Source organism: Cibotium barometz, chromosome 54 (genome assembly GCF_041138505.1).
Source record: "Cibotium barometz isolate CiBa-2024 chromosome 54, ASM4113850v1, whole genome shotgun sequence".
NCBI classification, from domain to species: Eukaryota; Viridiplantae; Streptophyta; class Polypodiopsida; order Cyatheales; family Cibotiaceae; genus Cibotium; species Cibotium barometz.
In genome coordinates this window covers 30765075-30837163 of record NC_141099.1, presented here as the reverse complement: position 1 = coordinate 30837163, position 72089 = coordinate 30765075, and the positions used below count along the sequence as shown (strand labels likewise).

Below are 72089 nucleotides of genomic sequence, written 5' to 3'. Positions count from 1 at the left end.
TCTCGCCATAATCAGTCCGCAACTTCACATTTTGCTCCAAAGGTGTACTCATAGGCTTACACCCTGTCATGCCATATTTTGCCAACATATCCAATGCATATTGGCGCTGTACTAACCATGTACCTGCATGATCTTTGACCACTTCAATTCCAAGAAAGTATCTCAACTCACCAAGGTCTTTCATGTCAAATTGCCCACTCAAAGCTTTCTTGACATGCATCACATCTGCACCATGATCACCTGTGATAATCAAGTCATCCACATAGATGACGAGTAAAACAATCCCATGATCTGTCTTCTTCACATAGAGTGAAGAATCTACTGTAGAAATCTGAAAACCAAGTGAGATAAGATATCTGCTCATCTTATCACTCCAAGCACGAGGTGCTTGCTTCAGACCATACAATGCCTTTTTCAATCTGCATACGTGAGTGGGATATCTAGGGTGTACATACCCTTCTGGCTGTGCCATATGTCAGGCGTTTTTCTGAGAGATATTTTTGGCTTGTGTACATATGGTGTGCGTGGTGTGTGAATAAACTTTGCCCTGAATGCCCTGGCAAATGTATAGAGCGAGTGGTTTTGCAGTGAGCTAGTGTATGCATGTTGTTTTTTTTCGGAGCAAATGCTAGAGATCTAAAAGTTTTATGGCAACAGTATGGTGTGCGGGTCCAAATGCAGGGCACCGACTACAATTGGCTTGTTTGGTAAGTGATGATGTTGATGATCACGAGCTTGTGGGCAGCTCTTGTACTAGAAGGGTGGGCACCGTATGTCCAGGAAAGCAAGGTAATAAAGAAGATGAATGTGGCCATTCTTGAGGCTTTGAGGCCTTAAGAAATAATAAATAATATAATACATGTGGCCACCTTATAAAGAGCCAAGTGGAGGCCTTTCTGGCTGCCAGCATGCAACATCTCGAAAGTTGGCGAAGGTCTAGAAGGTGGTGGAGCAAACGAAAAGGAGACCAAGCGACGGAAGTGAGGGCCTTTCTGGAAAAGGGCGCCTGGCGAGTAAGCGTGGAGAGCTGGCTGGAAGATTGCCTTGCAGAGGTGCCCGGGTGATCGTGAGTTTGCAGAGGTTGCTGGGTCTGAGGCGCGAAAATAGCTGGCGTGAAGACGTAGGTAGCCGCCTGGTGCTTGGAGACCTTGGTGATAAAGTGGGAGCCGTGTGTGAAGCGTCGGGGCAGGTACTGTTGCAGCCAGAGGGAGGCGAGTTGAGAGGCAAGGCAAGGTTGCCACCTGTGAGATACAGAGGCTCTCTATTGGCGGTGCTAGCTGGAGGCGCACAGGTGATCGAGCGAAGGGAGAGGCGAGCAGAGGAGCCACCTTGTGAGATGAAGGCCTGGCTGGGGGGATTCGGCAATCCACGCAAGGTGGGAGAGAGTGAAGAGAAGTGGTCGCCTTGTTGATACAAAGGCTGGCGTTTCCCATATAATACTGTGATTTCCCATAGTTGAAATCCATCTATTATGCCCAAAAAAGGTACTACCTTTTGCATAATCTTGGCTAGGATCACGTCTAAGTTTGAACTTCCCAGAAAAGAGGATCGATTCGTGATGATTGAAAAAATAAAAGTGCATCACCTACTTCACAAAAATTGAATTGAATATTCCTGTCCACCTAGATTTTCCACCTACGTTGAACTATTTCCACAGTCCAAGAGCTTTGAAACCTATCTTTGTCTAAGGCTATTAAATTAATTCAATCTATATCATATTAGGAGTCAAGGCTCTTCTAGAGAAACATGAGTGGAAACAACTACTCAAAGGCTTGGCACATTGAACTCCATGGGAGCTACCAGCTCTAGGCCCCATACACTAAAGGAAAAGGAGTAAGTCAAGTTGCCACAATGTGATTGATGGATTCTGCCTAAGAAGGGTCAAAGACAATCTAGGTTAACATAGGCCTACTATATGAGGGTGCTGCCCAAAACGACCTCTTCAACATCACCAAAACACAAAGGGATGATGATAGAAACCCCAGATTTTCAAATATATCCTTAGGTAGTAGTAGGCATGTTATCATCTCGCACACCAAAGACCAAACTACTCATGCAGATAAGGATGGTAACACATCTTGAGAGCGGCTAAGGAAGTGAGAGGGACGTAAAGGTCTTGGGAGGGGCGAGCTGTTCCATCCAATGTAAACTTCGAATATAGGACTTTGCACCAAGTGTTTAAAGTGAGGACCTCTCCTAAGAAAACCAGTTCAAGACCCAAAAACTCTGTGGGGTGAGAGGGGATAATTCATTGTATTTGGCAAGGGAAATGAGCTACAGTCCCCCAAAGACAAGGTGAGGCTTTCCTCCATGTTAGACCCAAAAACTCTGTGGGGTGAGAGGGGATAATTCATTGTATTTGGCAAGGGAAATGAGCTACAGTCCCCCAAAGACAAGGTGAGGCTTTCCTCCATGTTAGACCCAATAAGGGAGGGAAATCTAACCTTTGTGGGAGAGAGAACCGCTAAGCAAGAAGCTGGGCTGAGAGAAAGAATGGGAACTACAACACCACATGACCTACTCGTATTGCTTAGAGGTTTGAGTGCAGGTGCATCAAGCCCACTAATACCTTGATATCAGTAAATAATGATGATGCAAAAGAAGAGGTAAAGCCTGGAAGGATTTTCTCTGACTTCCCCACCACTACAAAGAGTATAATCAAGCTTGCTCTACTAGACATTGCAGGAAGATAAATCTCATGTCCTATGAGATGTGTATCTCGATAGGCAAACTAGTCCTTGATCCACAAAGGCCTTGGTGCAAACTATTTTAGGACTATATAATAATGTGAAGGTGTTATGAAACTTAAGTTCCACATAAACTCTTATCCTCTGGAAGATTTGATGATGATCTACTTGATGCTACAGTATTCAAGGTTGAAGCTATACAAGAAGAGGTAAAGCCTGGAAGGATTTTCTCTGACTTCCCCCCACCACTACAAAGAGTATAATCAAGCTTGCTCTACTAGACATTGCAGGAAGATAAATCTCATGTCCTATGAGATGTGTATCTCGATAGGCAAACTAGTCCTTGATCCACAAAGGCCTTGGTGCAAACTATTTTAGGACTATATAATAATGTGAAGGTGTTATGAAACTTAAGTTCCACATAAAGTCTTATCCTATGGAAGATTTGATGATGATCTACTTGATGCTACACTATTCAAGGTTGAAGCTATAAAAGAGTGAAGTGAGAATTTTTAACTTTCTTGTTCATGGATTCCCAACACTAAAAAAGTTAAAGCATGATCTAGCAAGGAAATTGCTGAAAGAAGTGGAGCCACCATAGCTTATAAGGCACGTTCTGATTCCACGTCACTAGGTTGATCTTCCCCCTCACTTGGGTTTCCCAAAACATAACCTTTGGTTGGATGGGAAGGAAATGGTCTTTGTGCAACCTAGCTATGATAGGGCATAGGTACTACAAGTAATTTGTTCAAGCATCTCATGCCCTAGAAATCATCTTTAAACTCGCCTACTGCTATCCAGAATAGACATGGTGTGGGTAAGAGAATTTTATGAAGTCATGGAGTGAGCGCAAAGGTAACACTCTTGCCTCTATTTCTCCATTGCCTCCTCTTGGGGCATTCTTACTTTTTGGTTAGATCCACTGATTACGTAAAGAACACTGTGGTCTAATACCCAAATTTCAACCGGTAATTACTCATCACTCAGGTATTGGTTTCTAAAATTGATCATATGGCTAGGAAGCTCTTTATATGCTCTTTCCACTCATGTAACTAATTTCTTAATCCTTTACGTCATTGATGATCAGAATTTCTCCCAAAGTTGCTAACTTTTAGGTGAATTCTGGCAGTTTTATAGTCTTGTAGTAAAATGCTCATAACTTTTCGCTTGGTTTCCTGTTTTTGAAAGTTTTTATATAGGCGCGAAGCTCTCTTCAAGCTCTACGTACCTATATAATCCTTTTTTGTACAGTCTATATGGATTTAAAACTGCAATTCTTTGTGTATCTCTATTTTTATAGACTTTTGGCCATTATTTCTTCTTAATAAAATGATTAATTCCTCTTAATCTCTTATCAAAAAAGCAAATCCCATGTATCTTATCCTCTTGTAAATGATTGCTATATTTTTTACTTTAAGATGTTCCGTCTAAATCGCCCAATTCGAACGGATGAACCCAACATTCCCCGTATGTTTCCGTTCACATAATCCTGAGTCAGAAGATTTTCTTCCAACAAAGAATTACCCTCTTGTTTGGAGCTGCAAGAATGGCATAAATTCTTGCTTCTCCCGAGCCTTTCGTCTTTCCTTCCATAAATTATGATCTCACCTTTGATGTGTTTATCTTTATCTTAACCTAGGGAGAGAAAGGGAGGTGAGGAGGCTGTGAGGTTTCATACAAGTGTGTTTTGATTCTAAGAAGTGACCGAAGTCAAAACCCCAACTTTGTGTCACAATACCAAACATGTACATTTGTAACAACCATACATACATTCTTATGCGAAGGGTCATAACTATATTGTACAATGAAAGCCCAATCATCATGTGCATAGTTTACATATTCTTTATTTTTTGCATTATGTTGATGCATCAACAGCCATACCCGAGTCTTTCTTTTTCTCCTTTTTTAGTCGTTTCCTGCACTCATTAATGAAGTGACTGGGTTTCTTAGAATAGTTGCATTTTCCCTTTTTTTTTGGCTTATCTCACCTTCCTTGTCTATAGGCTTTCCTGATGACTTTGATTTCGGTTTGTAACTACTGTGAGGAAAGGATTTACCTTTGTCTCTTTGTTGGCTAGTAGGAAAATCCTGATCTCCTGTATGCATGACATATCTGTTTTGCTTGGATTGTTCGTCTTGTAAGAGCACAAAAACCGACTCCACAAATTTCAAGGCATTTGGATTGCCTTTCATCATGAGTTTTATGGTGGAAGAAAAAACCTTAATATGAGTCCATTAAAGTTCAAGACAATAGGCACCAATGAACTGTTAGGATATACTTTATCAACACTGGCCAATTGCTCTTTAGAATCCTTGATTTTTCTAAGGAAATTGTCTATGGAGTCTCCCTCATTCATATGCTCTCTAATTGTTTTCATAGAGAAGCAACATGTGCTTTATTACATATGAATGATGCAAGTGCATTCCAAGAATGTTTAGAAGTCCTGCATGATTAATTGTGAGGAATGATACTCCTCTTCATTGACAAAGCAAGCAATGTGCACATGCGCCTGCTTATCTCTTCCATCACACTTTATTTGTTCCTACTACTACGTAGGAGGTATGCTATCTTGTGGTAATGTAACATGTGAAACTGAGTCCATGTCTATAGATGTGCCTTCTACATCATGTTCATCAGAGGAACTAGGACATTTCTCAATACCAACTACAATATTTTATAGCCCTTTGTGGCTACCAATACATGTCTCATCATATAGGACCATAATGGGTAAATTGGTCTTATCAAGCTTGTCCTCAGCAAAAATAACATCCAAAATACATCACTATCTGCCATTTCTGATAATACCCAAGCAAGTTATCATGTAACCTAAAAGTTCTAAGTGATCCTTTGATGTAACCATGGTGGTGGCTGTGCTAATAAGGCCATTGGACAATGGAGACCTACAAGGTGTATGAAATAAATGCAGAGTAAAATGAGTAGAAATTTTACTTGTAAGATATAGAGATCGATGTCCCTGATGTGTAGCTTGTAGATAAGATCCGGTGTGGTGAGTATCTGATGATGCTTTCATGCATATCTAAACTCCTGTTTGTAGTAGATCTGACAATACTACCTCATAATGTTTGTAGAAAACTGAAAAATCATGCAAATGGCCTCCAAAATGCACTCAAAAAATAATACTAAGGGATTTTTAAATCATCACAAAAAGAAAAAAGAACATGGGAGGAGGGGTGAGGGGGGTGTAAGAAATGTTAAAAAGAGGGGAGGGGTAATGTTTGTGGGTTTTTGTGTGTGTGTGTGTGTGTGTGTGTGCATTTTTTTTTTGGGGGGTGGGGGTTTCATGTGTGCATAAGTGTGTGCATGGCTACCATACATGGGCTTGGTGAAACATCCTCGAACTCTTTCGATGCTTTGATGGTGGTGTAGACACATGAGTCAAGGTGGGGCCACTATTCTCTAGTGTTGCTTAAACTTTGGGGATAGCATTGAATGCATGTCTTTGGGTTCACTCCATCTTGGATTTGACATTTGATTGAGTATTCATAGAGGCTTCGGGCACAATTTTCTTTGACTTTGGAATCAAATGTAAGGGTAGATGCCTTGAGTGTCTAGTACCTTTGTTTGGGATGGTGTTGATTGTTGGGATGGAATTGGGTGTTGGGGCTATTCCTTAGCTCTCTTTATCTTAGGGGATTATGGTGTGGATGGTGAGGTTTTTGGAGACCAGACATATGGGTTCCCCTCATAGAAGTCATGAGCTTCTAACACCTATATCCAGCGGGACTTGGGTTGTGGGTAAAACTCTTTTGCACGAGGCTCCCACTTGGCTGCTTGTCTAAATTGTGCTTTGTGCTTATAAGTAGGTTTCTCGCTGCTACTAGGTCTTTCTCTTGGCATCTTACACGCCTTGGCTAGCCAAGGTATTATTGTTGGGGAATAGCCATTTTAGAAATTGCAAAAAAATTAATCAACATAACACTATTCATCTCACAAGTAGATTATTAAAAAGAGAAGCACAAGTTATCTAAGGACAAATATAGACACCACAATATCCGAAGTAGCTACATCGATCCACCATAATATCAAAACCCCACAATATTAGAACTAGCTACAGCAAAATATTAAAAGATGTTTGCCACATAGGTAGAACTGAGAGGACCAAAGTTATCATTTGGAGATGCTCCTACCAAAAAGTTAAAGGCATGTTAGGCAGTTTCAATAGCTGTGGGATATCGATGCCCCGACAAAGCCTAGAATAATTCAACTTTTGGAGTTCTTGTTATTGATGCATGAAATCATGAGTAGTAGCATCCAAGTTTAGCACTTGTAAGAATACATAGTAGAGGTGCTTTCAAGGCAAGTAAACCGAGTGCTTAGCCTCTCTCTTTTGGAAGTCTGCACATGACACCTTGTAAACTCAAAAATTGTGACTGAGTAATTCACACCGTTCGCCTTTGAACCCTCTATGCTGGCATAGAAAATATGTGTCTCATTATAAAGGATAATCACCTCCCTTAGGATCTCAGCTGCAATAGACCGACCTTTCTTGATGTTCTCATAGAACTCCTTAGTTAGCTTGCTTCTCCAACACATTATCTTGCGATCCCTATACTTTGCTCGACTAGGGCCCAGGACTCTTGGTGCGATAGTAGTGGCCCCCTTAATTGTTGGAGCCATTGAGACAACTACTTTCCAAGAGTGTGTGTTACTAGAACTACAGAACCAAACAAAGTCCTCTTTGATACCACCAGGGTAAGTCAGGCCCACCCATGGGGTTAATAAAAGCACCACATCACTCACTAGCCTCTTCCAGAAGCCCAAAATATGTAACTTTTCTCTGCAGCTCAGTTCAATGTAACTTTTCTTGCTTACTCGATCGCCCATACACTTTCTTCTTTCGTCTCACAACTGCGCATTTCCACTTAGATGCTACACGTCATTTTTATCATTTACGATCCTCTACACACCATCTTATGTACATCTTATCTACCTATACATCATGCTAGGATTGGACTCGGGATTCTTCTCACAGTGTGATGGTGTGTTTCGACATGTTTTCTACTAGACGCGGTCATGTGGTTCTAATGCCGAAAGCAGCCTGCATAGCCCGGTGTGCCGGCACAGGCTGGCTACTTTTCTCTCTCCCTTTTTTGCATTTTAATGGAATTAGGGTGATTTGGTCTAATTTACTTAGTCATTTATGGGTGTGTGTATGTGTGTGTGTGTGTGTGTGTGTTTGTGTAAGTCTACCAAAGTAGACCGTATCGGCACAGGCTACACAACAGAGACTTTGTTTTTGCATTTTGATGGAATTCAACCATCTCATTCTGGCATTTTTTAAATCAAATTTTGGTGAAATGAAAGAGAATCAACATTTCCAATATGGACCGTCCGGCACGGGCTATTAAAGGCACTTTGTTTTTTCTTTATAATAGAATAAAACTCTGTTTTTGTCTTTTTGATGGAATTATGTTATGTGTTTTGGTGAAATTTAATATGGCCAATATGGACCATGTCGGCACGGGCTATCAAAGGGACCTTATTTTTGCATTTTTTTGGAATTAAACCCTCTTTGTCTGGCATTTTGATGGAATTTTATTGTGTGTGTTTGGTGAAATTAAATAGAATACACATTGCTAATATGGACCGTGCCAGCACGGGCTATCAAAGAGACTTTGTTTTTCCTTTTTGATTGAATTAAACCCTTTCTTTTTTACGTTTTGATGGAATTGTGCTATGTTTTTGCTAAAAATGAATAATATACCATGGGAACCCTCTCCTTTTGCATTTTGATGACATTAAACCCTCTATGTTTTGCTAATTGATTAGATTACCATGATGTTTATTTTTGTAGAAAACGTGTTGCCGAGTCTCAAAGAGAGGGGCAGGTAGAAGGGGTAGAAGAGGGCCAAGACCAAGTAAGGTAGATTTGATTTATGAATATCAGGAGAATAACATGGAAGGCTTTGAAAATAATGAAAAAGTTAATGTGGGCATGGGGGAAGATGAGGCTAGAGATACAACTACAGAGAACAACAAAGAAGAGGAGCATTTGAATGAGCAAGAGGCAAGATTCTAAATCATGCCCTATGTCTTACATTCGAAGGTGTTGAAAGTAGACACAGTTAGGGATGAGAGAAGCATTTCCATGTTCCAAGGTGAAGACATCCCCAAGAAGGTCAGAATAGTGAGTTGCCTTGAATGTCCTCCTTTGATGGATTTCTTTATGGTTCTTCGCCTCGACTTGCATGGGATATGATCATAGAGGAGCACGTGCAATATTAGTGGCAGCCTCTTCGTTTTTTGATCATAGATGGCTACTAATTATGGCATCCAATGGAGGTATGATTCATCTTTTTTGCTTGTTGCATGCGAAACCTTGGTGTGGTTCAAAGAATCAAATTATAATTTAGGTGCTTTGCTTTTATGACATGCCATAGGATGTATTGAGCGGTATTGTCATGTATTTGATCTTGAGATTTAGCATTGATTAATTGTCATCCATCACTCTGATTATGGTTATGTGAAGCTTGTAGGATCTACGATAGAGGTATGTCCACTCTTCTTTTGGTGTTTAATGATGCTTTGCTATGTTGTGCTTTGTACTTTTGCATACATTAGCTACTAAATATGTTCTTTGTCTTGTTTTGGGTCCTTGTAGTATAGTACATCTATACTGTTTATGATCAATAGAGACGAGGGATGGATCCACATGTCTACTTATCGAATACTACACCTCTATTTGAATCCCTTCAGATGTAGCCACCATTAGAGTCCATTGCATACCATAATTTTCCACCTGCAAGGAGGGCTAGGGGACATGATGGTGTTGAGTGGTGTGGGAGCATGGACATAAGCCATACATTCATGGCTTGCTATTTAGAGTTGTTGTGCCATTGCGGTGGTATAACGGTGATTGAAAGATGCTTTAAAGGGAGATGTAAATTTTCATTTGCTTTCTTTATTGTGTGCATAGATGATGACTTGGCCTAAAAATTATTCTTGTTATTTTTGTCTATGTGAAGTATGCTGCTAGAGTATGCTAAGAGTTTTTGTACCAAAGTGATGTGATCTCGTGCATGAATCTCTCGTTCTTCCAATAGACATTGTATATGGCATTATCTTTTCTTTTCAGGACTGTATTGACGTGATTTTTTCTCATTCCCACTTGCTCGTTGTTTGGTATACCTCCTATTGTTGATACCACTCCATCTTAGTAACCTCCCTGAAGGCTCACTGAGGTTGATGTTTAGGGGGTGGCCTCATCTCTATTGGCAACAGGAGGTGCTTTCATGGACAGAGACAAGGGAACTGTCCGATCTAGCAATAAAGGTGATTATTTAGTCGGATGCCTGGACGAGGCCCCCCCTTGGACTCTAGCACTAGCGATGGAGGAGATGAGAGAATGATGAATGAACAATGGAGTAACGCCTCTCAATAAGGTACTAAAACTTAGCAAGATCCTCCTTGGTGCTTGGCTGAAGCTTGCTCGCTGAGCGGCCTAGCTCTTGCTCATGCTATGATGACAAATGGTGATCAAATCGATCTTGTAGAGCAACCTTCTTGGCCATGTAAAGGGAATACCTAAGCTAATAGTTTGCGTTAATCCCAATATACAAATATACGCTAGTGCACACATGCACGAACGCGCATGCGCGTGCGCACACATGCACGAACATGCGCGCGCACGTGCGCGTGCGCACACACACACACACACACACTCACACTAATGCACGCATGCACACACACTAGTGCACGCATGTACGCACACACACTACCACATGCACACACATGCACACACACACACACACATGCACATACACTAGCACAAGCACATTCACACTACTTAAGTTGAATCATATATCTTTAGTTATGCTTGTGTGAAGAGACTTAGATGGTCAAAGTTGTACTAAACACACACATGCACTACCGCAAGAATCGTGTGAGCACACACACACACATTTTATAAATTTTTATCTTTCTTATCCTCTCTTCTTTCTCCTATTTTCTTCTCTTATTTTCTTCTCTCTCTAGCCAACAAAGGAAAGCATAGCATCAGAAAGACTCAGGTATAGTGTAATTAACTCTCTCTCTCTCTCTCTCTCTCTCTCTCTCTCTCTCTCTCTCTCTCTCTCTCTCTCTCTCTCTCTCTCTCATACAGAATTATCATGGCAAAAAGATGACAACGAAGAAATGAATTATGAAGTGAAGTGAGCTTGTGAATGTCACATGGTGCTTTGAGTGTCATCGTGTACAAGACCCATGTAAGTTCAATCTTTATCAATGCAAAGGGATTACAAAGACAACACATAATATCGTCTTTTTAGCATCTACGTGTTGAGCCCTTGAGGTGTTAGTTCTACATCCGCCCCATGATATTATTATCTATATATATACATATATATATATATATATATGTATATACATATATACATATATACGAGCAAAAGGTGGACCCATGTAGAAGCTTCCACACTGCTTTCTTTGGCACTTATTTATTTGCTTTCTTTGACTCTCACACATGGTTTGAGATAGGAAATTGGTAGTTGATGTGTAACGAGGCTAGCTAATAATGCGAGTGTGACTTGTTAGGGTGCCTTTTTTGGCAGGAATATTGGTAAGCTTTGTGAATGATGGGTGGCTTGCTGGACATGGCTAAATGGATCTGGGTGCTTTTTGAGCCTCTTTTTGAAGTGTTGGTGGCTCTTCAACCCGCTTACTTAAAGTGTAGGGCGATATTGATGGAAAAAAGGAAAGCATTATAGAGCGTCCATAACTTAGGGGTAGAATTATTGAACGTTCATATGTTGTCGACCTTGGGTGCCATTGCTTTGACCTTTAGGCACCTCAACTATGCTGGATGTAGGCAAGATTTGTGCCTTGGAGAGAGATATAGAGAATGGTGGGTGAATCACCACCACTAAGTGTGAAGACCGTCGTTTAGGTTCATGGATATGGATGGCACCATGGATCGCAATTGAGATACCCATTTGACTCGGTAAGATGGATTTTGCAATGGCATCCTTATGAAGTCCCAACATGCCATGTATGGAGGGGAAGACAAGTAGCCGTTGTGAGTGTGTGGATGCTAAAATGGTGTCATGGATGGGAAGAGGGTTAGACAAAGCAAGAATGAGATAGAATAAGGAATTTAAGACAACAGGATCAAAGGCAACCATGTAAAGTGTTGGCATGGGGCATGGGGCATGGATGTTGTGTACAAGATTGGGATATAATGTTTATGATGTGGTGGGCGATGATCGTGGATGTGAAAGAATTGGACTTGATGTCAGAGTGCCTTGATAAGATGCGACAACCATGGATGTGATCGACAAAAGGCATGAGCACGTGGATAGGTTTCATATGGCCCACAAGGTAGGAAGGACTACGCGGGTCAAAGTAACTAAGTGTCTGTGGTGGCGAACGGATGTGAGTGAAGAGGATTGACTGCACATCAAATACTTTCTAGGGTTTCATTGTAAGTGGAATTTGATTTGCGTTTGGTGGTAGTGGGATTTTCTTTGGGATTTGCCATCGCGGGTGGTTTGGCAATTGGGCTATCCAATGATGTACCTATAAACAATCCTAGTTATACTACCAGCTCTATTTTCCATGGGGAGCACTCTACCCACTTAGTGGTAGGGAGCCAATATAAGTAGTAAAAGGAGAGTGACGGTGTTACTTGTACTTATCATTTTGTTAGGAAGATGCAAACATCAGCATTGCGATGATCGTTACTCCGGTAGGGACGGTTAAGTAAGGGTGGTTGCATGCCGATAGCTTCATGCCCATGACAGTCTAGCCTTGGTGCTGGTTCTTGAGTGATGGGGACAAGAACATGGCATTGGAGGCAGATCAAATGATGAAAGTGTCCCCTCTATCTTCTTCGAATAGCTAAGATCGATAGACATGGAAGCCCTTCGCTTGATCTACAAGTAACCAAGGGTTACCCTTTCTCTCCCTTTTGAGCTCGATGATGGTGACCAAAGGAAAAAGCCCCAAGCTCATGGCATCTTCCTTGCTCTGCAGGTGCCACACCCTATCACTCTGAGTTTCTTCGCCCCAAAAAAAGATAGGGGCTGGTTATTTTGATTATCATGCTGCCCATTGCCAAGTACTATAAATTGTGCCCAAGGCCATTGTTGTTGACTGCCAATAAGGATCTTGCTATCAACCCATAGTTGTTGCATAACAAGATTGTAGGCCGCCCCTCTCCACCTCAAGTATGCATATTTCTTACCCCCCTCTACACTGTAGAGCTGACAAGAGCAGCAAGATAGGAAAGTTCACTAAGGTCCATATCTTGCCAAAGTAGAGATTCTTGACTTATCTTTAGTGTATGTGCATAATGGGGGCATTAGATCTAATGCCTTTATTTGCCCCCAATAGGTCCATTTCTTGCCAAAGTAGAGATTCTTGACTTGTCTTTAGTTAATGTAGAGATTCTTGACTTGTCTTTAGTGTATGTGCATAATGGGGGCATTAGATCTAATGTCTTTATCTGCCCCCAATAGGTCCATTTCTTGCCAAAGTAGAGATTCTTGACTTGTCTTTAGTTAATGTATGTGCATAATGGGGGCATTTTTGCATCAATAGAATGCCTTTCAATAACCTTCCAAATCTTAGTTACCATATAAGATAAAGAGAACCTACAATGCATTATTGTAACTTGAAAACACAAAGAGATGCATATTCTTTAGGGAAATAATTGCCTCTAGCAAAAGTGCCAAGAAACTACTTACATGTCACCTTCCCTTTTGTTGTTGCCAATACTTTATGCAAAGACAAGGTAGTAAATAAACATGACTCATGTGGAAGGGGATGTGGAGGCTTTGGGTGAGAAGGAAGCAAGGATGATAAATCTATCGAGAGAAGGATATGGAGCTTTGAGAACTGTAAGATATAAAGATGGGTAGGAGGAAGTAAGGAGGAGGAATTCAAGGAGAGCATACGAGCTAGGGGTGGAAGAAGGAATGCAAAATCTTAAGAGAACCTTAAGAGAAGGCTATGGAGGCTTTCAAAATGGAAACCAAGGAGATAGAATCTTGGAAAGACATTAGAGGGCTTTACTTTGGTTTTGAAGCTAAATTTTGATTGGAATAGATGTTTCACAAGGGGCTTTTGGGGAGAGAGAGAGAGAGAGAGAGAGAGAGAGAGAGAGAGAGAGAGAGAGAGAGAGAGAGAGAGATTTGGAGGCAATGTAGAAATTAAAAGAAATTTAGTCACTTTTTGGCCAAGGTAAATATGTGACAGAGAGAGGGGAGCTTGTGGATTTTGGGGGGTGGGGCGGTTCAAGCTAAAAAGTTGGAGCAATGAGCCTTGAGACTTGTTGAATAGTATATGCACTTTGTCCCCTCTCCTATTGGTCCACCTTAGATCTTTTTCATTACAAAATGAATTCAATCTTGAGCAAAGAGGTTCTTTTTGTGTTTGAATCTCCCTTATGGTTTCACATCTCCATTTTTTCACTTTTATAATTTAACCATACGAGTAATACTTGTCCCAATGAACCATATAATTACACACAATCGAACCAAGGGTATGCAACCCCTTCATTTATGCAAGATTACGAGATCACATTTTAGACACTTTTATATTGATTAAGTACCTTCTGCCTACTACTAATCTCTTTTACTACTCTGTATTGCTCATCAAAGCTCTTGATTGGCAAAGTGTGGGCTATAGATGCATTATATAGCTATTCTTTTCTAAGAAGCAACCACCATTTTGACATGACTTTATCTATAGCTCTTAATTTTTATCTTCTATGTGCTTGTTTAAGGAGGCTACTTATAATTGATGCTTATTGGTTTTTAATATCAATGCTCTAGCATCTGTGTGCTTGTTTATGAAGCTACTTATGATTGATGCTCTAGCATCTATGTTCTTGTTTATGAAGCTACTTATGATTTATGCTCTAGCATCTATGTGCTTGTTTATGAAGCTATTTATGACGCTACTTATGATTGATGCTTGTTTTAGGATTTTGCACTAGCATCTATGTGCTTATTTATGAAGCTACTTATGATTGGTGCTTGTTGGTTTTTTATATCAATGCTCTTTGATTGATACCACACTTGATTTGACGTCTCTTTTGATTTCTCCGCAATCATTTTAAATCATATGACACAGGCAATCACATGTGACTTTACCCCCCCACCTTGATCTCTACCAATCTCACTTAAGTAGAGTAACTAGCACCTCATTTTTTTGCCCCTACTCGTAGAAACTTTCCAAGATTATAGGTTTTCACAAGCCCTCCAAAAGAATGCAAACCATGGCCATATGCAAGCCAACTTGAGAAAAAAACACTTTGTGTATCATTACTTATGATAACAAATGGATGCCCTTAACTAAATTGAACACAATTAATGAGTTGGGACTGTTTGTGAGTGAGTGTAATCAATTTAATGTTCTTGAAGCTTCCCTACCTTCCCTACTCAACTTTCTTCATTAATCGTGTCTTCCATCTTCATCTCCTTAACATTAGATCTAATGCCTTTATCTTCCCTTAATAGGTCCATGTCTTGCCAAAGTAGAGATTCTTGACTTATCTTTAGTTAATGTATGTGCCGCAACGGGGGCGTTTTTGGATCTCTTAGTAAGTTTGTGAATGCTAGATATCGCTGAATGGATCTAGGTGCATTTTGAGTCTCTTTTTGAAGTCTTGGTGGCTCTTTGACCCACTTACTTAGAGAGAATTATGATATCGATGGATAAAAGGGAAGCATTACAGAGTGTCACCACCATAGCTTAGGGGTAGAATTATTAAACATCTAGATGTTGTCAACTTTGGGTACCATTGCTTTGACCTTTTAGTCACCTCAACTATGATTGATTAGCACAGATGTAGGCAAGATTTGTGCCTTGAGAGCGTGGTGGGTGAATCACCGCCGCTATGTGAAGACCTTATTTTAGGTTCATGGATCAGGATGGCACCATAGATTGCAATTGAGATGCCCATTTGATTGGGTAAGATGTATTCCGCAGCAGCTGGCATCCCTATATGAAGTCCTAGCATGCCGTGTATGGAGGGAAGGCAAGTAGCTATTGTGAGTGTCTCGATGCCAAAATGGTGAGTCAGGTTTAACCCTCTCACTCTGAGTTACCCTTTCTCTCCCTTCTAGGCTCAATGGCGACCAAAGGCAAAAGCCCCAAGCTCATGGCATCTTCCTTGCTCTGTACAAGTTTAACCCTCTCGCTCTGAGTTGCTTTACCCAAAACAAAGATAGGGGCTACTTATTTTGATTGTCATGCTGCCCATCCCCAAGTACTGTGCATTGTGTTGAGGGCCGTTTGTTGTTTGAGATTCAAGCTCGATGTCAGTGTGAGCCAGCTATGCTATGTGCTAGCATGTTAGGTAGGAACACATGTGTGAGACATAAATGACCGCGTGTCCAGCTGGTCATAGTGTGTGGACATTAGCCAGGGTTAGATGTGTGTGGACACAACTCATAGTGTGTTGTGTGTATCATGGATTATGGTATTATGCTTTGTGTGAGAGTGGACATGGCTTCCCTCTATGGTTAGGGTTTGCAATATACATTAGGGTTTGCTCCTGTGTGTGTGTCTCCTCTCCCTCTATGGTTAGGGTTTGCAATATACATTAGGGTTTGTAATATACATTAGGGTTTACAATATACATTAGGGTTTGCTCCTGTGTGTGTGTCTCCTCCCCCTCTACCGTTCTTTCAACATGGTATCAGAGCCTTGTGCTGTTTATTAGGGTTTATGAGTGAGTGAGTGAAGAGGGAGAAGAAGTTGTGAAGAGAAGCTGTGAAGCTTGCCATTGGAGCTGTGAAGCTTGGAGCACACCAATTCTTATCAGATCTGAGAGCTTGGCCTACCGGGTAAGGTCTTCTAAACATCCTTGAGCGGATTGCAGGTGATACAGGTAAAAACAAAGCAAAACAAAGCAAAGAGAAATTCTGGTTTTTGGAAGCTTTCCATTAAAGCTTGGAAACACTGATGTATGGTGAAATAGAAGTGATTCTGGCAAAAGACACATGTATTTGACAAAGAGGGATGTATTGGCAACCCCTATGCAAGCCTTAAACAAATTTTGGAGCAATTTACATGCATTTGAATGAGTGAAATTACTGGTTTTTTGAGCTCTCACAAAATAGAGAAAAGGAAGCCAAAAATTGATGAAATTGGAGCATGTTTTTGGCAAAAATCAAGGCATTGATGGATTGCACACATACCTAGGTGTTGAGGACTTGATTACCTCATCATTTAGCATTACAACCACTCCCAAAACCCTCTACAGTAGACGGCACTGGTTGGATAGCAGAAACAGAGAAGATTTTGATATTTTTACTGAGTGGAGGACCAAATTACACTTTGGTGCTTGATGATTTCCAAAATTGCTTTAGCAATTGGTTAATACACATACTTGAGAAGAAGGCTATGTGATTGGATTGATCAATTATGCTTAATTGAGCTGGGAATGAGCTGATTAAACAGGATGTCCATTGGTTGCAGAGAAACAGAGCATTTTCAATTGAGCAATTAATCTTTGGTCTTATGCAATTGGACAAATTCCTCTTACATAGAGTTGATGGACACTATTGCTAAGCTAATGAATGCTGGTTGCTCAATTTGGCAAATATTGAAGAAATTAGAGCCAAATTACTACTGGATTTTCTGGTTTTTTCTGGTTTTTCCTAAAACAGAAAAAGGGGTTTTCAAAAATTGATATGTACACATGTCAGATGGTGTTGATACTCTACATTGAGGTTGTTTAGGTGTCAATGCAAGTTGTCGATACTTGATTGCACCACTACATTGTGATTTGGAGCCGTGGAAGTGCATCAAATCAGGGTATCTCGGACTGCGTGAGTCAGTTCATCTTGGATGCATACAGGTTGATTTTCTACATCAAATTTGAAGATTTGTGGTTACTTTGGAGTATTTGGAACACTCATTAGAGTGTGGTTGAGCTGAGGAAGGCTTATTTACAGATTTGAAGTGTGCGGAAGGTGTATGTATTGAGCAAACATGTCGGATAATCCAGTTCAGATTGTTGGTGAAAAGCTCGATAGGAAGAACTTCCAGGCATGGAAGTACATGATAAAAAGTTTCTTGAAAGGAAAAGGATTTTGGAATCTCATTACAGGTGCTGAGCCAGAGCGTGAGCTACCTCGACAACCTACACAGCAGCACCTTATTGCTCATAAGCAATGGTCAGAGAGAGCATTCAAAGTGCTGCATTATCTGTCTATATGTATTTCTGATCCTATGCTCTTACACATACAGGATGCTGAGAATCCCAAAGATGCATGGGATACTTTGGTAAAGATGTTTGATACAGACACGAGTGCTCGCAAGTCTCAGTTGCGACAGCAGATACATAATGTGAAACGGAACAAAAGGAGCATACATGATTATGTGCAAGAAAGTGGTCTTGGCAAGGAATATAAATCTTTTGATACATCTATCTCAGTGAGGAGTACAAGTTTACCGGACTTTGATGAGTTGGTTTCACTCTTGTTGGTTGAGGAAATCAAACTCAGTGATTCATTTCTGGATGCATCTACTAGCCATGATGATAATGGCAGAAATCAGGCTTTCTATTCTCAGAGAGGTTTTAGAGGCAGGGGATCACATCACGTGGATGTGGTGGTAATGGTCATGGATGGCAGGACAAGTCACCACAGCAGAATTTTCAGCCTTCATATGGTGCTCGAGGTGGTCGTACACCTCAGAGAGGCAGAGGTAACCCCCGTGGTAGAGGATGTTGGCAAGGCCAACAAAATTTTATGCAAGATGTGGAATGCCATTACTGTGGCAAATATGGTCATATGGCGAGAGATTGTTTCCACAAACAGAATGATTTGAGAGGGGGTAGAGCACAACGTGGTGGTCATTATGGTGGAAATTATGCACAACATGGTGGAAACTATGCATCAAGCAGTAATGATGGCACTGCAAATCATTTGTTTGCCATGAAGCATGTTGTGGGTTCAATGATGACAAATGCTGAGAATGATGACACATGGTATATGGACTCTGGAGCATCAAACCATATGACATGTCATGGTGAATGGTTTGAGCATATGAAGCCTATGGATGTGAAAGGCTATGTGGAAACAGGTGATGATACCCAGCATGTCATTACACATGTTGGAAGTGTACCATTGGTTATGCATAATGGTCAAACAAAGTCTATGTCAGATGTGTTGTATGTGCCTTCTATCACAAAGAGCTTGGCCTCAGTTGGTCAAATAGTGGAACAGGGATTACAGGTTTGTTTCAACGAGCATGGATGCTTCGTTGAAGATTTCAAACATGGATGTAGAGTCATTGCTAAAGGCAAGAAAGAAGGCAGATTGTTTAAGCTAGATGCTGGAATTCCTGAGCTAAAATCAGCCATGTTCTCCAAAAAAACAGGACATTGATATGTGGCATAAGAGGATTGGACATGTCAATATACAGAGATTAAAGAACATGCAAACAAGAGGCATTGTCAGTGGATTGCCTAGATTCAAATATGATGGAAATATGCATGTTTGTGAAGCCTGTCAGTTTAGAAAGCAGGCAAGGTTGAGGTTTCCTAGAGAGGGAAATATGAGTAGCAGGCCACTTGAGATCGTACATAGTGATGTATGGGGTCCTGCACAAAACCCATCTATCAAAGGCAGTCTATACTATGTGACATTCATAGATGATTTCAGCAGGATGACATGGATATACTTTCTCAGAGAGAAGAATGAAGTATTGGAAAAGTTCATGGATTTCAAAGCTTTTGCAGAAAAGCAATATGGCTATTGGATTAAATGTTTGAGGACAGATGGAGGTGGTGAATACACCTCCTTGTTATCCATGATGATGGGATTCAAAGTGGTTACATCCAACTCAAGGATCTCTTCCATAATTTCATCCCCCTTGAGGTCACGATGAGGCTCTTCATCCTCAGTTGACCCTTGTTGGAGAAGCACCAAGGCCATGGACACTTCAGCTTCTTCTGAGAAAACCTCTTCCACCTCGCCTTGGATTCCTTCACAAGAGCTACTTCTTTACTCATTGTCTTTCCCTTCTTTTTTTCTGCATCCCTGGCTTCTTACAGAAACAGTGCTAACGTCATATCCCATGAAAGGAAGGTGGTGCCTACATTACAAACCTGCAATTCATAAACGGTGTCATTATCTTCGACCCTGTAATTGCTAGATGTAAGCCCTTTCAAAAATCGGTTGAGCCTGAATCGGAACGACTTGTCACCATGGTACAGATGCCTGATTAAGTCCACTGGAACCCATTTAGTGGTGGACTCAGGCAATTGCATGACATATTGTGCCACTACATCATTTATGTACTGGACCTGCTCTTGAAAAGCCTCTGTGTGAAGGTCTATAGTTTTCTGCATATCAATCACCCCCTCAAAAATGGCGATGTTCTGACGACCTGGACCTGTTGAGAGCCCAATTTTCTCAAGCTTTGCGCGTAGTGAGTTAGAGCTTGAAGCCATGGTGGGATATTGAAGGGAAATAGAAACTGCAAGATCTTAAGAATGAAATGAGCTTTATAGAGCAAAACCTATTCTTATAAAGCATTCCACTATAACATTTAATAAATTTATAGAACATACTTAAAATTTTTAAAATTAACAAAATTAAAATCTAAATTGCAGTGAAATACAGAGGACATTGGGACTATGGTACAATCAATAATTTTGTATTCAAAAGTACACCGCTACAAATTATCGCCAAAAATCACTCAAAATGTTACCTAAGTCTGCAACTTAACAGTCTTTCAAGCTAAGGACCCTAGGAGGCTACAATGATACACAGAGTGTATGTTTCTCTGACCTGTGACGCATGGGTCGATTAGAAACAACAAACTTGAATTGGTTCCTTGCATTAAAGGACATGACAATACGATCTCTTAACTGAGCAAAATTCCAATCATCATTAACTACCACTGTATGCTCCTCTCCTGGGTGAACTTCAATATGAAGTTCTACCTCCTCCCTAAGCATTGAGATCAGAGTCCAAAGCTTCCCATTCACCATGTGAGAATTTCCACCTTCTAATAGAGTACACCATAGTTAGATTTTGCTTGCCTATCTGATACCTGCATCTTACCATTGACATTACCGCTGAGCACTTTATTACATGGCCCTGATGTTCTGCCACCTTGGTGATCCAATCGCCTTTTAGAAATGTATCTAGAGCTTCAAAGACCCCATCTTTGCTTATCCACATTGTTGGGGTGCGATGGAACTTGCCTACTTTGAAAATAGCAATAAACACATGTAAAGGCATGAAAAGAGATACACTTATCCTGTGGGATCCATATGCAGCCTTTAGGCTTGACTGAATGTCATGGAAAATCCTGCACTGAAAGCTCTCCATTGTGGTGGGGTCTGGAATGGGCCATTCCGGGCTATTTAGTAGTGCAGGAGGAGAAATTGGCTCAAGTGCTCCAAACCAACCCCTCTGTGGCACAACATATGTTGCAGTAATGAAAAATACTCCTCTATTTGCAAGTTCGAAACTTGTTTCCCCAGCATACATAAGCCTACCTAGATCAACATGACATGCTTCGAAGGTCCCTGTAAAACATTCTAGAGGCTGCCATTCTACACATGTTGAAGGGAAAACATCTGCATACAATAGAATACATTGGAGTTCTTGATATTCACATAGTCTTCATGCAAGCATTTCTCTAAAGCAAAGAAGCATTAAACAAGTTCTGAAACTTACAGTTAGTTGGAAACCGTGGTGAGTTCTCATCTTCAAGATGTATTTGGCTTGAGGTGTAAACATGTTGCGCCTTTGCAAGCCGCTTTCCATCCTTGTTGCAAACTTTGAATTCTAAGATCCTTTCTTTCCAGTGATGGCTTGTGGAAGCCATGTGCCTTCGAGGAACCTTGTGTGCACTCCTCAAACTAGGCTGCATTGTTATCCACATGAACCGCTTAAAAACGGTAGGAATCCAATAACCTTCATCATCCTGTACTTTGGAAATAGCCATGGACTCGATAGTGGATGATGGCCTGCGTACACACTGAAGAGCCATAGATGGCCCAAATGAAAAGAAAGTGAATGTTAAGAATATGGCAAAAAAGCAAATACTTGCTCAAAGAGAGAGAGAGAGAGAGAGAGAGAGAGAGAGAGAGAGAGAGAGAGAGAGAGAGCTAGCTAAAGCTTCAACGAAGTTTGCTACAAATCCATACACACACACACACACAATACACACACACACACACACACACATGCACACACACACAGAAAGCTAAACCTTCAAAAGAAAGCAAATGAGAGATTGCATTAGGTGCCTGCATGCAGAGAGAGAGAGAGAGAGAGAGAGAGAGAGAGAGAGAGAGTCTGATAACAAAGCTTCCTTTAGAGAGAGAGAGAGAAGGGCTGATAACAGAGCTTCCTCTGAGTAGCTGGTAGCAAAGAGCTTTCCTCAAAAGAAAGCTAATGAGAGATTGCATTAGGTGCCTGCTTGCACAGAGAGAGAGAGAGAGAGAGAGAGAGAGAGAGAGAGAGAGAGAGAGAGAGAGAGTCTGATAACAGAGCTTCCTCTAGAGAGAGAGAGAGGCTGATAACAGATCTTTCTCTGAGTAGGTGGTAGCAAAGAGCTTTCCTCAAGTTGGAGATGAAGATAGGGCTGTAAGTGAGGGTGTAGTGAGTGGTAGATGGGGAAAGTGGGTTAGTCTAAAAGGGAGGAGAGAGAAACACGCCCCTACTTTTGGAGGGAAGAGGGAAGTGAGGGGGGGTAACTTTTTGAAACTTTTCTTTTAAAAAAATATAAATAGAAAAGATATTGAAGATTTTCTTTGCTGGCAGATCTGAAAAAGGTAAGATTCTACCTTTGACCAGAAGATTTAGATTCTTAATCAACCCAACATTTTTGTACACATGTATTTTTCCTATTGGCCTTCACACTAATCATCTCCTTAATCTCATGGCAGCTTAAAGGGCCCCCATAGACCTCAACCTTCCCCTAATGTTTATTCTTGGATAGATGGCAAATAACTTGTGGCGTGATGTTACACATAAAGGAGTAGTAGATATCCCAGTAATCTTTGTAAATATATAGCCTCGAATTGTATCTTACCTTTACCTTAATAACAACATAAAATCAATGTTCATTTGTTTGTATGTCTATAGCTATTGATGAAGAGCTTATGCTTACAAAGCTATTCCAACACTATAGCCAAGTGTTGACGGTGTTCTTTCTCATTCTTAGAGAATACCATGATATCACTGTAAAACATACCTGTGAATTTTTGTTGCTCATGGAAATGCGATCCATCATTCTGTTAAACGTGGCCGGGGCATTTATGAGTCTAAACAGCATAACCAAAAACTCATACAAACCGAATGATGTCTTGAATGTCGTTTTGTGTACATCCTGTTGTGCCACGTGCATCTCGTGATATCCACTCTTAAGATTAATGCAACTGAAATATGCAAACCCCATCAAGTTTATCAAGGTTTTCATCATGTCTGGGATTGGAAACCGGTTCTTAATGGTGAGCTTGTTTAAAGCTCGGTAATCCACACACATGTTAGAGAAACCATCCTCTTTTTACACTACCAAGACAAGTGAGTAGTATGGCGAAGAGCTTGGTTGAACCAAACCTTGGTCCAACAATTCGATCATCTATTTCATGATTGCTTCTTGTTACTATGCTTTGCTTACCCTATACGTGGGTCTATGTGGCGGGGAACCTCCTAGCACCAAATCGATGCGGTGATCCATGGGTCTTGCAAGAGATAATTCTCCTGGAAAAGCATTTGCAAAACAATGCATCTAACAATTTCAACCTCTATCACTCATTTCACATTGTCACGTACAAAAACTAAGCATGCAAAAAAACTATTTTTCATTGCTTTATTAATTTAAACATGAGATATAACTCGGATGGACTTTTCCTCTTGGCCACCATCCATAACATGCATGCGGTCTCTATGCATAAAAGTAATCGTGTTTGTCTTATACTCCTTGCGGAGCTCATGTGATGATGCCACAACTTTCCCAATAATACATCACATCCTACAATGAAGCGCAACCAAAATACCCCTGTATATGAATGCGCAACTTCCCAATGATAGGGGTCACTTGCACTTGATTTCCGCCTCCTCTGCTTTAATCTGGGGTCCCATGTCTCCTACATCAATGTTCAATGTGGTTGCCTTCATCTCCACAAAGGATGAAGAGTTCCTAGCTTGAAGAGCCAAGAAGGAACATGACTACAGAAGAGCTCAAATGTTCAAAGACTTTATCAAAGACCAGGCCATTGAAGCTAAAGGTGTGGAAGCCACCAAAGCATACTTAACGAGCTAAAGGTGTGGAAGCCACCAAAGCATACTTAACGAGCTAAAGGGGTTACCATTGGAGAGGAACCCAAAACCACCCGATCCATCACTCATGGAGGAGGACAAAGAGAAGTTACCCCTAGACCCGCTCTTTCCTCAGGCCTAGCAAAAGAGAAGAAGGCAAAGGAGCCTTTAACCGACAACGTTGACTTCAAGCCGGGAGAGAAAAGTGTAAAGTTTGATACCTTCTATGGAAAGTGGGACACCCAGAAATCCCTATCTTTCATCAAACAATTTGACGCCACCTTTGGAGGAGAGGACTTCTCCAAAAATTCCAAACTCCACATGTTCCATATTCATTTAAAAGATGCCGCCTTGAATTGGTGGCTAAAAGTGGTACAAGATGGAACCGAACCTACATCATGGACCAATTTCAAAACCATGTTCAACAAGAAGTTCCTTCCCGCAAACTTATGGTGGCAGATGTGCAAAAGGAATGGGATGAGGTAAAGCAAAAGGCCGAAGAAAGCGTGGCAACATATCTTAATAATTTATCAACTATCTCATTGAATTTTACCTCATATACTCCCATCCCATCATTGATGGAAATGCATAAGTTTGTCAATGGATTGCAACCAAATCTTATGCAAGTAGTTTATATGGCAAAAGCTAAAACCTTGGAAGAATCCCAATACAAAGCCTTGCAAGCCGAAGCTCTCAATATGCCTTGGATGGTGGGTGAATCAAAGAACGAGAATCGAGATTCGTCCCAAAAGAAGACGTTTAAAGGAGGATCTCAAGCAAGGAACGAGCCACAAGAAAAGAAGAACAAGAATGAGGATAAACCCCCATTGTACCAAAAGAAGCTATCCCACAGCGACTCGATGAGTATGTCAAAGAAGATAAATGTTTCCAATGAGGAAAGAAAGGACACATGGCTGCAAAATGTCCTGATAGACCAAACCAAGAAGCCAAACCACCCCAAAGTAATGCATTGCCAAAAGAACTCCAACATCAAGATGATACACCACCAAAGAAGAGGAATTTTTTCAAGCTTGGGGTAAAGTGGCAAACCAACCCATGCTTATCCACTTCGATAGTGGTGCTACCCCCACCACTACATCCATCCTCCAGTGGTTGAAGCCATGAACCTCCCTCCGGATAGGTTCAGAACTCCTATTACTGCAGGTTCTGCTTTTGAAGGAATGTCAATCGAGGTGACTCCTATTTTTGGAAAGCTTAGCTTACAGATTGGAGACTATGTGAATCATGAGAACTTTGTTGTTGGCAAAGTTGGACATTGTGATGTGATTTTGGGCATGCTCTAGCATAAGAAGATAGACCCGGCCCCATTGATTCCGCTGGAAACAAGATTAGGTTTCCTTTTCAGGGCAAGAATGTAACTTTTGATGTAGGAGTCGAGGCGAATTCCATTCCACTCATCAGTCATGTGCAAGTTCCTAAAGCAATAAAGCAATCTATTTCCTCGTACTAGATATATGTAAGAGAGAGTGATGAGACCCTCTCAACTCTTGATCATGAAAGGAAAGATTTCCTAAAGAAGTACGAAGATTGTTTTGCAAATACTCTTCCATGAGAGCTACCTCCAAAGAAACCGGAAGATCATCAAATTGACATCATGCCAGGAAGCTCACCTCCTAACAAACCTCCTTATCGAGTAAGTCTAGCTCATCACCAATCTTATTGGTTCAGAAAAAGGATGGTTCTTGGCATATGTGCATGGATTACAGGGCTTAACAAGATCCATGAAAAGAACAGGTTTCCTATTCCTAGGATTGATGATATCCTAGATAGATTGGATGGAGACTATCTTTAGCAGGATCGATTTGAAGAGTGGTTACCACCCATCAAGTTACGATTGTTCTAGAGGATATTCACAAGACCGCATTCAGGACAACATTTGGACTCTATGAGTATTTGGTGATGCCTTTTGGTCTTACCAATGTCCCGACTACTTTCAACCGAATGATGGAAAGAATATTTCGAGCACATAGAAAGTTTGCAGCTACTTTCTTTGATGACATTATTGTGTATTCAAAGATTTAAGAACAGCATCGAAAGCACTTGGATATGGTATTTCAGGAGTTGCAGAAGCACAAGTTGTATGTGAATGGCAAGAAGAGTGAGTTCTTTTTGTTAGAGATTCACTACTTGGGCCATATAATGTCCAAGGAAGGGGTCAAGACGGACCCAGATAAGGTGAAGACTATTGTGGAATGGCCGACCCAGAGCCGGATTCTGCCTCCTGTTGCCGCCTCCACACCACCCAGTGACTAACACCACCTACTGCCCCCATGCGCCTTGACGAACCTGGCTACACAGCCATTGTGTACCTCCTTCTCGCCTACGTCTCTTCACCGGCCCCTCAACCTCCTCCTCCATCGCTTCTCTCCCCTGGTGTCTCCCCTTCTTTCGCGAGCCCCTCCTACCCTACACCTTCTTACCAATGCCCCTCCTTCCTCATCTTGTCAGCTGGTCGTACCCACAAATGCAGGAAGATTTTGCAAGGCGGGAGCTACACTTTTTGGTCACCCACCTTCGGCCCGTGTGTGATCTAGGTAGAGTACTACCTTAGTGAATAGCTTCTTCCGGCAGTGGTGGGCTCGGGCATTGGGAGGGCACAATGAGTTATTATTAGGCTTAGAGAGAACCGAATGAGCGTCCACAACATTTACACCCCGGACATTTGGAGCATGACTCGCCAGGGATTCCCTCAGGCTGATTTTGGTGTACAAGGGGCAACTTTAATATTGGAGGATAGCTAGGTGATAGAAAGGATATTGTTTCTGGTGCAGAGATTGGAGCCTTCTTCACTACCACGGGACATAACACCTGTCATCTCTCCGATTTTCAGCCTAGCCTAGGGAGAGTGAGATTTTCCAAATCGACAGAAGGAGCGCTGGTCCCAACCTCTCGTTTGGATCATTTCTATGTCGATGAGTGGCCACCCTATTCAGACCATTCACCTGTCAACCTCTCTGTAGAGGACCCCACCATGCCATATCCATTGGTTCCATGCTCACTACAATGTCTCACTCCCTGTAGGTACGAGTTTTTTTATGACACCCTTGTCTTCCGACCAGATTGTAGAGGCTTTGATGGCCCTTCCTAGGGGCAAGTGCTGAGGTGAGAATGGACCTCCAGTTCACCTATTTCTTTCTCATTGGGAGCTCATGAGGGTGGCTTTCAAGTGGCCTTCCATGATCTATGCCAAAGAGACTGGTGGATAGCTTGAGAGTGAGCTAGGATTATGGCTCTAAACCCTTGCACCCTTCCTCTTCCTCTTTGTGGTGGAGACGATGAGCAATTTTTTAGCTTCTCAAGAGATCAAAAAACACAGCCTCAAGCTTCCTATCAAACCTGTAAGCCAAATGGAGCGTGCAGTGACAAATTCAACCACGTGTACAAGAGAGAGAGAGAGGGGGAGAGAAAGATGGGTATAGGGATTTCACAAGGTACACCACGCTGAGTGGGAAACAAGCGCCGTCGCCTCTTTAGGAATTTATTTTAAGAACAATCCATAGGCTTTTCCAAGCTAAGACCAATACAAGAAATGAAAACAATATCAAGCAAAGTGCCGATGTCGAGCTCGGGAGGCAACAGCAAAGGCGGTTGCAAGAGAGGCAAGGAAGGTGGAAGGGGGGGGTGGGGAGGGGCACCCCCTCTTTAGGAATTTATTTCAAGAACAATCCACAAGCTTTTCCAAGCCAAGACCAATACAAGAAATGAAAACAATATCAAGCAAAGTGCCGACGTCGAGCTCGGGAGACAGCAACAAAGGCTGTTGCAAGAGAGGCAAGGGGGGGTGCGGGGGGAGGGGGGGCGGGGCACACATGCATAGGTGAACCTTATGGGAGCTCAAGCTTGTTCAAAAAGCTGGGAATATTACTTTTGATAACATGCAAAGAACTTCAAGTTTTAATTATCTATCAAATTTTGTGCTAATTGAACAACTTCAAACTGCTATTACCATAAAAATGACATTGAGGATGCCCACATTGTTATTTGTATAACCCAACAAGCACAAGGTCATGTTGGACTTGGGAGTGAGAATCGGAAAGTGCAAAAACACACCAGAGTTGGGGAAAACACAGAATGTTAAGCCCCCTAGTGCTATGTGGCTCTTTTTAAGCCCATTTAACCCCTTAAAAATTGCATTAAGAAACACACAGAGGAGCATAGCATAAGGGAACTAAAAAAAGCACAACCATATGAAAACCATATGAACAAAATAAGAACAACTTGCACAGATCTATACATAACTCACCAAACGAGAAAATAAGAACAATTTGCACAGATCTATAAATTAATTTCTCGTGATATCACAAGGTGTGCAGCTTAAATTGTTAAGGTACATACCAAATTTTCCAAAGCTAATCTGCTTAAGGAAGTTTGTGTGCATCATCACAAGCCTTGCTTACATAAGTTAAGGTGCACACTGGCATGCTGTGCAAACATCGCCTGTTGTAGTAAACAGATAGGACATGCTGCCATGGCACCTCATAGCTCTGGACAAGGTCCACACAATCGAATCAAATACCTCAGACTCGTGATTGAGTATCATCTTGACAACCACAGCAAAACTAGTTAGACGTGGAACAGATCAATCATAGGTTCACAGCAATTACAAAAGCCAGTCGTCTTTTAAATAAGGACCTACAAGATGCACTTTGTAAGATTTAACTTGGCAATGTCTCATCCCTCTAATTGCCTCCAAGTCTCAAGAACAATTTTCACTTTAACTGTTTCCAAGACTTGAAACACCATACAACCAAAACTATGGCGCGTATCTCAAACAAAATAATAACCACAAATTGACAAGCTGGATTTAGACCCTACTCCTTTGTATGGGCTCTCTCTCACGCAGCAGAAAAACAGGGCATGCACAAAAAAAACATAGACCAAAGGAACATCAGGTCAAATTCTTGTCAACTCCATCATGCATAGCTTATAATATCCACACACACACACATCAGGACACAAAAACTATACATATTTCACAACCAATCAAACTATCATTCTGATTCATAATTTTCTTTAAGATAAACCAAGTGATCCAAGGATGCATATCTAGCATATATATCACATGTTGCACAAAATTTGATGTTATTATATGACAAAATAAAGAAGCTCTCCAAATGACTAATCACAAGAAAATAGCAATGATTTCCTGTTCTCTATGTTTCTCTTAAGCACATAAAGCTTGGGAAAAAAATAAAAGCTTCTAGCGGAAAAAGCAGAAAAAAACTACTTTGACTGTCCTGCTGCGTCCACCACCCTCTCACCAATAAAAAGCTGAGCACTAATAGCTAGTTTGAGATTCTTGAGAGGTCAACAAGTGTGTGATAAGAGCTTTAAAATCACATTTTCGGCCTGAGGGAAAAAAAAAACCAGGACATACCTTCCGGGTGCAACATTGTCTGGAAAACTGCTATTCAGCTCATGGCTTCTCATCTTTAGGACTTGCTTTATCAAGTGGCTGTTGTTCCAGTTCCTTTGGTTTCAACTTTTCAGCTCTGCCAGGACCAATCAAAGAATAAGCGAACATACACCCCACACAAACTCGTCTCCATGTCAAAAAACCCTAAATTGTGACATCTAGCTGTGTAAAACACCCTTATAATTCAACCATTTAGCCAATGAGGAAATTTCTCTTTTCCTGCAAAGCCATCAACATGAGCCCCGCTCCGTGCCTAGGGAGAGGTTTGAGGGGGGCATGTTGGGTTGGGGTGAATATGGCTTCAGCAGCTAGCCTTTGTATTGATCTTAGTAGTTTCTGTATCAATACCTTCTTTGAGAAGGTAATGAATGTAGAATAAATGCCAGAGTGTGCGTACATGTGGACAGCTTGTGGGGCAGTCGGGCAGCATGTGCACAGATCAGCCAGCCTTGGAGGGCAGTCGGGCAGTATGCACAGCCAGTGGGAGCAGTCGGGATGTGTGCACAGGCAGGCAGGCAGGCTTCTGGCCAGCACAAGTGCCACACAGCCATGTGACAGTCACCATTGGACAACAGGCCGACAACAAATAAACTGGCCGACCACACTACTGGCCCATATGCATACATGCCTGGGAAAATAAGCAAAAAATCATCTGCGTACTTCTCAATGCTAGGCGTCTACAGAGCATTTCTCTACAGGCGTGGGCTGGCCAAGGGATATACAACAGAGCATGGGCTGAGATCTCAATCATCCGAATTTCAGTTGTACTTTCGTTCTTGTCCATAATACAGATCCGCAGTTTTCGGACTCATGTTTGATTCCGCTGCTATTTCTTCTCTCAAAACCCTAGCACATACGCACGAGTGTTCTATGGTGGGTATCAAACGCCTGTTTTTTCTTCATCACCCCTGTGCATTGGTTTCTTGGTTAGGGTAGACCCCTAGTTTCCAAGAGTGCACAAGTTGGGGCTAGGAAACGTCACTAACGTCACTATTTGGGTTCTCTCTGGTTCCCTGCCTCAACCACCCTTCCTCAATGTGAAGGGTTGCAACCCTCATCATCCCTCTTATCACTGGTTTCGGGCTACTTGTTATGGATCCTGCATAGCTAGCAGACTTACTTCAGGGTCTAAAAGAAAGAATGGAGGTCATATCTAACAGTGAGCACCTATTGTTCCAGATTTGGCGTCTACTGAGGCTCGTGCTTCTCAGCAAGGGCATGATGATACCAAGGAAAAATTGGCGAAATAGGGTTTTTCACTCACCTTTATCTAAACAAATGGAATTAGAGCATTGCTTTGTCTAAGTGCAAGTGCACATGTTGCTTCTGGAAAAAAGTGTGGAGTGTTATGTCCATGTTGTCTCAATGTCCCAAGATGATGCATGAGGACACACAAGGTGAAAATGCAACTACAGATGCATGAAAGTTCCACATAAGCCTCTGTGATACATGCAAAGGTTTGGGTATTGTATATGGTTGCAGCCAAGGGTTTACAAGTACTCAAGTTAATGTGTTGATGGCTGCCACCATGGCTCTGTGAGTACCCAAAATACTTATGCTTATAGCCCTTGACATGGTCATCTATGATAATAAGATGTTGTAAACATGCACATGTATAGGTACATGGTCATGAAACATAAGTATTTACGAGGCGGTGGCGCCTAGCTCTCAGATATACCACCAGCATCCAAAAAATATGACCAGACTCTGTACCCGCCCTGTACGAACAGTGTCACTTCAGCTGTACGACCACCTGTGCAGAGTCCGCTGCCTGTCCCAGAGGCTGTACCAGACCTAGGTGACCTGCGTTGGAGGAGTTTTGGGCTGATTTGATCATTGTTTTGCATGCCTGGAGCACCTGACAGCTGTAAAGACCAGTGTATGTTGTTGTTGGTTCCTCTCTCTATATATTGGAATAGAATATCAACTCTGTGTGAGACTAGGGGTCAGCCTGTGAGATCCACATGAGATATCTTGTGTGAGACTGGGCTAGTGACTCCACCAGTTTGGGTGTGAAGCTGGAGGCACCCCATGCCATGGGCTTGGGCAGAGGATTTGTTTGATTTTGTTTTTATTTCTAGTACTTGGAAATTTGGTGCTTGGAACCCTCTATCTTGTACCTTAAAATTTTTCTATTGGATTACAAAAAGAAGTGGCCGGCTCATTCCGCCCCTAGCGTGGTGTCCTCCTTTGTTCATGTGGATGGTTGTGGTATTGTGCTACCTGTACCTAGTCTCATTAGTGGTTGTTTTAAGGCTCCTAATCCAGGTGGTTCATATGTATCAACAGCTTGTGTACAGCTCTGACAGGTGCCGCCCTCTTGCGGTGAGAAGACCACCTTAAGCACCACTCCATTTCTTGTTGGGATGACTACCGAAAGTCTGTATTGAAGGAGTTTGTTTCCGTGAATTATCACTAAGATTTTCTTTTCCCCGGGAAAAAGATCCTTCTATTAGTTACTCAAAAAATAGCCACAAAGGGCTAAAAACAACCACGAAGGGCTAAAAACAACCATGAAGGGCTATGTACAAACTCGCCTCATGTACAAGGCGGTGATCAAGTAATCAAAGGAGGGGAAAGAGGCGCTTCTCCTCCAGCCGCCGCTCAAAGGAGGGGAAAGAGACGCTCTCTTCCAGTCCCCCGCTCTATGTGGTATTGTGCTACGTGTACCTAGTCTCATTAATGGTTGTTTAACCACAGAATTAAGGCTCCTAATCCAAGAGGTTCATATGTATCAACAGCTCCATTTGGTGCGTACAGCTTTGACAGGTGCCGCCCTCTCGTGGTGAGAAGACCACCTTAAGCCCCACTCCATTTCTTGTTGGATGATTACCGAAAGGCAGTATTGAAGGAGTTTGATCCCGTGGATTATCACTAAGATTTTTTTTTTCCCCGGGAAAAAGATCCTTCTATTAGTTACTGAAAAAACGACGCTTCTTGTCACCATTTGGTCCCTCACCCATCTCGACCAGTGTTTTATACACTAAGTAGAACCAAGGTGTGAATAGGGATTTTTCCACAAAAGTAGCAAAGCCATAGGATGGAAGACACGGGTGTAAAGTCAAGTTTTGTCATAGAACGTGTGTGAAGGCTTATCTGGCATATTTCTATTTGAAGGCGGTTTACAAGACATGAGTTTACAGGATTTTACTCACTTTTATGGTTTATAAGGATACATGTTCACACTTAAAAGTGGGTGGACATGTGGGGTTTTGGTCAAGATATATATATATATATATATATATATATATGAGGTGGACCTAATCTTTTTAACCATGTGTGAACACTTTAAGTGGGCGCCTCTTTTATGTGTGGGAGAAACAGAATTAGGGTTAGGTTAATGTGGGAGACATACACAGAGAGAACAAGGGAGAGAGAGAGAGTTGTGGGGATAAGTCAACTCATGAAGCATGAGTGTGTGACTCCCCTATCACACATGTATATTGCACTAGTACACATAGTGCACTTAGTACATTAAAAGTACTAAGTGTACTATGTACTATAACTTATGGGGTTGTACACACTATAAGGGTGGGCATAACGCCTTTACCCCAACAACCTCCCACTTAAAGGCAAAGTGCCCTTAAGTAAAGGAAAAGAAAAATCAGCATGTACATGATAATATACAAGGCCATATCAAGGCTGAAAATGGCCTCATCCAATGCCCATCAAGTGTCTGCAATGAGCAAACCGCTCCGGAGGCAAACTCTTTGTCAACAGATCAGCCGGGTTGTCATCCGTGTGAATCTTAACAAGCTGAATTTGCTTGTTCTCTATCACCTCTCTGATGAAGTGATACTTCACATCCACATGCTTCGTCTTTGCATGAAAGACACGGTTCTTTGCCAACTGGATGGCACTCTGACTGTCACAATGCAACAATGGAATATCCCCTGTATAGCCCAAATCAACCACTAACCGAGATAGCCATAATGCCTCCTTGCAAGCCTCTGTGGCTGCAATATACTCGGCCTCTGTAGTAGATAAGGCTGTGCACTTCTGCATCCTGGATATCCATGACACAGCACCTCCTGTGAATGTAAACACATAACCGGTAGTAGACTTCCGGTTATCTGGATGACCGGCATAATCCGAATCCGTGTAACCATGCACTAATGCATCCTGTTTGCCAAAACATATGCACATATCCTGTGTGCCCTTCAGGTATCTCATGACACCTTTCACTGCTTCCCAATGCTTTTTGCCAGGGTTGGCCATGTATCTAGAAACCACTCCCACTGCAAATGCAATGTCCGGCCTAGTAGCAACCATGGCATACATGAGACTGCCACAAGCTGAAGCATACGGAATCTTGGCCATATCAGCCCTGTCTCTATCTGAGTGTGGGCTGTCCATAGCACTGAGTTTCACATATGGAGGCAAAGGAGTACTAGTCTTCTTCCCCCATCCATATTGAACCTCTGCAAGACTTTGCCAATGTATTCCTTCTGAGACAAATACAACACATGCTGATTTCTGTCCCGAAGTATCCGCATACCCAAGATGTGATTTGCATCACCCAAATCCTTCATATCAAAGGTTTCATGCAGCCTCTTCTTCAAGGCATCCATCTCTTTACGAGATTTCCCGGCAATCAACATATCATCAACATACAAGATGAGGATCAATAGACTGCCATCCAAAGCTTTCTTGGTGTACAAGCAGTGATCTATGTCACTTCTCCTGAATTATTGAGATTTCATGAATGTATCAAATTTATGATACCATTCCCTTGGTGCCTGTTTGAGCCCATAAAGACTCTTTTTCAGCTTGCATACAAGCTTCTCCTTTCCACTCATTGCATAACCCTCTGGCTGCTGCATATATATCTCCTCATGGAGATCACCGTGAAGAAAAGCAGTCTTCACATCCATCTGAATCAAGTCCAGATCATCATGTGCAACCAAAGCCAACACAGCTCTAAGTGTGGTCATTTTGACCACTGGAGAGAAGATCTCCTCAAAGTCCACACCATATTCCTGCTTGAAGCCCTTAGCCACTAACCTGGCTTTGTATCTTGGCTTTGCATCTGGTGCAACTTTGAGCCTGTAAACCCACTTGCATGGCAAAACCTTCTTGCCTGCAGGCAAAGGCACCAACTTCCAAGTTCCATTTTTGTGCAGAGAATCCATCTCTGACTTCATGGCACGCTCCCATAGAGCTTTGTCTGCCCTCTGTAAAGCCTCTTTATAACATGAGGGCTCCCCACAGTCAGTGAGCATCAAGTAGTCAACCCCTGGAACAAACCTGTCAGGGGCTCTGGAGGGTCTTGTGGACCTCCGTACCCAATGACCATCATTTGCAGGTTGCTGTCCAGCCTGCATATCACCCATTGGTGGCTCCTGTTCCATGCCATAAGGCTGAAAAATCATGCCCGGTATCTCCTCCAACTGTGGTATATCCATAGGGATATCTTCTGCCATCTCTGGCTGTCCATTTGGACCATTTTCAGCACCATTTAAGGGCTGGTTTTCCTGCTGTAATGGCTGATTTACAGCCCTTTGTTGTTGTCCATGATGTCCATCATCATAGCTGTCCAGTAGAAAGCAGATTCTTCTTGATCTCAGGCACATGCCTGACATCATGGAGCATAAGCTGTGAGCCATCTGAAAACACAAGCCTCACATCACCTCTACCAAGAATCTTGCATGCATGGTTATCACCCAAATAAACCACTCCTTCATTGCCAGCAGTATACCTGACAAACAAGTCTCTGCAACCTGTGACATGAAAGGAGGCACCTGAATCAATGATCCATGAGTGCATACCATGACCACCTGTAAGAAGTGAATGGGCATCAAGTGAAGAAGTAAATAGGACCTCATCCTCACTGCCACCTGCATGTGACACATTGATTTCTTCAATCTTGACTCCACTTTTGCCCTTTGGCTTTACATCTTTGGCTTCATCCTTGTCTTTGTCTTTGCCTTTTCCCTTTTCTTTTTGATCATTTTTCCATTTGTAGCATTGCTTTTTAATGTGTCCCTTCTTGCCACAATAATGGCATTCCAAATCCTTTTTGGAGCGAGACTTGCTCCTTCCCCTTTCTTGGCTTTTCCCCCTTTGCTGGGATCTCCCACGTGCATTCATTGCATTGGACTTTCCAACAGAGTTGTTTTTCCTGTTCATCTCTTCTTGAAGAAGAGCACCCTCAACATCTGCATATGACAGCATAGCATGCGAATTGCTAGTGGCTGTCCTGAATGTGTCCCAACTCTCTGGCAAAGTGCATAACAGAAAAGTGGCTTTGAACTCATCGTCCATTGCCAATTTTTGATTAATGACCTGGCTGACAATACCATTAAACTCATTTAGATGGGCTGTCATAGAAGCCCCTTCCTTCATCTGAAGACCTATGAGTTTCTTCAACCAATACACTTTGCTTGAGGCACTTTGTTGGGCATACAAGTCCTGCAATCTCTGCCACATTCCCCAAGCTATCTTCTCTTCACGAATGCTGAAAAGTAATGAGTCTGACACAGACAACATGATAGTAGATCTTGCCAGCTCATCCATATCTTCCCACTCTTCAGCAGTAAGAGAAGCGGGCATTACACCCCTTTCTTTGATAGGCTTGTGCTGCTTTTTCTGGAGCAACACATTGTAGCACTGGGTTTGCCAAATATCATAATTATGCGAGCCTTCAAGCTTCTTGATGTGAAGCAATGAAGAGCTCTCACCTGTGGTTGCCATAGCAAAATGCAACCTGTCAATGCCTGACTCCCTGCAAAAATGTGCAAACACTGCACCAAAAGCACACAAAGTGCTCACAGTTTTTCTCCCAAGCTTTGTCTCCCACTGCGGAAGCAAGAATGCAACTTTTCTCCCACTTTTTGTGATGAAATCACCAAAATCTGGTTGCTGCAGATTTTGGACAGCACCTTAAATGTGCTCTGTTGCCCTTCCAAAGTACTGTACAGCAGTACCAAGTGCTCACCTGTGATGTACCAAACCTGTACCGGCAAGTACAGCAGCTGAAATTGAACCTTTTGGTCACTCAAAACAGTGTACAGCCATGCCAAAACTTGCACAAAGCTGTGCCAAATCTGTACCAGCAGGTACAGTAGCAATAAATGCTCTCCTGGCTGTCCAAATGAGTGAAAATCAGATTTTTACAGTCCCGTACACTGCATACAACAGTTCCGAACAGAAATTGGGCAAAAGCCCCTTGACTGCAAGCTGATTTTTGAGGATTCAAGGCATAAATGTCTTGCCTGCTGCTTTGCCAAGCTCAACAAGCATACGAACTTGAAAAGCCCCTTGATTTAAGATCAATTTCTGATCATACATGGTACATTGACGCACATGAAGGCATCCAGAGTGTTCACGATGCTTCCCCCTGGCCACATATACATCAAATACATGAAAGCCCCTTGATTTACAGGCACATTGAGTGCTTGTAAGGCATCAACACATTATCCACAGCATCAAATGCGATTGCCTGCATGCAAATCAACCGAATTGGCACAAAAGCCCCTTGATTTGCACTGCAATTTGCTGCAATTTGCTGCAATTTTGCCCAAATGCACGATTTTTCACATCATACAGCATGTATGAGTGCTTAATTGCACAATTACATCAAAAGCCCCAAATTTCGACATCCAATTTCCTGCAAATTGATCCTGATTGTGACCAATTTCCTGCAAATTGATCCTGATTGTGACCAATGTCACCCAATTTTGCCAATTTTGCTCAAAATTGAGCAATTCGACACCTGTATCTGCTCAATTGTTGATTGTACTTGCTCAATTGCAAATCCCAAAAAAAAATTGAGGAAAATACCTTGTAATTTTTGATTTTTCTTCAATTTGCAGGCTGAATTTTGATTGCAGATGCTGTTGTAGGAGAGGGGGGGCAATTCTTGCTGATGTTGCTGCAGAAAGAGTGCTGCTATTGATGCTGATGCTGATGCTTCTGCAGCTGTAGAGCTTGCGCGAATGGAGGGGGACTGGGCAGGAACAATTGAAAAGGATGAGGAAATTGAACATTTGAGGGACTACGCCATGAATTGGGGAAGCGCACTACACAAGGGACGCCGTGGAGCTTGTGAAGTGCAGAAGATGAGGAGGACCAGGCTACTGTGAGCTTCTTCAAGAAAGCGAGCTTGGCCTTCCCCAATCACAAGGCGTTGAATCATTCGCAGCCAGGCGTCTACGTGCGAATGGGTCTATGAGTCAAGCGCACAGGCAGGCATGACGACTCGAGTAGTTGTGGTGACGCCCAGCCAGCCGACGCTTCTTCGCTCACCTAGTAGCCTTTGCCGTCGACTTCGCCTTGTGTGGGCTGACCTGATTTCGCCCAGCCACGTAGGCGTTGCAGCCTTACACTCCTTATCGTTGGTAGCGGGATACCAGGTATGCGCCTTGTGTATTCGCCTGTTTCGCCTAGCGCCAAGCTGGCCTATACCAGGTATGCGCCTTGTGTATTCGCCTGTTCGCCTAGCGCCAAGCTGGCCTAGTATTCGATGGACGCCCGCTTATGCTGCCTTGGCTAATGCTACACGTAGCTCTGTCTCTCTCTGCAACTTACGCAGGCTGCAGCTGAATCAGGTCGACAGAGCTACACTTTCTTACGTGCAACACAGACAGTTGTAGGCGCCTAGCTCCACCATCATGTTGGAAGTATACTGCACATGCAGAGAGCTGCAGACTGGCTCTGATACCAGTTGTGTGGGAGAAACAGAATTAGGGTTAGGTTAATGTGGGAGACATACACAGAGAGAACAAGGGAGAGAGAGAGAGTTGTGGGGATAAGTCAACTCATGAAGCATGAGTGTGTGACTCCCCTATCACACATGTATATTGCACTAGTACACATAGTGCACTTAGTACATTAAAAGTACTAAGTGTACTATGTACTATAACTTATGGGGTTGTACACACTATAAGGGTGGGCATAACGCCTTTACCCCAACATTTTATCTCCCAAAAAGAGAGGTTTGTGGTATTTTTGGAGGGTCTGCCACTTTTAACGATGGGAAAAAGCAAACATAGGTATTTTTGGCTCATGGATTCCTTTAAATAGAAGAACAAGTATGTGCATGAAGGAGGGTAGGCGCACAGCAGTTGAGAAGTGTTCTCTCCCTCTCCTTCTCCTTTTCTCTTGAGTGCTATCCGTACAGTGGGCAGCAGTCCTTTCTCTTCAAGGCGAGAGCAAACGGGCAGGCTTTTTCTCTGTTTTCGTGGCCATACATGAGCTTCAGCAGCAGATGCGCTGGCCATTCAGGTTCTGTTTGCTCCCTCTTCACCCAGTCTTCAGCAGGCGGCAGCTTTTCCTTGCTTTCTGAAGGAGTTAAAGAAGCTCAGCTGAAACAGTTAGGGTTTCATGTGGGAGACACACACAGAGAAGAAGGGAGAGAGAGAGAGAGAGACATGTGGGGATAAGTCAACTCACAAAGTATGAGTGTGTGACTCCCCTATCACACATGTATATTTGCTCTAGTGCACATAGTGCACTTAGTACTATTAATGTACTAAGTGTACTATGTACTATAAAACTTATGGGCTTGTACACACTATAAGGGTGGGCATAATGCCTTTACCCCAACAACCTCCCACTTAAAGGCAATGTGTCCTTAAGTGAAGGAAAAGAAAAAATCAGCATGTACATGATAATATACAAGGCCATATCAAGGCTGAAACTGGCCTCATCCAATGCCCATCAAGTGTCTGCAATGAGCAAACCGCTCTGGAGGCAAACTCTTTGTCAACAGATCAGCCGGGTTGTCATCCGTATGAATCTTGACAAGCTGAATCAGCTTGTCCTCTATCACCTCTCTGATGAAGTGATACTTCACATCCACATGCTTCGTCTTTGCATGAAAGACAGGGTTCTTTGCCAACTGGATGGCACTCTGACTGTCACAATGTAACAATGGAATATCCCCTGTATAACCCAAATCAACCACTAACTGAGATAGCCATAATGCCTCCTTGCAAGCCTCTGTGGCTGCAATATACTCGGCCTCTGTAGTAGATAAGGCAATGCACTTCTGCATCCTGGATATCCATGACACAGCACCTCCTGTGAATGTAAACACATAACCGGTAGTAGACTTCCGGTTATCTGGATGACCGGCATAATCCAAATCCGTGTAACCATGCACTAATGCATCCTGTTTGCCAAAGCAGATGCACATATCCTGTGTGTCCTTCACGTATCTCATGACACCTTTCACTGCTTCCCAATGCTTCTTGCCAGGGTTGGCCATGTATCTAATAACCACTCCCACTACAAATGCAATGTCCGGCCTGGTAGCAACCATGGCATACATGAGACTGCCACAAGCTGAAGCATACGGAATCTTGGCCATATCAGCCCTATCACTATCCGACTGTGGGCTGTCCATAGCACTGAGTTTCACATATGGAGGCAAAGGAGTACCTTCCCCCCCTCCATATTGAACCTCTGCAAAACTTTGCCAATGTATTCCTTCTGAGACAAATACAACACATGCTGATTTCTGTCCCGAAGTATCCGCATACCCAAAATGTGATTTGCATCACCCAAATCCTTCATATCAAAGGTCTGATGCAACCTCTTCTTCAAGGCATCCATCTCTTTACGAGATTTCCCGGCAATCAACATATCATCAACATACAAGATGAGGATCAATAGACTGCCATCCAAAGCTTTCTTGGTGTATAAGCAATGATCTATGTCACTCCTCCTGAAATCCTGGGATTTCATGAATGTATCAAATTTATGATACCATTCCCTTGGTGCCTGTTTGAGCCCATAAAGACTCTTTTTCAGCTTGCATACAAGCTTCTCCTTTCCATTCACTACATAACCCTTTGGCTGTTGCATATATATCTCCTCATGGAGATCACCATGAAGAAAAGCAGTCTTCCATCCATCTGAATCAAATCCAGATCATCATGAGCAACCAAAGCTAATACAGCTCTAAGTGTGGTCATTTTTGACCACTGGAGAGAAGATCTCATCAAAGTCCACACCATATTCCTGCTTGAAGCCCTTAGCCACTAACGTAGCTTTGTATCTTGGCTTTGCATCAGGTGCAACTTTGAGCCTGTAAACCCACTTGCATGGCAAAACCTTCTTCCCTGTAGGCAAATGCACCAACTCCCATGTTCCATTTTTGTGCAGAGAACCTCTGTGGTGGTCAGGGCGAAGCGACAGTGCCCCAAGTAATGATCCCGGTCGAGGCCCTGTCCATAGTGAAGATGCGGAGGATCCGCCACCAAACCTGTTGAGCCTTCGGACAATCCCAAAGACAATGTTGCTGAGACTCCTAGAAGTGGCCGCATCTCGGACAAGCTATTAGCCGACCTCCAACAGCCAACCAAGTGCAGACCGCCAAGTTCCTGTGTGCCATCAGCCAAAGAAAGAGGGTGATCTTTCTAGGCCGAAAACTGTCCCAAACCTCTTCCAAAAATATGACAGGAAACGCACAGTCAACTGTACTTTGCATTACAACTACCACAACCTACTCAGTACATTACAATTGTGGTAAGCATTACAAGTTTTGAATATTGGGCATTTTTATTTTCTCTGTGAAAATCTACAGGCAGATACAGGCAGACTTTCTTGCAAAGAAATCTACAGGTTTTTTGCAAGGTTTTGGGTGCAGTAACTTTGGGCAATTTTTGGGCATTTTGGCATTGTGTAAGCCATTTTTGCTGCTCTACTCAGTCATCACTGGTGCATTGAGCCGCACCTTCAGAGGATTGAGAGTGCAGGCATCTTTGGGTGAACTGTATTCAGTGGAGTACAGTTGCTTTCAGGGTTCTTGCTATTGGGTTTTTTGATACACAGGTACAACATTGTGCATAGGCATAATGGCAAATCAACTGCAGAGTGATGTATTCACGTATTTGTCTAAGGAAGACAAATTGGACGGCACGAACTACTCCTTGTGGAGTTTTATGCTGAAAAATGTGCTTGTGGCAAAAGGTCTTTGGGATTTTGTTAGTGGTGATGAACCACGTCCAGGTCCATTGGCTCCAGAGACTCCTCCCCAAGGGGGTGCTCGTGGACGAGGACAACAGGTACAGGCTCCAGGACAGCCATTGCCTGTTCAAAGAACAAATGCTCAGAAGACATTGGATGCCAGAGATGCACAAGCCTTGTCACTCATTGCATTGTCAGTAGAGGTCTATTATACCTCATATTCGTTCAGCTGGCTCTTCACAGAATGCATGGGTGACTTTGGAGCAGATGTATGCTGCTCGTAATGAGGCTCCGATCTCATTTTTGAAAAGAGAGCTGGAAAATCAGAAAATGCATGAAGGGGATGATATGTCTAGCCACTTAAACAAGCTGCAGGATTTGAGAGAGCAACTCATCAATGTGGATGAGATTATTCCTGAGACACAGCTTGTGTCCACCATCTTGCACTCTTTGCCAAGATCTTACTTGGCTTTTCATACCTCTTTGAACCTCAGCATGAGGAATGCTGCTGAACCCCTTAAGTATCAGGAACTTGTTGCTCTCTTGCTACAGAGCAAATGAGGAAGAATATGAATATGAACACAAGTGCTGAACAAGCATTTACTACAGGTCAAAAGGGGAAATGAAAAACTCAGCCAAAGAGTTCAAATCAGAATTCAGGTGATGGTGGTTCATCTCATGATACCAAGAAAGGTGATGGACAGCCCAAGAAGAAGGGCAAATGTCATTACTGTAAGAAGCCAGGTACATCACAGAGTGTAGAAAGAGGATTGCCAAAGAGAAGGTAAAAGAATCTGGGATGTCTGTAAATGATGCCTCTAAAGCTCCTCCAGAGACTGCTTCTTTTGTTGAGGACAGGGATTATTGTTTCTATACATGCAGCTATGATGCCTCTTGGTCTACACAGGCACTCAGTATGACAGAGCATGCATGTACTTCGTATTTTGACAGTGGTGCCTCAAAGCATATCACATCTCGCAGGGATTTGTTTTGTCATGTAGGCCCTGCCCCTGTTGGCAAAACTGTTCAGTGTGCCAACAATGCTTCATTTCCAGTTCGTGGCATTGGGGAGATTCAGCTCACAGCCATTGATGGCTCCATTCTCCGCCTTACAGATGCCTTATATGTACCAGGGATAAAGAAGAATTTGTTGTCCATTTCTTCTTTAGCACATTGTGGTATGCAAGTCCACTTTGATGATGATAAATGCATGGTCAGAGACAAAGCTAATGCTTTGACCTTGATGCTTACTGGTACATTATGTCATGGACTTTATCAGTTGGATGCATTTCAGCCAGTGGATCAGTCTGCTTATAATGCATTCACTCTTACTCCAGCTATGGTTGATGCGGAGTTATGGCATGCTCGCATGGGGCATGTAAATTTTGGTAGTCTTATGCTTATGCAGCGACATAACATGTTTACAGATCTACCTCTCATGGAGAAGCCTCAAGATCACATTTGTGAAGGATGTATTTTGGGAAAAATGCATAGGTTTTCCTTCCCACGTGATCAGGCTCTACAAGCAATTGCAAAGTTGCAGCTTATACACAGTGATCTTTGTGGTCCCATGCAGACAAAGTCATTGGGAGGTTGCTTCTATTTTGCAACATTTATTGATGATTTCTCTCGTATATGCTGGGTCTATCCTATGACACAGAAATCACAGGTATATGATGCATTTTTGGCCTTTGTAGCACTTGCTGAAACAGAGTCAGGATGCAAGGTTAAGACTCTCCGTTCTAACCGAGGGGGGGAATATATGTCACATGTTGAATTCCTTTCTTGAGAGTAGAGGTATAAAACATCAGTTTACTACTCCTTATACTCCACAGCAGAATGGGGTTGCAGAAAGGAAGAATCGGTCACTCATGGAGATGGCCAGATGTATGCTAAAGGCAAAGAGGCTACCACATATCTTTTGGGTGGAAGTTGTCATGTGTGCTTGTCATATTTTGAATCGATGTCCCACAAAGGCATTGGTTACCATTACTCCTTTTGAGGCTTGGCATGGCCGCAAGCCTTCGGTATCACATTTTCGTATCTTTGGGTGTCTTGCATATGCACACATACCCAAAGAGTTGATAGTGGCCTTTCTCGCCACAATCATTACAGGTCCTCTCTGCCTTTAGTTTCTCGCGGTCAGCATCGGACTTCTTCTCAGAAGACTTCTCTGATGAAGCCTTTCCTTTGCCCGTGTTTTGGCCTTTGGACCGTTGGCCTGATAAGGCCTCTAAACCTCTGTCCTGTGGAGGGTTCGTGAATTGTTCCTCCTGGTCCAAGACCATGGACACAAGCTCCTCCCACGTGATGATGTTGAGCCTGCCAGAGGTAATCAAAGACGAGTAAAATGCTGAGTACTGAGAGGGCAAATGCAATAGCAACGTTATGGTCATGTTCTCTGACGATATCTCCTTCCTAGCCTGGAGAACTTCTTGCTGAAGAGCCTATAGCTCGTTAATATGCTAACACATCGTCGACGACTTTGCAGGGCTCATAACCCGCATCTGTACTTCCAAGGAAATTCCCTTTGCCCTTGTTGTTATTCCGGCCTTTCGACCGTTGGTAATTTAAGGCCTCCGAACCTCCGCTGTCAGGAGGGTTCGTGAAACGTTCCTCCTGGTCCCCAAGACCATTGGCACAAGCTTGGACAGCAAAGTGATGGCCATGTCTTCAGATGATATCTCTTTCCCAGCTTGTAGGACTTCCTGCTAAAGGGCCTGTAGCTTGTTAATGTGTTCATGCATCGTCGAGGACTTTGCAGGGTTCATAACCCGCATTTGCACTTCCAAGGAGATCCGTTTCATGGGTGATACCTTGTTATACAAATAAGCCAAGTGCTCCCATATGCCTCTCGCTAGCGTCATGTGCTTTACATGATTGATCACTTGTGGTGTGCAGTTGAGGAAAATAAATGACCGGACCTTGGCGTTGACACGATCCCACATGTGTGCCTGTGCCTCTCGATTCTTCCTCGTCGACAGTAACTCCCCTTCCTCTCCCCTTCCTCTGCTTCCGGCCGTGGAACCCCGATGATGATGAAATCAACAAGGTCATATGAGACTTCATCATGACCTTCTAGATGCCGTAATTGGACCCGTCCAACTGACGATCCACTGGCAACGTGGGGAGAGTCGGAATCTTCACGTGCTTCTCAGCCATCTCTAGTAAATCTGCCATCGCGGGGAGTAAACTGAAAGGGTGGGTGGGTGGGAAAAAAAAAACTATAAAACCTGCAAGTGGCTGTCTAGCACCTTTAGCCCGCCTTTCTCTTGCTCCCAAACAGTCCAAAACAGTCCACCAATCAGCAACCTAACGATCCCCCTCTTGCTCAGAAAAACTCCCAAGATCTATCACGAGCCTAGGGCTCTGATACCATGTCAAAATATGCAGCGGAAATGATAACCAAACTTGGGTAGACAAGAGTAAGTAGAATGCAGAAAATAGACAGGACAAGAAACACAGAGAGATAGGTGTGTAAACTCTTCTCTATACACAAGATCCCGCAAAAGACTGAATGAGGAAGTGGTGGGGGCATGGGGCCTATTTATATGTCCCATGTGAGCAGTCGGCCAGCACTGGTGGCCGTCCACGATTGCATGAGCGATCGGCCAGCAATAAATGAAGCCCATGACTACATACATGCAGTCAGCCAGCAGTAAAATACTCCACGACTGATGTCTGGGCAGTCGGCCAGCCACAAGGTGAAGCCCACGACGGCATGAGCAAGTCGGCCAGCAACTAGGTGCTCCTGCCAACCTCTGGCATCCCTCCACACCACTGGAAAATGGAAAAAAATAGGAAAAAATACGGGGAGTGAGGAAAAATGATAAAACACCTCATAAGGGTGGGCACACCCACAACAAAGGCCTTGGTGTATAAAAGTAGACAGGAGATGACTTCTAATAGTAACATGCGGAAGTTTCGGAGAAGATCAGCAACTTCAATGCTCAGAAATCAGCACTCTTTTCGCGACGGAATTAACGCACAAAAACTGAATGAAGATGTGCAGAAAATAGAGAAAGAGAGAGGGAGAGATGGAGAGGACACAGTATTGGGTCCCAAATACCCTCTGTAGGGCCCCCACCACGGATGGTGTATTTGCTTTATTAGAATGATGTGAATCTGAAAAGAAAATACAGAAATCTTGACCGTTATTGGTTGAGAAAACTCTGCCCTTGACCTGCAGTCCTCCACCCCTTCTTGGCTTGTTTAGCCCTTGTATGCTTGAGCTCTTGGTGAAAAAATGAGATGAAACAATGGGATTGTGGGCTCTCCTATTTATACTACTCCACAAAGGGCAGTCGGCCAGCTATAAATCCAGGCAGCCAGCAACAAAATGTCCCACGACTGTAAATTCAGCATTAAATGCTGGAAAAAATCCCATAAAGTCTACGCATCTCTTCCTGGCTGGTTGGACATGAGGCGCATGCTTCTACATGGGCTGGACACTGTTTTGCAAACAGTCTAGGGGCTGGGCAGCCTGTATGGGCTGCCCCATACCCGCCCTCCAGCCATACAAAGACTGTAACTCCTGAATGTTTGCCCTTAGCCTGCCCCTAGGGCTGTCCTACAGCCCCTCCATGGCTGGTGGGTTCAGCCAAGGCCTTCCTGGCCCCCTCACGGGGGTGGTTTCACACTATCCCCATGTCCACACAAAGACCTGGGGTAGCCCTATGGGCTGGCCCCTTGTTCTAAAAGCAAACCCTAACTAACTACACAATGATCTGGCATCTGGTACCATACGAGATACACAGAATCACTGACATCATTCTTGAGGGAGACTCACACGGACTGGCTCTGTTTTCATGTGCAGGACAGTGCACACCTTACCTTGGACTCCTGTGCAGGACAATGCACACCTGACCTCGAACGACTGAGATGGATCCCTGGCTGACTCGTCCCGGACTGGGCTCACATGGGACCAGTTCATCATCCCAGGTCTTGCACCTTCTGTACAGATATGTCTACGTGGCATCCAAGTGTGGGATGCACGTGACAATGTGTGTGGGATGCACGTGACAGTGTGTGTGAGAGGGGCTGCCTTGGGCCCTTAAAGCCCCCATCTAAAGACTCAAACCAACTTTTTTTTTTTTTGGGTTTCGTGGACGCCTCGATCAGGCAGTCGTACACCTTGGACGCCTCTAACCGTTAGAGGCGCGCCTCGTAACAACTATGCATGTGGGAACAGCACTGGGGCAGTTCTCATGCAAGAAGGACATGTGAGCCTATGAGAGTCGTATTTTACAGAATGCCGAGAAGCATTTATAGGTTTATGAGAAAGGGATGTTGGCTGTAATTCATGCTCTTTCTACATGGAAACACTATTTGCGTGGGATTGATTTCACTGTGCAGACAGATCATCAGACCTTGCGTTATTTCCTTACGTAAACTAAACTTTCTGAGAAGCATATGAGATGGGCGAACTTTCTGTCTATGTTCCACTTTCAAATTGTTCATGTGGAAGGCAAAAAGAATGTTGTGGTCAGATGCCTTGTCACGCAAGCCACAGATCTCAGAAGTTTCACTTGCTTATCATCATGAGCTTGATGAGATGAAAGAGCAGTATGCCAAGATGAGGATTTTGGAAGGGTCTATGATCAGATGTCTGAGGGTCAACGGCATGATCATTATACTCTCAGGGATGGCTTTTTGTCGACACATGGTAGACTGTTACCAGGCAGTTACGACTCAAGGTTATGATTGAAAGTCATGCTCCACCGTATGCAAGTCATAGAGGTATCGACGCCACGGTAAAGGCAGTTGAGGCTTTCTTTTGTTGGCCGACCTTGAGAAGAGATGTTGATGCTTTTGTTAGGCAATGCATCGTATGTGAGAAGGTGAAGTTTGACCGTCAGAAGACACCAGGGTTACTTCAGCCTTTACCTATTCCAGATAGACCATGGGAGAGCATTGCCATGGATTTTATATTTGATCTTCTGAGGACACAAACAGGGAATGATGGCATTTGGACTATCATATGCAGGTTCAGTAAGCAGGCTCATTTCATTCCCGTGCGTAAGATGATCAAAGTTGATCACATGGTGAAGTTGTTCATGGCGAACATCTTCAAGTATCATGGCATGCCGTCGTCTATCATTAGTGACCGTGATCCACGAATGACGAGTTTATTTTGGAGAGGGTTGTTTGACAACATGGATACAACTCTTAAGTTTTCATCATTGTTTCATCCACAGACAGATGGTCAGTCAGAAGAGGCTAATTCCACAGTGTTAGATCTTCTTAAGTGTTATGTGTCAGACCACAAGCAACAATGGGAAAAGTATCTTCCTTTGGTGGAGTTTGCTCATAACAACACCGTCCATATCTCGACGGGCAAGGCGCCTTTTGAGATTGTGGAAGGAGGGAAGAAGGTACCACCTATTTTGCACACAAAGGATAAGATCTTTGAGGCTGACCAGTGTGTGGAGAACATGGATGAAGCTTATAGGAGAGTTAAGTTGGCACTCCAGAAAACTCAGCAAAAGCAAAAGAAAGCAGCAGACCGTCACAGACGTGCATTAGAGTTTGCATTGGATGATTGGGTTCTTTTGCGATTTGAGAAAGCTAGACTCAAAAAGATAAAGGGTAAAGAGCGCTTATTTCCTAAGTTGAGCATGCGCTATTATGGACCTTTTTAGGTATTGGAAATATTGGTGAGGTGGCCTATGGTTTGAAGCTACCAGATCATTGGAGGATTCACAATGCATTTCATGTGAGTCTACTTAGATCTTTCCATGGGGATGTGCTTGAGGATGTATCAGATGAGGCTCAGTCGGAAGTTGAGGAACTTGATGAGGTTCTTATTCCAGAGCAGATACTGGCACATAAGGAAAGAAAGGTACGAGGTAAAATTTCCCGTTGCTATCTTGTGAAGTTTAAGAACTATTCACCGATGGATGCGAAGTGGATGGAGGAAGGTGACTTAGCAGATTCACCTTAGGTTTTGTAGCTTTATCTCGATGCCTTTGAGTTGGAGCCGACTCTTGTTACGGCTCATTCAGGTTCAGCAGAGCATGGGTCTAGAGCATGGCCTGATGCTCAAGAGGGGGGTAGCACCTCCGCTCCCTTGATACAGACAGGCTCAAATGACATCTAGAGGTCGCTTGGTGCAGCTTTTGTCTCACCTGAAGGTACTGATGGCTGATAGTACATCTGTTTATGGGACTTCTATGATATATGTGTACTAGTCACATTGGATGTTGTGGTTGTGTATGGTTCACAGTGGTATACTACACCATTGGTTTGCAGTGAATGTTGCTACATATGCATGGCTTAGAGAGATTGTCACCAGCCAGGACATTTCCCAGTATAAAAGGGGTCTGGTGGACTCCAGGATGTTTGAATATTTGGAAAGTACAAGCTTTGGGAATGGGGGATTATCCTAGAATACAAAGGACCACACTCCTAAAATTTAGGAGAGTTGCTATTTTTGGCCCGACTCCGATGGAAATTCTGTTCGCGTCATTACATCTGGAATTGAGCAGATACCAAGAGTTGGCAAAGTGCCTATGACAGAATGTCTACTAGTTGGGATATTTTTAGAGCTAAAGATTATGGGAGAATCCATCTCTTAGATTGGGACATGTGGCAAGAAAGTGGATCAAAGTGAGACAAGTGGCCTGACACTTGTTAGAAAATGGATCAAAGTGAGACAAGTGGCCCCACACTTGTCACTTCAGCTATTGTGTGGCTCTCCACTTGTCATTGTAGCCTTCTCTTGCCATTTTAGCTCATGGGAGGCCCAAATCTATAAATTGGAGCCCTCTCTCTTCATTAATAGAGGCTCTCTTGCTGCACACTAGCCTCTACCACCGTTGAAGGTTTCTCTAATGATGGCTACTCTCTTTCTCTCTCGCTTGAAGGCTGCCCATGAAGAATACCGACTGTTGGGGACTGTTTTGGAGGCTTCCATCACGAAGAAATACTGAAGGCAAGGGTATTTAATCATTTATTATGATTTCTAGCCATTGTACTTGTTGTACCAACATTTTGTACTTGCTGTACCAGCCCTTGTACTGGCTGTACCAGCTTCTGTACTTTCTATACCACCCATTGTACCGGCTATACCAGCTTCTGTACTTGTTGTACCTGCTGTACCAGCCACTATACCTGCTGTACCAGCCTTTGTACTGGCTGTACCAGCTTTTGTATTTGCTGTACCACCCATTGTACCGGCTGTACCAGCTTTTGTACTTGTTGTACCTGCTGTACTAGCCACCGTACCGGTTGTACCAACCATTGTACCTACTGTACCGGCTGAATGGAGAGTTGTACTTGCTGTACCCTTTCTATTGCATGAAGACCCGTGGTTTTTGGGGAAGAATCAGTACCCACACGGAGGTATATGGATTATATTGTTGGCCCGGCATTTCTACAACCTATGTTCCGGCTTGGTAGCCTTGTGTTGGGCTGTGTTATGGCATTTGTATAGGGATAATCCGGCATCTCCCGTGGGGAGAGTAAGGCCCTCAAAGCTTGTACATGATATTATTCTCCTTGGGTAATAAAATACTCCAAGGGGGGGGAGGTCGGCCCATTCCGGCCTCTATGCGGGGTCACACGTGCAAGCTCCATTTTCAGCATTTGTGGATGTTTTGTCCAGCTTTATGTTTTATGCAAAGTGATGATGGATATGTGTTAAGGCTGTGGCCATGTTTAAGTGTTTTAATATGCATTGATGGTATCAACAAGTGTGTCAAAGGCCCTAGTCCCCCGGGCACCCGCCGCTGCGAGTTACAGAGATCTTGCCATATTGTACATTTCACTTTTAGTTGGATCACATGGCTGATATCTTACTGCATTGGGCAGCCTTTGTTATCAGTGTGGTTCCGCTTTGGATGTCTTACTGTATCACCAGATTGCAATCGAGGACGCTTGCCATTTTTCAAGAGGGGTGTGTGTCATGACCCTGTTAAATTCATGCAGCATAAGTGTGAGCATGGTGGTTAGTAAGTTATATATTTCACGATTCATACTTGGGTGGCCGGACCGGACAAAAAGTTAACATGCGGACCCCCAAGTGTGAAGGGGGACCAAGGGAATAAAGTTTTTAAGGTTCATAACCTTGGGTGGTCCCTAGTGGGTTTCAAAATCCATAAGTGGCCCCTAGAAAGGTTTGAATAACTTTATGAGGCCCCTAGGATATTTATGGGGAGAGGGGGCTACTCCACTTTTAGAGTACATGCCTCCCTCTCTATCTCTCTCTAGCTTTTTGGAAAAAGAAGGCTGGTGGGCAGTGCAAGGGAGAGGAGAGATTTTCTGAAAACAGGCGCATGCAGGAGAAAAGCTCATACAGGCAGGCAGCGCTGATCACAGGGTGGGCAGCGCGCTGAGTACAGGCCTGCCAGGGGTCTGCGCATCTGGCTGCACCTCTGTTTTTGGAAGAAGTTGTGTATGGGCTAAGCTTCCTTGACTGGCTGCTGTACTACAGGGGAGATACAGGCGACTGGTTCTATGAGTCACAGGCTGGCTTCTGTGCTGTACTACATAACAGAGATACAGGCCTCTTTTCTTCTCTCTTTTTCCCTTTGGCTCTTGGAGAACTAGTTGGCTGCTGAATTGCAGAAGGTACAGGCGCCAGCAGGTTCTTTCTTTCTTCTCTCTCCTTTGCTTTTGGCAAGAAGATGGTTGTCAGTTGGGAAGTGTGAGTTGTGAGAAGGGAACACAAGGCTGGACAGCGCTCTCACAAGTTTTCTCCCTCTTCCGGTTGCAAGACAAGAGGACAAGACAGTTCGGGGCTTTTCCTCGAGTCTTTTCTTCCTTGTGGAAACCGACATCAAGACTGTAAGTTTCTCTTTTTTTGTGAGCAAGTGGGACTGCAGGTGATGTCTTTTGAAGTCTCTCTTTTCACTGGCTCAAGACTGCTCAAGAGTGGTTCTCTCTAGCCCTTTGTGAGAGGAAGGGTTTGGCAGTTCAAAGGGTGGAAATTGGACAAGTTTGTGGGCTGTTTTGGATGAGTTTGTGGACTGGTTTTCATGGCCGAGATTATGGCTATGTGCATGGTACAGTCAGATGCTTATTCAAAGCCTCATGGATGTACAAGCTTAGCAGATTAGAGGTGATAACAGTGTGGTGTTCTTGGGACACAAGGCTGTGTAACCTCTATGCTAAGGTCCTGAGGATTGGCAGATTGGACTTGCAGACATACAAGCCATGGATGGCCATGTTGTAATCATCTAAATCTTTCCATTGAGATTGAATAAAGAAGTACCGAAAGGGGTGCCAAGCTTTGGAGCCAACAGGTGTCGTTTCTCTTTTTTGTTTTGGTAGCTCCTGTTTATTTGATTAATTGTGACTATTGTCGATCCAAATGAGCCGTTTATCTTGGAAACAGACGCTAGTAATGAGGCCATTGGGACCGTACTTATGCAAAGGGGACGCCGAATTGCATTTGAGAGTAAAAAGTTAGATCGTGCGCAGCGTAACTACTCGGCTTACGAGCGAGAGTTACTAGCAATAGTTCATGCACTGAAAAAGTGGAGACACTATTTATATGGTGCTACTTTTGAGGTCCGGACGGACCATGAAAGTGGAGACACTATTTATATGGTGCTACTTTTGAGGTCCGGACGGACCATGAAAGTCTGGAATGGCTTTCAACTCAAAATGAACTGAAGGGTAGAAAAGCTCGGTGGGCGGAGATTCTCCAGGAGTTTGACCTTCAGATACGTTACCAGAAAGGTAAGTATAACGTGGTGGCAGATGCACTTAGTCGCATGCCACAGATTAATGAACTTAGTTTCACAGTCTTCAAGAATGATTTCTTAGAGTCACTACGTGGATTATGTGAGCACAATCCATCTTTTACAGAGGTCTGGCGCGCTGTACGCGTACGCACTTCTTCACAGACGCGACCACCTCCCTCGTTGGCACAGATTGCTAGTCCGGAGAGACTGGCCGAAGGTGCAACGGGAAGGGAAGCGAGAGTTAGTCCGAAGAGACTAGCCGTGTCTTCTGGGTATAGTTTGGAGTTGGAGAGCTCTGACGTAGGCCCTTCATCACCTTTGACTGCCATGGGGAGTGTGAAACTTCGTCGGGGGGAGAAATATGCTAATTACTTCATTGACGACGGGTACTTACTCTACAAGGATAGAGTATGTGTATCAACTATTGGTGACTTTTGGGCCCAAATTCTTAAAGAAAGTCATGATAGTCCAAGTGCGGGTCATCCGAGATTCAGAAGACCTATGCACTAGTAAAAAGACAGTTTTATTGGCCTAGTTTGTTTAAGGACGTCCAGACGTATGTGCTGAAATGCAGTAAGTGCCAGGTCAATAAACATGAACGTCTTAAGGTTGGAGGACTACTCCATCCGCTGGAGATTCCTCAAAGGAAATGGGAAAGCATTTCCATGGATTTCATTACCGGTTTACCCAAGACGAGTCGAGGGAATGACTCAGTGTGGGTGAAAGTGGACAGGTTAACTAAAATGGCAAAGTTTATCGCCACGAAGAAAACTGTTAAAACGCCAGAGTTGGCAAAACTCTTTATTGAACATCTCTACAAGCTATATGGCCTGCGCGCAGATATAGTGTCAGATAGAGATAGAAAGTTCAACAGTCATTTTTGGAGAGAAGTCTTCAAAAAGTTGAATACTACTCTGACTATGAGTACGGCAGATCATCTAGAGTCTGATGGTCAAACTGAAAGAGTTAACCAAATTCTAGAGGATATGTTGCGTTCTTATGTTAGTAAGAAGCAATCTAGTTGGGAAGAGTACTTGCCCTTATTGGAGTTTGCCTATAACAGCTTCAAACACTCAGCGACTGGATTTACACCATTCATGTTAATGTATGGATTCCAGCTGAGATCTCCGATGGCTGTAGGCCTAGAAAAGGAGAAGATTCAATCTGTCAAGGATTTCCATGAAGATATGAATGATATGCTCAGAGCTGCACGTGAGAGCATTCGTAGCGCTCAGGATCGCGCTAAAACTTATGCGGATAAAGGACGTAGAAAGGTGATCTTTGCAGAAGGTGACTTTGTATTCCTTAAGGTTCTTGGGCAGTCAGAAACCATGAAAACGGGAAAGTGTGATAAACTTTCTCCGAGATATTGTGGTCCTTTTAAAATCCTTAAGAAGATTGGGGACGTAGCATATAAACTTGAGTTACCGGAGAGTTCTCAAGTCCATCCAGTCTTCCATGTCAGTAAACTGAAGAAATCAGTTCACGGGTTAGAGAACGCAGTTTCTCCAGAGATTTTGGTGGACTTGATAGAGCCACCAAAGATACCACATGAACCTGAAAAGATTCTAGAGTATCGTGACAGACAAACCCGACATAAAGTGTACCAGGAGGTACTTGTTAAATGGACAGACAGGGATGAAGAGGCAACTACTTGGGAACACCGTAGTGCAATTTCCAAGAGGTTTCCCTAGTTTGTTTTCGAGGACGAAAACTCTTCTTAAGGGGGGGGGGGGGGGGGGGGGGGTAATGTCACGTAGGCTGTAACGCCTGTGACCGACGGCAGACCGGATGGCCAAGGATGTGGCCATCCGGGGTTCAGTGAGAGAGGACGCCCATGCGGAGTCATGGGCGGCCAGGCTAGTGTGGACGGCAGGCCACACACTATATAGCCTGGGGGATGAGGGGCAATCCTCATTCTTCCTCTATGGCTGGGTGGTGAGCCAGAGGCCGTCCCCTCCTGTGGTAATGCCCGTAGTGGTATTACGAGAACCTAACACTAGGCGTGCCAGGTTCCTAGGCGACTGGATCGCACACAGACAATTACCCTCAAAGGTGCAGGAGAGAGGCTTGACAGGAATCCAGGCAGAGACGGGCTTAGCATCGACATCGACTCATCTATTCCTCAGGAGTGATTGACTCCTATCCCAAACCCGACTCCTCCAGTGTGGCTAGGCGTGTTTACCAGGCATGATATTCTTGTGGCAGTTCATGGTGCAGACGAGGACAATGGGTTGCTTACTCTTTCTATTGGATCCAATGGTAGATTAGAGAGATCCAAGCTTCCCTTAGAGGATTTCAATGGATGTACCCTACAGAGAGTGAGGGTGATTGGATTTTAGGCACGGGAGTGGCACATCGACCCGCCACCGGCCAAGGTGGCCAAGGAGAGATTTTGGCGGCTATGGATATGGGAATGTTGACCTCTCACGCGTGTATAGTGGGACTTGGGCGAGTGGATTTGGCATGACCCCGCTGATCGGGAGGAGACTCTGGATGCTCCCTTCTTTGCATATATAGCGTGGCTAGGCCGCAAGATCCAAATGCCAGAGATAGATGGCACCCCGGCAGCAGCAATACACTGGCAATCATAGGGCCTGTCATAATTGTGCAGGTACAGTCGACTAGTACTGTACGGAAGTAGTACTGGAGCTGGGCGAGCAGGTACAGTACGGAACAACAAGTACTGTTGACTAGTACAAAACAGGTACGGAACACCAAATGCTGTTGGTCGCCTGTACTAACAGCTGTACGACTGTCTGCGCAGGTGTGTATGGAAGACTGTACGGAGTAGGGCTACCAGATACACAGCAGGTACACGTCAACTGCAGACGACTGTATCCAGGTACAGTATGGTACTGAAGGCGGCACTGACTTGTACGGAAGCACAGGTGTACGGAAACAATACAGTAGCTGCTGTCGGCGCTGACTGGTACGGAAGACTGCAGTGTACGGGCTGTTGCTGGCGAGGCTGTAAGGTCAGTGCAGTACGGAAGGCTGCAGTGTACGGGCAGGGCAAGGGCAGGCCAACGATGCTCTGATACCAAATGAAGGCCTTGGACTGTTAGGGTTAGGGTTTGGAGGTGCTGCAAACACAGGCGTGGAGAAGCACAGAGAGAACACGACTCTTTGTGTGTATTCAGATTATGATGTGAAGTACAATAGCCACATAATAAAGTGACCTAAAAAGATGTGTTCACATGTCCGGCCATAAAATGTGCCGGGTGGACCAAAACACTTATAAACTGCTTATAAGTGAAACTAAGCTAAACTGGGAAAAAAACCTCCACTAAAACTGAAGTAAAAAGTGCCCCAGTAATCTACTGATGATCACTAGCACTCCTCTGGGTGCATACACAGCATAAAACCCAACAAGGAGGTGGTTGACAGGTATCAGAAGGCCTTGCGTGGTCTTCAGTAGGTTTCCAGGACTTCGCTTTCCACCGTAACAGGTGTTGATCCTTGTGAGCAGTGTGATGCCTCTTTGACTCGAAAGCAGAATGGTTCATTGATTTGGTTGATGGATACCAGATTGGACGAGAGCTTTCTGATGAGGCTGTTGAGCTCTGTTTGCAGATGACTCTTTGGGAGGCAGGATTGCGTATCTTGTGGTTTCTGCACCATGCGAAGGATCATGGACTCTTTTACACAGGAGGGGGGTTGATGGATGGAGTCCGACTCCACGATCGGAGTGACTCAGATTGGAGAGGAGATCCAGACATGAGGAGATCTACTTCAAACCCAAGAGCAGTTTTATGGAGCAGTAAGAGACAGTCACCTTTTGCCTTGTCGTCGACAAAGGCAGAGTACCGGGTTGCTTGTGGTACTGCTTGTGAGGTGGTGAGGTTACATGGCAGGATTGGGCTTCCACTGGAGGAACCCACGGTCACCCAGAGGCACTTTGTTCGTGAAAAGATTGTTGCTGATGACATCTTGCTAGAGTTCTGTTCGACAAAGGACAGTACAGTGGACCTCTTCACGAAGTCGCTATCTCAGGGTTTGCTCAGGCGACAGTGGGCACCCCAGCTCCCTGTGGTTGGTTTCACATCCAGGAGTTGAGGGGGGGTGTTAGAAGTCATCTCCTGTCTTTACCAGACACCAAGGCCTCTGTTGTGGGTGTGCCCACCCTTTGTAGGTGTTTTCTTATTTTTCCTCACTCCCCGTATTTTTCCCCCATTTTTCCCTATTTTTCTGTGGCTTGGGTGGCAGCCCTGTGGTGGCACGAGGACCTCTAATGCTGGCCGACTGCATTTGTTCATGCTGGTGCTGCCGACACCCCTGCAGCTGGCCGACTGGTTTTTTGGCTGGTCGTGGAGGTATAGTGCCTATCGGCTGCCTCTGGAACAGGTCGACTGCATTATGGGGGCCATATAAAATGGCCCAACAGTCCCTTGTCACATTCATCTTGTATTCGGGATTCTTCTTATGTATATATAGTAGAATTACACGCCTCTCTCTCCATTGCTGTCTTTTTCTGCACTTGCTGTTGTGTTTCCAGATTTTGTCATCATCTCCGCTGCGTATTCTGACAGTTTCAATGCTGAAACGTGAAACGAGTTTCATGGTGACCATGGCACTACTTCATGTGCAGGACAATGCACATCTGACCTCGGACGCATAGAGTGAAACCTTGGTTGACTCATCCCGGACTGGGCTCACATGGGACCAATTTCCACTCCAGGTCCTGGACCTTCTTGTTCAGATATGTCTACGTGGCATCCAAGTGCGAGATGCACGTGACAGGCCGTTCTGTAAGTGACATAGCTCATATATGAGCTTTGGGACATAGCTCATATATGAGCTTTGGGCTTTGTCACACCTTCAACAAAGTTGTCTTTTGTTTGTGGTAAGGTTAATCATCACGTATGTTCCTTGATGTTTTTGTTAATGTCTTTTTATTCATGTGCACGGACAGTCAAGCATTGAACAACTCTCCGAAGTCTTCCCATGGATCAAAAAGATACCTCCGCCCAACACCTTGGGGGGATCACAAAGGGATTGAGCATATTGATGCAGCTATCTCCCATAAATGGCTCACTAGCACATTTCATGGGGTGAGGTTTTCTTTGAGGGCGAGGACCATGACTCTACCATCATCATGTGCCCACTGCTACTCACTTCAAGATATTCCTCATTCGCACATCACATTGTCCCTACAAAGACTTTTACCACCTTGGAGTTTATTGTTAGCATCCTTGCCTAGCATATATGGAAGGCTAGATGTATGGAGGAGACTCAAATTCATGACACTCGGTGCATTTTTACCATTTGTGTAGATATTATTAATACCCTTATGGCACCTTGGGCCCTTATACAAGGGCACTGTAGATCAAGACAAGCAAAGCGCATCCTCTTCATGAGGGAGTGGGATCATGGGACCTTCTCTTCGACTCCCACTCAACTCTCTTGGCATCACCGCGCCCATGACTATTACCTTACACATTGTGATGAGGATTTCCAGCTCCTGGCCATGATTCTGTATTGATTCTTTCATCCTTAAGAGAAGTTTCTTTCTTGCAAAAAAAATAAAAATAAAGGTCTGCGTGACGGACCCTCAGCAAACTCATGGGGTTGGTACCATGCCCATGAAGAGAGCTTAGCTAGGTAAGGGCATGAAATTTCTTAAATGCCCCATAATAAAGAGGAAGATCAATGCATTGAGAGCAACCTTTCAGTTTTCCATACACATGAACGTGTCAATGTGGCATAGCTCCAGAACCTTTCATCTTTGATATAGAGAAAGACACATCCATACATGCATACTTACATACATATATATATACCGAGAGACATCTCCAAAATCCTAACGCATGCCAAGAAAAAACCCTAACCCACAAAGCTAAAGGAAAATTATCGTGGCCTGTAATGCCTGAAAACCCTAATTAAAGGAAACCAACCCGTTAGACAACTTACTCTCTCTCTGCTGTAGAGCCGGCCGCGGCTTCCTTCTCGAGCCAGTTGCGGATGTGGCGCACGTTCCTACTGAGGACGGCCGAGGACTGGCGGAGGTCACCCCTGATGAGTACCCACACGGCCCCTACCCCCATCACCGTCAACAAGAAGTTGCTGAGAGCCATGGCGACTTACTTCTTCCTCAAGTTCTTAGTTTACCATCAACTATAATCAGTAAATACCCATGTCATACGATTCAATTAATTTTTAGAGAATCAAAGATAAAGAAACCAAATGTTAAATTTTCTTTTAGGTGCATCTTAAAGGGGAAAAAAACCCTTCAATCTCTTCCTATAGTTTGCCATCTTACCAACTCGAACATGCACTTATCTTTTATAAGTTGACTCTCGAACATATAAAGCGAAGTTACCATGAGCTTAATGTCAAATATAAGAAATCTAAGGACTTTGTGTACATACTTGCTTAAGACCAATCATAGTGACCGGACCATATTTAAGTTTTGACCAGCCTAGTGTGAAAATTAGTCACAATATATATTAATTCCCTTATAATAGATTACTTACAATACATATTAATTCCCTTGCACTAGATTACAATAAGCTATACATATTAATTCCCTTGCAATAGATTACAATAAGCTACCCTTGCAATAGATGACTTGTGAGCCCTTCTCTTCTCTACCCTTGTTTTTTTGTATGCTATTGGATTCTTGCATGCTTGCTTGTATGAATAGGTTTGCCTTTGGGTTACTCCATCTCATTAGCTTCTTCTCCATCCACCTTTTGTGAGAGAGAACCATCGTGAAGGTTAGCTCTTCTTACCTCCATCTATGCAAAGAGAGCTCTTCCTTCACCCCCATAGCTATGGATTATTCTAGTGTGATAACAGAGTGAGGATGTTCCAGTGTGATAACAGAGTGAGAGTGTGGTGGCAGCGATGAATGAGCTAATGCGCCCATATCACAGGGGAGTTACATTTGTAGCTCAAAGGCAAGACCCAACAACACTTGATTCGGCAATACTCAAAGAATGTTGGGTTCTTCTACCCTTAATTATTAATTTTCAGAGAAGATAAAGAAACCAAATGTTATTTTTTTGTGAAGGTGCATGGGATTGGCATCTTAAAGTGAAACAAAATCCTTTAATCTCGTCCTATCATTTGCCATCTCACCTGCTCAAACATGCACTTATCTTTTATATGATGGCACTTGAACATATAAAGCAGTCTTACCACGAGCTTAATGTCAAATATGGAAAATCTAAGGACTTTGTGTACATACTTAAGACTAGTAATAGTGACCATACCATTTTCAAGTTTTGGTCAGCCTAATGTGAAAATTATTCACTTGTATATAAGTCAATTTTGACCAATAAGCTATACATATTCATTCCCTTACAATAGATTACTTACAATACATATTAATTCCCTTGCACATATATAATTTCCTTGCCAATAGACAGCTTTCTTGCAATATATAATTTCCTTGCACATATATAATTTCCTTGCAATAGGCAACTTGTGAGCTCTTCTCTTCTCTACCCTTGTTTGCTTGAATGCTATTGGATTCTTGCATGCTTGCTTGTATGAGTAGGTTTGGTTGTAGGTTACTCCCTCTCATTAGCTTCTTCTCCATCCACCTTTTGTGAGAGAGAACCACCATGAAGGCTATCTCTTCTTGCCTCCATCTGTGCAAAGAGAGCTCTACCTTCACCCCCATACTATAGAGCATTCTAGTGTGACAACAACAAGGTGAGGGCGCGAGCTAGCGCACCCACATCATAGGGTAGTTGCATTTGCAGCTCAAAGGCAAGAACCAATGATACTTGATTAAGCAATGCTAAGAAGGTAAGCTCTTGACTTGAACATATTGTGTGCAATCGAGCCTAGGGCATAGCTTCGTTCTTTCATCCATTCTAGATAAGCTATTAGGATCATCCAATATTATCCAGTGTTGATTTGGATGGCACACTCCAAAAAACAGAGCCTTAGATGTGTTAACTTTATTGTTTTTTTTTCAATTTAAACCTCGGATGTATTAGCACTAGTTTGGTAGATTAGCAAGACATAAATATATCTTTTCAAGGGTTTGCTAAAAATTAATATCTTGTGAATGGGAGTGATATTTTAGCATTTCTCTTCTAAGGCATGTATTCATGAATGTGACAACCTTAGAAAATTATAAAAATGATAAAAATAACCTTAAATATAATTGATAAGTCATAATAAGTAGAGGTATATCATTCTAATCCAAATAGGTTACGAATTTATAAAGTAGGTTCCTACAAGCAAGAAAAAAATGATCTCAACTCATTATAAATTTCTTCTAAACCTTAAATAGTATTTAAGAGACGAGAGAGAGTTTTTTCATAACAAAAAATGTACTATATTAATAATTAATTCAATTAAATTTCCTTCTTAGAATCTCTTTTTAGTTGTTAGTCTTTAACACCCAAAATATGACAATAGTGTGACCTTATATGGTGATTTACTTTAGTTATACTTATAAATCAATCTTCACTAAAGTAATCGGTCAAAAATTCATATCTAAACATTTCAATTTAGTTAGAAAACAAGGTGATGGTCTCAACTTTCAAAATTGCATTGATAACAAAATAGTGTATATAAACCCTTACATATGTTTAGATCATCGAGTGAGAAACTTATGAAAATATTATTATATAAAATCACTAGACATTCCATTTAAAGCCTTATGAGATGTTTAAAAATGTATCAAGTAGTCTCTTATTCTATAGTAATAAATATGGTTTAAAATTTATCCACTTTCATCTAGAAGAACATAGTGCCTAAAAGGATAGATGTTTATGTGATTGGCTCTCACAAAATGCATTAAACATTGTATAGAACATGTGTGCAAGATTTGGCCCTAGTCTATGATTGTTTGATTAGTTATAAAAATCCTCAAAGTTAAATTTTTTGAGACAGCTAAATACCTTAGAATTTTCATTAAGACTATTTTTTTTAGTTCTAATTGGTTTTTTAGCCTAAGATGGATTGCAATTACACCATATTTATGTTTATAAAGCAATGCACATTCAAAACTTTGGAAAACAATGAGAATTTGGCTAATTAAAGCCTTTGATCCAAATATAGTCCAAACAGCTCTACATTATGACTGTAATTTGGCCTATGAATTCTTATGGAATTGAAAAGAATGGAGATAACCAATTTGTGTTAGAAATAGGGTTGCACGAATGTGCGCACCCGCATACATACACACACATAGTGGAGAAGCTCAAGAGAGCACACAATGAGATGATAGATAATGAATGCGTGTTGTACAAAGATGATAAGTATACCCCAAGATGGGTGTATACAGATGATACTTTTTTGAGAGCTTGATGAGGTAAGCTTGAATAAATTTGGTGAGCTTCATAGTTATGCCACTTATATTCTGGTGAGCTTTTTGTCTAGATTAAGTTTATTTTGAGTCGGTTTGGTGAGCTTAGTGGTTACACCAGTTGTACTTTGGCAACCTCATGGTGGCTAATGTTTTTCCACCCGATTCAATGTGAAATGATATCTTATAAATGTAGTACCCTCTTGCAAGTGATTATTAATCAAGCAATATGTAACGTGTGAAGTGAAAAAAGTGATTATGTGAGTTTCTTTATCATCTATATGTAGAAAGTTCCCTCTGGTTTGGTTTGATGAGTTGTTTATATTCTGAGATATGTTGTTTGGTTAGAGATTGTTGAGAGATTAGGTGTATGAGTGAGGACCTGAAATTTGTTGAATTCAGTTTGTGTCAGAAAGCTTGAGTTTTGGAGTCAGTAGGGTCTGGCTAATGTCAGTTGATGTCAGCTGTTGTGAACTAAGTTTGGTCAGCTTGATGATGTGAAAGAGTACATCTTGTCTTGTTTGACATTTGTGAGGTTTGATCTGACAGTTTAAGTAGCGGAGGAAGTCTGTCTGAGAGTTTGATAGGTTTTGGTCTGAATCTGGTCTATGTTAACTGAGGGCTATTTTTGGTCAGAAAGTGGTCAACTAGGGTCAGTTGAAGGTTTTGAAGGATAGATAACTATCCCTAGCCCTTCTATTGACTCGCTTGGGTACTTCTTTACCCTCCCAACCTCCCTTTCAGCCCCAACTAATGATTTCAGATGTCCTCCAGCATCAAGGCAGGTCTCCAAGAGCTCTGAATATTGTCAGCCCACCTCCTACTCTTGCTTTAGGACCCCTCTGCACCTATCTGCAATCCTCAGCTGACACCTGGCTACTGACTTTTTCCTCTTCTAATTCCTTGTCTGCAAGTGTAGGAGCTCCATGTACTAAGTCAGGCAGCGTCAATACATTCCACCATGGCACAGTAACTTTGTGGCCACATTGTGATACATGAGTGGAAGTTAGGTAATCAACCCAAACTATATTGGCTATCTTCTTTGTAGGATCCCCTTTTTCCAAAGAAATCCAGGTGGACTATTCAACTTCAAGAAGCTCTTCACCTTTTTTGTTACTCTGCAAGGTGCATAAACATACTTAAAAACTACAATGTCTCACCCTTTAGGCTGAAATTACACAAATAAAAAAAGAATGCAAGATCTTTTGCTTACTTATGTGGTTCTCTTGCGTTTATTGCTGAACAACCTCTCCTATATCGGCTTTAACCACACGATGGTATACTTGGTGACCTGTGTGTCACTTCCATGGGTAGACAATTCTAAAATGAAGGGTACAAAATCAAGAAAATGCCATAGAATTTACAAACAAGGGCTCACTCCCCTCTCTTGCGTGAAACTGCAAGTTCTTCTTTGCTCATGGGCCTTGAGAAAACTTGGTCCTTTTCTCCTTTCGCTTTGATGCAGATCCTAAATCAGTTGCTTCTTGATTATTCTTCTTCACCCATTCATCAAACTCTGTTGCATTTATAAAGTATGAGAATGTAGTCCACATCCGTCTATGCAACATGAAAATGTTGAGACATCTTACGTTGTTGAAGGGGAATCTTAGTAGGGTGGATCTTATCACTTGGATAATCCAACCACCAAGGGGCAAACCATAACCTCCCAATGATTCATACCTCCAGTCCACCATTCATGTGGGTACATTGAGGGTTGCCCATTCTGCCAATCCTGGCATTCTAATGGAAAGTCTCCGATGGAGTTTTCCATCTTCAATCTTTGTAAACCACCATAAACAACACATCACAACACAATCATACATACTCTACCAAACATGACTAAGTTTATCCAAAAGAAGATGTAAATGATTTCTTGACATAAATGGAACCATACCTATACACTAGACAACGAACGGATAGGTGTATTTGTGCTTGTTTCTTGGGAAGTAGGGAGCTCCTCATCTCACTCTATAGAGAATGGAATGCATGTGTAGTGCAACTGGCGACACACTCTAAAAAACTTTAGAGCATCACCAGGCACTTGCACACTAGATGCCACCTCCATATCTAGGCCCAGGCACATGCTTGTCTATCATTTGACTCTAGTAGGTCTTCTTAGAAATATAACATCATCATTCTTTGTTATCATTGGGCATACCAAGCTCTACTTGTAGCCTCTCTTCCCCCACCAGAATCTTTAACACCTCTTTCTTTCTGGACACACCACAAGAATATGGTAGAGTAACAATAAAAATTCAAATTATTTAATATGAACAAGACAAGTGAGTACCTTTTAGGTGATATCTTAGCCGAGGAGAGCATTCCACGTTTGTCTTCAGTTACTATGTGAGATTTTGCCGCCCAATCAATTGAAAAGAGAGTCTAAAAGAAGCCCTCACCATTGGCACGATTTGCAATAGATTGGAGCTGGTAGCCTCTACTCTTCACCCTGTCTTCTGCTTTCTTTGTTGACTTCTCTTTTGCTTCTATGCATTCTTGAAGACTCAAAGTAGAAAAGTCTACCTTACTGAGCTCCTCATGATACTTATTGTCATATTCCTCCTAGAATATAAGACCCATCAATTTTAACAAATTACATGTGTACAACATATTTTATGAAAGTAGAAAACCATTAGGAGCTTACTCTTAGCACAAATTGTGAGAAAACCACCATAGGCATGTCACACCATGGCTTCATCCCAACACGAGTTCTCTCTTTTGCCATTATCACCTCAAGAGGTACTAGTTCTTCATGGGTGAAGTAGCGCTTGAGGGTCTCCTTCTTGGCTTGGCCAAATTTTTGCATCAAGTATTTGTCATGTGCAATGGTGTGGGGCACATCAAGTCATGAAAGCCTACAAAGAGATTATCATATCATTTACATAATTTTCACATAAACAATTTGTGGAATGGGAAGGTTGGGTAGGATGCACACCCTAATATGCCTTTGCTTGCTATCAGCCCACACTACATACTAAAAGAACATAATTAAGATGTTGACATTTAATGGGATAATAATTAATATGTGTTTTTGAGTATGATGAGGAACCTGTGCTCTATAGAGGTCACTAGTATGGTTAGAACAATAGGGATAGTCAGTCAGCTGATGTTAGCTGACTGACTATCCCTAAGCTTGGGAAGTTGAGTCTTGGTGTTGTTTGAAGGTTTTAAGGGGTTGGAAGTGCTAGAGGACACTGGGATGGTCAGAACTCACTCAGAACCAAGTAAGCAGGGACAATCAGTCAGCTATTATTAGCTCTAGGCTTGGGAAGTTGAGTCTTGGTGTTATTTGAAGATTTTGAGGGGTTGGAAGTGCTAGAGGACACTGGGATGGTCAGAACTAAGTCACCAAGGATAGTCAGACAGTTGTTGTCAGCTCTAGGCTTGGGAAGTTGAGTCTTGGTGTTATTTGAATGTTTATAGGGATTGGAAGTGCTAGAGGACATTGGGATGGTCATGGTGACTGACTCAGAACTGAGTTAGCAGGGATAGTTAGGTCAGATAGGCTAGAATCTAGTCAGCAAAGAGGGTCAACAGGGAGTCAGCTTGGAATTGATGATGAGAGGTTCTTTTGGCTTTTGAGGAAAGGATTTTGAAGGAAGTTGGGTCTGGAGGAAATTTTGTATGCTTGGTCAGCCAAATTCTGAATCAAATTACAATCAGCTTTTGGTTAGCTAATATACACCAAAAGAACATAATTAAGATGTTGACATTTAATGGATAATCAATATGTGTTTATGAGTATGATGAGGAACCTGTGCTTATGTGTTGCAACCATGCTTTTAAGCGATGGTTTCCATCCCAATAAGAAATTTCTTTCCTTTGATAATTTTCCACTCAAGGGTTTTGCTGACATTCTGCCTCAAACTCTTCACACACTATTTGTCACACACACAGGGTCCCAATGCTAAATATCCTCTTGGCTCACCTCCACATGTTGCTCTCTAGGCCTTCCAAATGTGACAAGGAAGTCTCCCCTACCAGACACATATCCTTGCCTATCAAATTTGGGCTAGTTCCTAAATATTACTACCCACAGTTATAATGGCCTCGTTGGCAACAATAAGCCTACAAAGGGGAATGTAGGGAGGCTCTGTTTGCTTCTTCAAACTGATATTATCCATCACATCCTGCAAGATGTCAGTTTGAATCACCTTCCCAAACTTGTCGTAGTCCACATTCCTGAGTATCTTTTTCTTTTCACTTTCTTCCTTTTTGACTTTGATGGACCTTCTGAAGGTACCGCCACTGCCTCCTGGAGCATGTTTTCTCCATTGTTAGGTGTGTCTTTGAGAGCTTCTTGTGATGCACCTACCCCTCCACTTTGCACAAGCACCTCTCAGATGCCAGTAGAGGCCTCTTGATCATTGAGCTCTCGAATCGGCTGCAATGGCTTTATCGGTATCTTTTCTTTTTGTCTTGAGGTGATCTCTGATAGGTCTGATGATTTGACTGTTTCCCTTTCCTCTCATGATCTACATTGAGATCGTAGGGAGTACCGTGTGCCTGGACTACTCAAAGACATCTGCACATTAAATGAGTTAAGTAAGAAAACATTGCATAAGGCTTGCAAGTAAGAGAAGGGCTTGATGCGCCTTCTGATGCCCTGTGTGACAGCAACTGAGGGGTTTTCGCCCGACGAAAATGTTGTCCTGGTTGGAAGCATGGGAGAGAAGGAAATGCCACGCAACCGCCACTGGCTGGTTTTCGTCCAATGAAAATGCTGGCTTGGCTGGAAAGTGGGTAGAGAAAATGCACTCAAGGTGCCATGTGACAGCCACACCAACAGGTTTTTGCCGATCAAAAACTATGGCTTGATTGGAAGTGACAGGTTTTCGTCTGGCAAAAACTATGGCTTGCGGGTAGAGAAAATTGACCTCAGATAGCCACCAGCTGGTTTTCTCCCAGCGAGATGAAAACGTTGGCTTGGCTGGAAGTAGGTGGAGAAAATCGACCTCAGACAAATGGTGATTGGTTTTCTCCTGGCGAAAACTATCGTCTGGCGGCCAGGGAAAATTGAGAAAGGTAGTCTATTGTAGATAAAATCTTTGCAAAACAACACAGAGGCAAGGCTGATGCAAAAAATGGAGATGAATGATACTATTACCGTAAACGGATTCGTCTGCTCTTCTTCTCCTTTGGGCTTCTTTGTTACTCTTCCTTGCCTGCTTCTTCTCCTTTGCACCCTTTCTCTTTCTTTTGCTCTCCACTCTCTTTCACCCTTTATTCGTTCTCTTACACCCCTTATCTCTCTTTATTACTTAAATGGCCGTATAATCCACATTAAGATTTGCCTTGACCTTTTAAACATTTGAGACCACTTTCAGGCTTCAGCTATTTTTTATTGATGAGGAACAAATAGCGGCTGGGCCTTGACCTTTAAAATGTTCAGGATCATCAATATGGTGGCTGGGCGCCCGTTTTAAAAAAACCTCTACATTGTTTTTTTTAAATTCTTTTATGGCGGATGGGCACCCATTTTTTAAAAACATCTACATTGTTTCCTATGTCTTATATTACACGCCCTTAAATAAGCTTGTTAGTGGTTTGAAGGTTGTGCTCCATCTATGGGTTCATTTGCAACTGTCTTTTGAATCTCCTCTCTTGCAACCTATCCATGTCCCCCTTCATCGTGGAAAATGTGCTGTTAGCAAAAAATTCATTGAGTCCAAACTTCCTCTAGGAACTCATCTACAACATCTCAAAGCAGTAATATAGATGACAGAAAGCACGGACTCTGTGTTTCCCTTAGAGGAACATATGGACATAGAGGGTTACTCCCATTTCATCGTTGATAGTAGCCTCTCTTCATTGTATGTTTCTTTAGTCCATGGTTATAATACTGATGTTGGGTTACAACCATCTTCATCAAGGCCTCTAGTAGAGCATACTGACAATGGTGATCTTAAGAAAGAGGAGAATGCTACCAGTGGTCCAATATCTTCACATGTTCATCCAATCAACATTGAATCAGACTGTTTTTGTAAGGGCTTCTGAGTCAACAAATTTTGTGTCGAAATTTGCTGACATTCTGAGGCAAAATACAAGAAGTGAAGGTGAGAGGAAGGTCAACAAAGGGAGCAAGGCCCTTGAGGTTGTGGATATAAGGTCTGTTGACCTTAGAGGACATGAGAGGATCTTGGTGGACTTGTTTCTACATGGGGACAAGACTAGGACTTCGGAGGCAGAATTTTTTCCTTTTTGCATCAGCTGGGTGTGCATTTGGTCAGCTGGTTGTCAGTTGTTGGTTAGGAGAGGCTCTGAAGTAAAAGATCATAGGTGTTGGAGGTGTGTGCTGACCTGGGAGGACATCTGAATGAGGTAGTTGAGGATATCATTTCACATTGAATGAGAGAGATTAGAGAGACTATTGAGATTATAGAATTATAGATTATGTGTATGTATGTATGTTTTGAAGTAGAGTAAATGAGGCAGAGAGATCAGGTTTTGTGACTATTGAGAAACTAGCCACAAATTCAAACTTTTCATGAGTTTATTTTTATTGTAATTCTTCTATAATCTATACCTTTTAATCAAGTTGTTGAATGAGTATTGGTGTTTTACATTCGAGTAGGAAGCTCACTAAAACAAGCTCACTAAAACACAATTAGTGCTACCATGTAGCCATCCTAAATGGGAAAGTTTTTTGTGGCGAGCTTAGGTAGGCGAGCTATAACAGTTTTAGATCACTAAAATAAGCTTGACATAGCCAAGAAGCTCGCTGAAATTGCCAAAGCTCACCTACCTAAGCTCGCCAAAAAAACTTTCCTGATGTATACTAGCATGGGGGAAAAAATCTTCTAATGAGGGAAAAAGTGCCCCGCCTGGTCCTAGCGTGTTCACACACATCACTACCAAATATGGCTACCAATCCTCCCTGGGAGTGATGATGTGAACAAGGGGTGATCTTGCACTAAAAGTATAGAGATGTGCCAGGCTCTTTGGACTGTGAGAGGGAGCCTAGACTAATCCTCGAAGGGAAGTAAGTTCAAAGCTATGCAAAAGCTTAAAACTTCTCTTGTGTGAGATAGCCTTCGTGAATAATTCTGCCATGTTGTCCAATGTTGGCACATATGCCAAGTTGATTTCCCCTGTGGAGCATCTCTTCCTGATATAATGATAATGTACCTTAATGTGCTTAGTGCATGCATAAAAACTAAATTCCTTGCAACTGTCATAGCGATGTGGCTGTTAGTAAAGATGGTAGTAGTGAAGGACTCACCAATACCGCAATAAGGCATTTGAGCCAAACACACTTAATTGTAACTATAAACACTACACTATACTCAGCTTCACAGCTAGAAGTGGCCATAATGGGTTGCTTCTTAGCCACCATGATATACATGAATCACCAAGGCAAAAGCAAAAACCACTCGTGGACACTTGTGTGTCATAACATCCAGCCCATTATGAGTCTGTAAATGCATGCAGCTGTGATTTACCCCCCTTGGGATAAAATAACCCAAAGTGCTTGGTTCCCTTTTAGGTAACAGAACACTGGCTTGACAGACTGCCAATGCTTTGTGCCTGGGCCTATGAGCAGCATGGCATCAATGTATAGCACGATGACCAAAAATTCATCTTCAGTCCTCTAAATATAGAGGGTACTATCTTAGTAGGACTAGAAAAAACCTTATGTGCAACCAAGTATGTATGTATCTTCTCATACCATGCTATGGGAGCGTGCTTGAGACCATACAAAGCTTTTTTCAATCTACATACTTTTGATTCCTGACATTTCTGAACAAAACCACAAGGCTGAGATACATAGACATCCTCATACAAATCTCCATTCAAAAAAGTAGTTTTGATGTCCAATTGACATACATTTCAACCTTTATGTGCTGCAAATGTAATGATACTCCGCATGGTAGTCATACGACATGTTGGTACAAAAGTCTCACCATAGTTAATGCCTTTTCCCTATGCATAACCCTTTGCAATAAGCCTTGCTTTGTATCACTTGATACTACCGTCAGCTTTACATTTAAGCTTGTAACCCCATTTCGTGCCAATGGCTTTCTTGCCTATGAGGCAAATTAGACAACTCCTAAGTACCATTTTTTAGGAAAGCATCATATTCAGATTACATATCACTCATCCATTGTTCTGATTCCTTTGCTTCATTAAAGGAGATAGGCACCTCTTCATTACATAAACTAGCAAATAAGAGCATGACTTGCATCAACATGAGATGCATAATGAGAACCTGCATATGTTCTTCTAGGCAAAGGAGCAGCCAATTTGCTATCACATAATGTTTACACCAGCCAATTTGGCATACTTTTGACTCCTTAATTTTCCTTCTTTCCTCACATCAACTGCATCATCCACATTTGCCTTATCAATAGGCTGAAAAACATGATGATTTTTAACTTGTATGGGTTGATTTTTAGCATTCCTTTGAGTACCTAAATGCTCTACATCAATGTGTCTTGCATCGAACAGTGGAAGGAGAGTGTCAATGAATATGTCCTGCGAACATACACTCTTCCGTTTCTTACCTGAAAGCAAGGGATGAATTGCATCTTCCACAAATACAACATCTCTACTCATAAGATTCTGCTTGTAGTGCTCAGGATGATAGAGATGGTAGCCTTTACTTTTTGAGCTATACCCTACAAAAGTACATTTAACAGCCTTATCACATCAAGCTTGCTATAAATTTTCTCAAGCACAAGTACAACATACGCAAGACGATAAAAAATGCATAAGTGAGCCACATAGGGCTTTCTGCCATTCCTTTATAGGACACATGTTTAAAACGTATGTCGCACACATGACTGCTTCTAGCCAGAAACCATGAGATAACTTCTGACTTTTGACCATATAACGTGCCATCTCCATGAGAGACCTATTTTTGCATTCAGCTACACTGTTTTGCTAAGGTGTATAGGGCACAATACATTGGTGTTTTATCCCATGAGAGACCTATTTTTGCATTCAGATACACCGTTTTCTTCTTGAGGTGTATAGGGCACAATACATTTGTGTTTTATCCCATGATCAGCCATGTATGCATAAAACTCCTTAGACATATACTCCCCCCCCTCAATTAGCACACATGGTACTAATCTTACTTGTAGAAACATTTTTATCCATAGTTAGCAACAAAGTGCTTAAAGAACATAGAAACCTCTGATTTCTATTTCAATGGATATACCCAAGTATCATCGATGAATGTGATAAAATAGAGATAGCCCCCAATAGATGGTGTCTTCATAGAACAACACATAAGCTATAACTTTTGGATAGCTCCAAATGAACCATCTTGGAAAAATGATGCCTGCTGCATTTTTCGAAGGATACAGCCCTCACAAACATGTTTGATAGGGGCTTCAAGATGTGGCAGCTTAGACACCGTGTCATGTTTTTGCAAATGTAGTTCAAGTGACTAAAGCATGCATACCACAACTTAGCATCACCCATTGCCTTTGTGGCAGAAATTATACATACAGCATGCTTTTGTCTTTCATCTCCATCTAGCCTCTAAAGGCCATGAGACAAGGTACCAAAAGCAACAATTGTATGTCATCACTACGATCATGAACAATTGTATGCCATCCACAACTGAATCACTAAGCCAGCCTTAGTAATGGTAGAGACAGATAACAAGTTCTTCTTGGTCCCTAGTACATATAATACATCTGAGAGCGTAATTGTTTACCATCTACAGTAGTGAGAACAATTTTACCAACTCCTTTTACATGATATGAGGAGTTTGTACATGTAACAGTGTTTCCTTGTGGAGTAGATTTAAGTAATGAGAACAAACTACGATGAGAAGTAATGCGCTTACTAGCACCATTGTCAAAATACTGTGACATGAAAAATTGATATCTTTCATTTTTAATTTTGTACATATTTTGATGGTTTCTCAATGGTAATAAGGTGGAAGCTTGTCTCCAAGAAGATTGCGATACCCACAATGGAATAATGGCGTGGTGATGCGACGGCTTGGCGGCTACCCTGATAACAGCATTCTATCTTTAAATATAATGGTTTTACTTGATTTAGGGTGCACACATTGTAAATGCCACAAGTATGCTTGATAAATACTTTGGTATGTTAGATAAGCTAGTGATGTGGAAAATAAAAGTGGGCCTTCATGCTCACATGGATTTTAATTGTATTATTAATATAGTATTCACCATAAGGCTACAAGTTAGGGAGTCTGGAAGGCATGTGGAGGAGTGTGTGTAGGTGCATAATTGGGAAAGATTCTTCTAGAATGCCTACATGGAAGAGAAGAATTCCGCCATGTGTAAGTGGGATCTCCACCTACATGCCGCTTAAACTTGGCTATTATCTCATCACACTTTCAAAGTCAAAAAGTCTTCAATTTAATAATCAATAGAAGACTTAACCTAAGAGGACAATTGATGGTGACATCTACCCTTATGTCACTGAAGGGTTGAAGATTTTCATGTTGTAATTTGTAACAATGGAAGAGAGGGTGATTCTCCACCTATAAAAGGAGCCCTCCTCTCCCTTTCAAAGAAGGGAATGAAGCCTCCTCAATTGAGCATTTTATGTGATTGCCATTCTCTTATCTTCAAACCCTTATTCAAACACTCTTTATATGTGAATGTCTCATTTAGCATTAGCTCCTCATGCTTAACCCAATTTTGGACCTCTTTGATAAGTGGGATAAGGAGTTGTTATCTTGGTGGGCCTGTGACTTCTCAAGGTAGCCCTTGCCTTATTGCCGCCCTCCTTTGGAGGTACCAATGGTTTTAGCGATAATGAGCATGTGGAAAGACTTTGGAGACCATAGGTAAATCTTTACGATTGTCCGCTGAGCAATGTTAACCCTTACCCTCTAGCTTGAATCA

General features: G+C 42.6%; 1 protein-coding gene and 1 long non-coding RNA gene across 4 annotated transcripts; both read right to left on the bottom strand.

The window, feature by feature from the left end:
- Positions 1-28221: 28221 nt before the first annotated feature.
- Positions 28222-58147, bottom strand: LOC147608035 (uncharacterized). Of its 3 annotated transcripts, none has more exons than XM_086789977.1 (3): positions 57897-58133; positions 29344-29458; positions 28222-28506 (listed from the first exon to the last, which is right to left on the bottom strand). In XM_086789977.1, the coding sequence occupies exons 1-2, from the start codon at positions 58058-58060 to the stop codon at positions 29383-29385; spliced, it is 240 nt and encodes a 79-aa protein (XP_086646103.1). In that variant the 5' UTR covers positions 58061-58133; the 3' UTR covers positions 28222-28506; positions 29344-29382. The 3 variants fall into 3 exon arrangements, with proteins under 3 accessions (XP_086646103.1, XP_086646102.1, XP_086646101.1); XM_086789976.1 differs by having other exon boundaries at positions 28222-28450; positions 57897-58132; XM_086789975.1 differs by lacking the exon at positions 29344-29458 and having other exon boundaries at positions 28222-28450; positions 57897-58147.
- Positions 58148-64944: 6797 nt separating this feature from the next.
- LOC147608034 (uncharacterized) lies at positions 64945-66474 on the bottom strand. Its single transcript, XR_015264646.1, has 2 exons — positions 66362-66474; positions 64945-65779 (listed from the first exon to the last, which is right to left on the bottom strand). It is a non-coding gene; the product is annotated as an uncharacterized LOC147608034 (long non-coding RNA).
- Positions 66475-72089: the final 5615 nt, after the last annotated feature.

What these genes read in the sequence shown, in the direction of transcription:
- LOC147608035 (XM_086789975.1), bottom strand. Translation starts at nt 58,060, where the DNA reads ATGGCTCTCAGCAACTTCTTGTTGACGGTGATGGGGGTAGGGGCCGTG. An exon ending in GGCTCTACAGCAGAGAGAGA is followed by an intron (nt 28,451 to 57,896) that starts GTAAGTTGTCTA and finishes GACCTTGTCCAG; the next exon opens with AGCTATGAGGTGCCATGGCA.